Source organism: Marmota flaviventris, chromosome 9, assembly GCF_047511675.1.
Source record: "Marmota flaviventris isolate mMarFla1 chromosome 9, mMarFla1.hap1, whole genome shotgun sequence".
NCBI classification, from domain to species: domain Eukaryota; kingdom Metazoa; phylum Chordata; class Mammalia; order Rodentia; family Sciuridae; genus Marmota; species Marmota flaviventris.
The window spans coordinates 16,955,196-17,027,284 of NC_092506.1; the positions used below are offsets into that span (position 1 = coordinate 16,955,196).

The 72,089-nt window shown below is 34.9% G+C and overlaps 7 protein-coding genes across 7 annotated transcripts; all 7 read right to left on the reverse strand.

Moving 5' to 3' along the window:
* Window positions 1-11,065: 11,065 nt before the first annotated feature.
* On the reverse strand, window positions 11,066-12,013 carry LOC114093581 (olfactory receptor 5D18-like). Its single transcript, XM_071616948.1, has one exon. The coding sequence runs from the start codon at window positions 12,005-12,007 to the stop codon at window positions 11,066-11,068; it is 942 nt and encodes a 313-aa protein (XP_071473049.1). The 5' UTR covers window positions 12,008-12,013.
* Window positions 12,014-18,532: 6,519 nt separating this feature from the next.
* On the reverse strand, window positions 18,533-19,471 carry LOC114093580 (olfactory receptor 5D14). The gene has a single exon (XM_027936362.2). It carries the CDS (start codon window positions 19,469-19,471, stop codon window positions 18,533-18,535), a length of 939 nt encoding a protein of 312 aa, XP_027792163.2.
* Window positions 19,472-27,070: 7,599 nt separating this feature from the next.
* LOC114093579 (olfactory receptor 5D13-like) lies at window positions 27,071-28,015 on the reverse strand. The gene has a single exon (XM_027936361.2). It carries the CDS (start codon window positions 28,013-28,015, stop codon window positions 27,071-27,073), a length of 945 nt encoding a protein of 314 aa, XP_027792162.2.
* Window positions 28,016-33,424: 5,409 nt separating this feature from the next.
* Window positions 33,425-34,375, reverse strand: LOC139707084 (olfactory receptor 5D13-like). Its single transcript, XM_071617075.1, has one exon. The coding sequence runs from the start codon at window positions 34,373-34,375 to the stop codon at window positions 33,425-33,427; it is 951 nt and encodes a 316-aa protein (XP_071473176.1).
* A 9,260-nt stretch (window positions 34,376-43,635) lies between these two features.
* On the reverse strand, window positions 43,636-44,595 carry LOC114093578 (olfactory receptor 1165-like). Its single transcript, XM_071616949.1, has one exon. It carries the CDS (start codon window positions 44,593-44,595, stop codon window positions 43,636-43,638), a length of 960 nt encoding a protein of 319 aa, XP_071473050.1.
* A 10,475-nt stretch (window positions 44,596-55,070) lies between these two features.
* LOC114093773 (olfactory receptor 1165-like) lies at window positions 55,071-56,048 on the reverse strand. Its single transcript, XM_027936675.2, has one exon. It carries the CDS (start codon window positions 56,046-56,048, stop codon window positions 55,071-55,073), a length of 978 nt encoding a protein of 325 aa, XP_027792476.1.
* Window positions 56,049-62,204: 6,156 nt separating this feature from the next.
* On the reverse strand, window positions 62,205-63,164 carry LOC114093577 (olfactory receptor 1165-like). Its single transcript, XM_027936359.2, has one exon. It carries the CDS (start codon window positions 63,162-63,164, stop codon window positions 62,205-62,207), a length of 960 nt encoding a protein of 319 aa, XP_027792160.1.
* Window positions 63,165-72,089: the final 8,925 nt, after the last annotated feature.

The window sequence follows — 72,089 nt, forward strand, 5'->3', positions numbered from 1 at the left end:
TATTATCACAAATGATCTTATTAAATCCCTGGTAAAAATATTTATATTAAATTTTAGTCCAGGAAATAATGATAGCTGACCTCTTCTTTCCACTATTTTTTTTACCAATTTTTGTTGTTACTTTTGCTATCAGTGGTTATATTCTTGTGACCTTAATCAAATGGGGTTCTTTATTTTTTTAATAGTCTATTCAATGTCTATTTCATTTTACTTAAACATTCTATCTTGAGAACTCCTTCAAAAATTTGCAAAAACTAGAGTGCATAATACCAAATCTTTGAAGCAAGTGTACACTCACTGTTCCTGGATCATTTACATCTATTTCTCAAGAAATTTCTGGTTTTAAGAGGGTCAGTTTCCCATATTGAAATTTAAGTCTATCTATCTTTTGAATTTGAAAACAAACCTGCTAATGGCGAAGGCAGGAGCTCTCCTAGTTAGGGCAATGAGATTATTCTTATATCTATCATTAGTCTTGGAGATAAGAACCCTAGAGACTATCGATTGCTTCATTCTCTTGAGGTGGGATAAACAATTAAAATTAATCACCTCAACTTAAGGTAATTTTACCATCTGAGAAAATTTAGAGAAAATATATAGCAGCATCAGGAGCATTTCATATATAATATATATCAAATTCACCTTTCCCATACCTTGATCACTGTCAAATGCCCCATAAATTTCATAAATTTTATGTTCCACATATATTTCATAAATTTTATTTATAAATACATATATATTTATGAATCATCATTATCAAATTGATTTGCTAATATTTCCCAGGCATAATGCTTTTCTACCATATTAAAGAATTTGTTCATATTGGAAAAATGTGACTATCCAGCTGTTCAGGTTGTAATCAGAAGATTTACAAAGGTCAACATTCAAATAGTTAAATGATCAAGTCACTGTTAAGTCTTGACCCTATTTACTATTCCTTTCCTAGTTTACATGTCGGCCAGGTGGGGGGGGTTCCCTGAGAAGGTCATGTGTAAGACAACATAAAACTTTTCAAAGGTGGAATGATTACATATTGAGAGGTGTGAAACAGATGTTGGATTAATCCACTGATATCAATTATCTGGGCAGTAAGTGTATACAGGATGTCTAGAGGAAGGTGTGAGATGTTCCCTGGGGGTTTATATATTGTCTTAAGTGAATAGAATTCTCTGCTTCCTTGGTGTCTTCTCCTGTGCTCCCTTCCCTCCATCATGCCCTATACCTTTATGTTCTGCCTTACCTCCAGCCCTCAGCTGCAGAGTGGGCCAACCATGGACCTAACTTCTGAAACCACGAACCTAATAAACTTTTCCTCCTATAAGTTGTCCTTGTCAGATCACAGTGAGTACAAACTAACTAATACACCAGCTGTGCATGCAGATACTCTGACTTCCTCATTGTTTCTTAAAAGAAGACCACACTCCTTAATTGTTGGCTTTTACATTCCCTCTGTAATTCTTTCCTTTAAATTTACGCTGTCTTTTTAGTGAAATCTTATATGAACACACTACTATACTGAAGGGATTACTCTATTCCCCAATATATATTCTTAAATTCTTTTGTAATGCATTTTAATATACAGTTTGTTTACCTTTGCTAAAATAAATTTTCTGGAAAGTGAGAAATTCACTTGAAGTTCACTGATATAAGTTGCTAAGCTAATAGCTAGCAACAATTGTATGATGAACAATTATTGAATAATAAATATGGCCTTCTATGCAACTGGAATGGAGCCAAACCTACCAGAACTGTGGGAAAGTTAGGGAACAGGGAGAAGAAATTCTGAATATTTTTACATTAAATGATAATTTAAAGTAAATATATACAATTATAATTTACCTTTGAAATAATATTTTTAAATGGGGAGTCAAAAAAGTCTTCCGTACCTATATTTATATCTCTATTCAAGTTTATTACAATAGAAACATTGTATCTTCAAAATAATATGTAAGATTTATGGTTTTTATTAAAATTGAACCTGCAGTATAAAACAGGTACGTTTACTGAACTTAAGTTTCATGTGTAGAATTGAACCATCTTAACTTTAGGAACCATGTGGTCAGAATAGAGACATTTTTAAAACCCCCTAACAAGTATCCAATCACAACTGTAGCCCTTTTTCTTGCCTGCCCTAAGTTTAAGTTAGCTAATCCTGTAGATTCTATCCTGGAACTCTTCCTGTGTTGAACCAGGAGTGATGGATAGTACCTCTTTAGGGATTAATATCGATGTGGCTAAGTGGTTAAGTGCCTCTGGGTTAAATACCTGGTATCAAAAAAGTAAAAAAGAAAGAAAATGAAAAAGAAAAAAGGACTGAATCAATGAAAAAGTTTATGAAAAAGTGTAATCATTCATAATAATAAACCTTTGATTTAAACACTCATGTCAAGCGGCTGGGTTGTAGGTTGGGGGTGAGTATGTGCAAGGACAGGATTTCATACTCCACACCAAAACTAAATCAAATGAACAAAAATTACTCATGTCAAAATTGAACGTAACAATAATAAAAATGTATTCTCAATAATACTCAAAACTCAACCCATTATTTAAATTCTTCCATTTGTCCCAAATATGTATTTTTCCATTGAGGTTAAATCAAGTTAAATTTGATTGTTACCATTATGTTTCCTTTATCATATCACCAATCTGTGTGCAAGGGAAAGAGTGTGTGTGTGTGTGTGTGTGTGTGTGTGTTTGGAAGTTTGGGGGGGGGTGGAAATTGAACCATTTGTGGAACATTTTGTTTTCTGTATTTAACTGAATGCTTCATTTGATGTCAATTAGTTGTTCCTGCCGCAATTCTTTTAAAGGGATATTCAGATGAAATATCATTACTGGTTCAGATTCACTCTTAGTTTCTTTTCAGCAAGAACTCTGGCAGTGGGTTCTGAGCACTTCCAGGTACAGCCCACTGGGAACCACCTGTTAACTGGCTCTTTGGCTTGAAGCAATAATGCTCATCCATGTGTTTAGTTAGTGTCAAGTCAATTAATTCATTTTAAAATTACTCTCCAACAACATTTGCCTCATAATTTCAATACCAAGTGAAATTATCACCATAATCCTCCCCGCCCAAATTAACAGTTCTAGAATTGTGATTTTCTAATTTCATGTTTTTTTTAACAACTTTCAAAGTAATGAATTGCTATCCCAGTAACTTCCATGGTAACCAAATGATTTATTTATTGTATTTTAAATATTGAGATTTAAAATTATTTGGTACCTTTAAATCAATTGTGGTCAATATAAGTTTGCATTAAGTATTTCTCACCATGAACCAGTAGAACTCATTTCAAATCATCTTCTATGTCTCTTTGAGATTATCTGAAGAGATTTTATAGCATTCTTACTTTCCAGACAAGTAAATCATCCAAGGTCCATTTCATATATTCTTTATCTAGACTTAAATTCTGTTATTTATCCAACAAGCTCTATTTCTGGACAGGACAAGTTTCTTTTTAGAGGAAAGTTGTAGAATAAAGATGTTGAGTGTTATTGGTTTGTAGTTTTTTAATTATCCTTGTTTTTAAGAGAAAAAAACAATATTTCAAACTGAACCCCTACTTCAAATTAAGATTTTCACTTAAAACTATTTATTTGTTGTTATTTATTTTATTGTTTTAGTTCATATTTTCCTAATTTTATTGGTCTTTGTTTAATATTTTCTCTACTTGTAAACTTTTGATTTTACTATATAAACTTTTCTAAAACAGTTTTTTATTTAATATGTTTTAGCAGTACATCATAGTAATTTGTAGAAACATTTCTCTTTTATTCAGTTAGAGACTTCCTAATTACAATAAATTATTAAGAATTAGTTTACATTGGTATATATGTTAGACATATATTTGTTCATCATATATATTCGAAAACCTTCATATTGAATTTCATCCTGTGTTTTACTGTGATAAATAACACCTGTGAATATGTGTGTGTGTGTGTGTGTGTGTGTGTATTTTTTTTTTTTTTTTTGCCATTTTATCTTTGGGATAGATTCCTAGAACTGTAACTGCTTAAGAGACGGCTAAGTGCATATGAAATGTAGCTCATACTTCAAATTGCCTATGACAGGTTCTGTAGCTTGTAACCTTCTGCCCAGATATATAAAATAGTCTGTTTCCCTACCACTGAACTCATATAATTTCTTCTATTCTGATGGGTGGGAAATGATAATGTTTACATTTGTGTTTCTATTGTTATGAGTTCCGTAAAACAACTCTCCTGATGTTTAATAACTATTTCTATTTTGTATAAAGACTCTTATTATCCTTTTCCTGTTTTTCTATAGGAATGCTCATTTTCCACTGTTGTTCCTCATATAAATAAAGAATGTCTAGGTTTTAAATTTGTCATTTTATTTTCTGCAGGTTTATAGAGAATGTTTTATAATCACATAATCTAAAATTTATTTATTTGTATATTTATTTATTGATACTAGGGCTTGAACCTAGAAATGCTTTACCACTGAACCACATCACCAGACCCTTTTAAAAATTTTGTATTTTGAGACAAGTCCTCACTAAGTTGCTTAGGGCTGTGCTAAGTTGTTGAGGTTGGCCTCAAACTTGTTATTCTCCTGTCTCAGCCTCCCAAGCTGCTGGGAATACAAGCCTGCACTACCATATTCAGCTCCACTCAAGGGCTGAGCACAAGTGAATCAGAGCACACACTAATGCTAACAGGCATCAGCCAGAAACCAGATCTGCGCAGAGCTCTGGCACATTATGACCATGTACAGCAGAGGGTTGCAGATGGCCACAAAAAGTCATAGACCATCATGGCCAGCAGGAGGCCCTCTGTAATCACACAAGTGCAAAACAAATAGAATTGTACCATGAATGCTGGAAAGTAGATGGCTTTGTCCTTGGTTAAGATGTTGGCCAGCATTTTGGGTACTGTGATTGAGGAGCAGCAGAAGTCCACAAAGGACAAGTGACTGAGGAAGAAGTACATGGGAGTGTGCAGTTGAGTGCTGACCTAGATTAAGGTAACCATGCCTACGTTGACCAAAACCATCACTCCATAGGTGAGAAGGAACACCAGGAAGAGAAGGACTCTCAGCTCAGGGACATCAGACAATTCCAGGAGCATGAACTGGTGAGATAGGCTTCTTTGTGCTTATTTACCCATAAGTGTTTATGTTTTATTGATGCATTTTAGATGGGAAAGTACTTATTATACTCCATATATTATTTTTTTGTTAAACAATTAGCTTAGTGTTTTAGTTTAATAGAGTGTCTAATGTTGGCTATGATTCAGGTAATTAGTACTCTTGAGAACAGCCTTTCTATATTATGTGTTTTCCATCTTCAAAAAATCTATTTGCTGACTAATTTGCTTCTCTGAATCTATCTCAACAACTCATCAAAGATGTGCAAAGGATATGATTCAGAAAAATAACCAATGAACAATGCAACATTATTTATGATATGAAAATTTTAGTAGTGAAATATGAGAGGAAATGTATATATCAGAGAAAATTTTAATGACATGAGAATTGACCATGAAAAAACTGAGACTTAGTGAACAATAAAACTGAGAGACTTATCCTGTATTATGTATATGTAATAATATGGTTTTCTCTAAGTGACCAGAAAAAATGAGTAGTCTTTCTCTGAGTTCAAAGTAATACATATTTTTGAAAATGTTTTCCTGTTTTTAAGTCTTTCAAAAAAATAAATAAATAAATCTGGTGATTGTTTTCTCATTAAGCACTGCTTCTATACCAGGAATGAATGTGACCACTATGTGATATTTGTAGCACTTTTGTTGTCACTATGGTTAGTGGGGTGTGCTTCTGCCATCTACTAAGGATGCTGTTAAACACCATCCAATGCACATGGCCAACCCTCTATATCACCCCACACATGCAACACAGCCAAACACTACCAGATTGATATAGTCAGTTGTTCCACACAGTTGAGGAACCTGCTTTCAAGGGACATTTTAAAGTGCTTTGTGCAGAGCTAAAGTAACTCTTCCCTTTTCTACTTCAGAGACGGTTCACATGTCTGTGGTCCTCCATGGAAATTTTCGTGGGCATCTCATTGCCACCCTCAGCAATGTGGTGACTGTCAGGAGACTCTCCATGCAGGCTTGACCAGGTTGCACAGATGGAGTTGTGAGAGAGATAAAAAGGAAGGATGGAAAAAGGCATTTATTACCATGTTGATGTTCATTTTCTTTCACACTAGCAATTTCTTATGAGATATGCAGTTCTGCAGATTAAATTGTCCCCCTTTCCCATTGAGAATGTCATTTACTACAGAAGGAGAAGTATATTTTCTTAAAGAGGTGCTTAATGTGATACTGTCAGTTACCAGTGATGAGTTCTGCTTCCTCACATACTGAAGTATAACATTAGAGAAGCACACCAAGGCAAGCATGTAAAGCAGGGCTTATTTAAAAAGGGGTAACATAGGCTTCTCCTGGGAGGGAGAGGGGGTCCATAGCTGGTATCCTGGTATCCCAAGAAGCAAGGCATTCTGCCTTTTTTATGTCCTAGGGTTTGTTTGTTCTCCTGTTCTCTTCTCCTTATCTCTCTCCTTCTGGTGTACTGGGCCCAGGAGATGCTTGGTGGGAAGGCCAAAAGGTGAGAAGCAGATGGGCCAGAGAGGCTAAAGTGGTATTATCTGGGCAGGAAGGGGGCAAAATTAACAACTCCCTGTAGGGAAGGACAATCCCTGGGACAGGTTATTTTAGAAACAGGTTGGAGCAGGGGCAGGCTATCTTGATAAGGGTGGAGGAAGGGCTCTGAAGACATTAGCATTTCAATCCCTCTCCAACTTCCCTGACTCACTAAAATTGGCCTCCTTGATCTGACCTGACTCGATTTACCTGTTTATACTGACTGTCCATCTAATTCTGGCTCCATTCCCCCTCTAATTTTAGGAAACCCTTACTGCTGTAAGGACAAGGGGAGACAACCTCTCTGGCTGCTTAGAGCTGAGAGGAGGCTACATTTGGTGGGGCAAGCAGCTTTGGAGGTCCCTTTTAGAAGTTGGGTCAGATCAGTAAAAGACTGGTTGGGAAAGAACAGGTTGTAAAGTCATCTGGGAATGGATGTTTCTGTGAGAAAGAAACAAAAACTTTTACTGAAATGAGAACAATACAAAAACAAATGTTGCAGCATCTGGAACATGTTAATAAATATCATGAAGATGACTGAAACCAATAATATCTCACCAGGATGTATAACATCTGCCAGTTTTTCCTGATAGTGATCAGGCATTCCTGCCTAAGAATCTCTCTTTTGTAGTCTCCAGTCTTACTTATTCTTGGGGGCTTGGCAATTCTCAAAGGATTCTCTAAGAGAGGAATTATAGATTTTTTTAAAACTGTAATACTATTTCCCTCCTTTACACATCATTCTTCTCTCACATATGATTACAATAGATGTCAAACAGGAAAATAAATCAAGTTTTCAGTTCCTAGAATATATTATTCATATCTATATTCCTCCAAAATAATAAGCATATATTCCAACCCTGAAAATGTTATGATGGAAAATATCATGGACTTTATGTTTGTGGATATTTCTCTGGGATCTGTGTTTCCTAAGCTTCTCAAAACAATCATTGACCTCTGTGGGACATCAAGAAAACTCTTGGAATTCAAACAATTATTTCCATACTGCTTTCCGGAGTGGTTGCACCAATTTGTAGTCCCACCAGCAGTGTATGAGAGTACCTTACTCCCTACATCCTTGCCAACATTTATTGTTAGTTGTATTCTTTAATTGTCATTCTGACTGAAGTGAGATGGAATCTCAGTGTAGTATTAATTTTCATTTCTCTAATAGCTAGAGAAATTGAAAAAATAAAAATAAATAATATATCTCCATCCTATTTCATCTTCTGTGAAGTGCCAGACTAGTTCCTTTGCCCATTTATTTTCTGGGTTATTTTTTTTTTAATTTTAATTTTCTTTAGTTCTTTATATATCCAAGAGATTAATGCCCTATCTGAAATGTAGTGTGGTAAAAATTTTTCTCTCATTCTGTAGTCTCTCTCCTCACATTCTTGATTGTTTCCTTGATAATAAAGAAGCATTTTAATTTGATATCATTCCATTTATTGATTCTTGATTGTACTTGTTATGCTTTAGGAATCTTGTTGAGGAAGATGGTTCCTAAGCTGACATAAGGCCTACTTTTTCTGCTAGTGAGCAGAGGTTTTCAGTTCTAAGGCCTAGGTCATTGATCAACTTTGAGTTGAGTTTTTTGCAGTGTGAGAGATAGGGGTTTAATTTCATCTTGTGACATATAGATTATTAGGTTTCCCAGCATCAGTTGTTGAAGAGGCTATCTTTTCTCCAGTGTATGTTCATAGTGCCTTTGCCTAGTATGAAGTAACTGTATTTGTGTAGGTCTGTCTCTGTTTCTTTTATTCTGTTCCATTTCTCTTTATCTTCATGTCTGTTTTTGTGTCAATACCATGCCATTTTTGTTACTGTAGTTCTGTAGTATAATTTAATGACTGGAATTATGAGGCCTCCTGCTTCACTTTTCTTGCTAAGGATTCTTAGGCTATCCTGTGCCTCTTATGTTTTCAAATGAATTTCATGACTGTCATTTCTATTTTTATGAAGTATGTCACAAGAACCTTATTTTAGGAATTGCACTGAATCTGTATAGTGCTTTTGGTAACATGGCCATTTTGACAATATTATTTCTGCCTATCCAAGAACATGGGAGATCTTTTCATCTTCTAAGGTCTTCTTCAATTTCTTTCTTTAGCATTCTGTAGTTTCATTCTAGAGTCTTTTCATCATTTTGTTAGATTGAACACATACCATAAGTATGTCTGCTTTATGCTTAACAGCTCCTTCCTGTACATTATACAGTTTGAAGACACATCATTCTCCACAGAAAGAATGGGGACCATGAAGCTCCATTAGTGAGAATAATGACACACATTTATTGAGCAATTCCTATATGCAAGGTACTTTTCTAAATCCAACTATTATCATATTTCTTCTTTATAAAATAAATGATATCAGTGATTTTATGCCCCTTACAAATGAAGTGACTGAGGAACAGACAGGCATAATTTTCCCACTGTCATAGAGAGAATCCTTGGTTGAGATGCATCACATGCTACTTTCAGTTTGTACTACCATATAACTGTGGGGCAAGCAGAGTTGCAAGGGCCCAGGGAGGGCAGACTCCCTATGTAATGCCAGAGGCCATCATACTGAGATGCTTAAACATCCCTCCATGTCTGTGCCTTTCCTTACTATAGATCTTTAACATGAACATTGTTTAAACCACAGTCTGGATGCCCCTACATACCACAAACATTTAAAAGTTTCATGGAAGTAAGTAGTTAGAGATAAGCCATTCCTAAATTCTCAAAACAACTATTCATAGAGAGATAAAATTTTCTGAATCTAAAGATTTTTGGGTTTCCTTTCAAAGCTATAATTCCCAGAATAACTTTTCTCCTGTTCTTCAAATTCATGGACTTTCTCTTATTCATTTACATCTTCCTTGGTGAATTACTCTCATCAAAAAACAAGACAAAAACAAACAAACAAAAATATTATTTTGAAATGAGGCCCTTCTAAGTTGCCCAGGCTGGCCTTGAACTTGTGATGCTTTTATTGCACTCTCCCAAGTAGCTGGGACTACAAGAAAATAGCATTGTGCCCAGGTCACAGGATTATATGATTCCTTATCTAATAGTGGACATGAAATAAACATTTTTAGTATTTATGAAGCATTTAAAATAATATCACAATAACAAATAATGCTCTTAAACCTTCATAAATGTATACCTCAGGTATTTTTTCTCACTTAGTTAAATATGTTAAAAAATGTATTTTTTCATTGTATTGATGAATATTTGGAATTTTATCTGGACAAAGTTAAATATGTTAAAAAATGTATTTTTTCATTGTATTGATGAATATTTGGAATTTTATCTGGACACATTTAGTAAAGAGAAGGAAAAGGCAGAGCAAGTTATTCAAATAAAAATAGTTAACACCAAAGTTTTCATATTTTAATTAATTATGATAATTAGGATGATACATGGTTTTCAAATTTACTTTGAAGAAGATTATATAAATAGTTAGCTTGGAACACTTGAGATAAGATAAATAAAAAATTTTATTGAGAGAATTAAGAGTTTATGTTTATGTTCAGGACAACAAGTTTCAGTAAAATCAAGAATATGTGTGATATCTTCCAAGATAGAATAATAGCTTAATAATAGCAGGAATAATAGCAGGAAGCCATCAACCCAGTTTCTTAGCTTAATGTAAGAAATTTTCCTTAAGGTGAAGTCTACCACTTTTGATCCTCTGGTGGATTCTGTCATAGATTATCACACTGCCATGCAGAGCTACTTTAAAAATATTTCAGGACACATAGCATCTTTCTTTCAAATTTCTATTTATACCAAGGAAATTGTTTATATTGCACAATAAACATAGACACATAGCAGCACATACACAAATGTGTCATATTAGCTCAATAAAATAAAATATCACATTCTTACCTCCTGGATTTCATGTATACACTGTTTTATTCTGACTAAAACTACTTTTTCACTGAACTATATCTCCAAAATCCTTTCTTTCTCTTTTCCTTGGACAAGTTCACAGAATACCTATTTTAGAAAAACATCCCTTTCAAGTTTCTCAGTGCACTCCCTTCTCTGAAATTCCCTATGATAGTTAATGTTTTCTGACATTTTACTTTGCCTCTTATTGCATAGGTTTATTAAGAGCTCAGTTTATGTCAAATATCTGATAAAACAGATAAAGTAGTAATATTTACTAAGCAGAACAATATCTCATATGATATGTAGGCTTTTCGTTAATCTTCACTATATGATTGAAAGTTACATTATTCCAATTTTGTATATAAAACAAGGAAAATGAGAAAGATTACTGACGTTTCACAGCAACAAAAAGACATCTAAGTTTATTCTCCTGAAAGCGAAATCCATTTCAATTCAGCTGCATAATATTGGCTCTATTGATTTTAATCCTATTCTTAAAACCAACCTTCAAGAACACAATTTATATATCAGGAAAAAATTCCGTGATAATATGATGCTCAAAAATAAGAGACTTTACTGCCCAATATTTTGCTGGCTGTGTCCTTGACATCCTTATTTCTCAGACTGTAGATCAGGGGGTTCAACATGGGGATCACCACTGTGTAAAACACAGAGGCCACTTTGATGGTGTACCTGGAGTTCTTGGAGTTGGGCACACAGTAGAGGAACAGGATGGTGCCATGGAAGATGGAGATGGCGGTCAGGTGAGAGGCACAGGTGGAGAAGGCCTTGCGACGCCCACTGGCTGATCGCATCTTGAGGACTGTGACAACTATGAACAAGTAAGACGTGAGGATGATGAGCAGTGTGCTGACTTCATTAAATGTGGCAGAAATAAAGAGCAGCAAAGAGGTGATGTGGGGATCTGAGCATGAGAGGGAGAACAGGGAGGAGAACTCACAGAAGAAGTGATCAATGGTATTGGAGCCATGGAAAGACAGCTGTAGAGCAGAGCATGTTAGAATCAGGGAACAGGCCAACCCCCATGCATAGGATCCAGCCACCATCACAGCACAGAGTTTCTGGGACATGGCCACTGTGTAGAGCAGAGGGTTGCAGATGGCCACAAAGCGGTCATAGGCCATCACTGCTAGTAGAAAAGACTCAGTTATTACAAAGGTACAAAAGAAAAAAATTTGGACCACACATCCTGAAAAGGAGATGCTTCTGTCTTTTGCAGCTAGGTTCACCAGCATATTTGGAGCAACAGTGGAGGAATAGCAGAAATCCACAAAAGAGAGGTGACTGAGGAAAAAGTACATGGGGGTGTGAAGTTTGGGATTGATTTTGATTATGGCAATCATCCCAATGTTCCCTACCACCGTGACACTGTAGATAGCCAGGAAAACCAAGAAGAGTGGGACCTGCAGTTCTGGATAATTTGAGAAGCCCAAGAGGGTGAAGGTGGCCCCACTCTTATTTCTGTCTGTCAGAACCATGTTTCTGTTATTTGGAATCTGAGTCAATCCTGAAAACAAAAATATTAGGGAGAGTGAGGACCAACGCAGTGTGGTTCACTGCGCTTTCAAATTTTATAAATTACCACTTTCATAATCTGTGAGTTTATTTATATGTGGTAGACAATATATCTACTATTTAAAATTATGAACCCCTTTTTAACATTAGAAACATACAATTATTGAATTAAATTATGAGTTCTGAAAGAATATTTTAAATACAATTATGAAAAATTCGGATCAATGGTAATGGCCATTTTAACAAATGTTCACCTAAAACTTTCAACCATTGTTTAAAATTGTAAATTTGTATAAGATAAATCTAAATATCAATGATAATGGATGATCTTAGTCCTTTAACCAGCAAGAAGATTGGAAGTTTTTAAATATATTAATTTTTATAAACATTCCTTGATATATTGAAACGCTAATGCTTAAACTTGTGCATTTATTTTTAATTCCACATATCACTTAAATCTTCTTTTCTGACCCAGTATCTGTGAATCAGCACAAATCTGAATTAAATTTGCAGCAAGTATGCTGTTTGACTTAAGCAGTTCTATCACAAATCTTTGCTCCATGTCTGAAAGAAAAAAAAATATAACTGGAACAATTTGTAAACATATTTTAATTTACTTTCCTATTCTAGAGCCAAAGAAATCTTGAGTTTTCCAATGAAATGCAGACTAAGAATGCTCTACACATCTATGACTGAAGCCCACATCCTCAGGCCTCCAGTGATATATCTACTTCTTATCTACCAGTGGCTGGTCCTGATTCTAGATTTAGATATTAGAATTTTTTATTAATAATCATGTTTACAACAAGTAAGCAAACTGGAAATTCTAATTCTATTGGAGGTAATTCTGTGATGGGCTATATGACAAAGAAATGTACTAGAAAGCACTATCAAGATGATACATATTAGAGGGGGAACTAGGTAGTTTTCTCAGCCAGGATTAACTAACTATAATATAACTCTGACATAGAAATATCCCTCTACTGGGTATCATGCACTCAATCTCTCTTTTCTCTCTCTTTCTCTAACTTTAAAATACACTGTATTTTTATTCTGTGCTTATGTTACCTGTAGAAGAGTAGAATTAACAATTTTAGGTAGTACTATACCCTGAAGATGTTTCATTGCATGGAGATGAGGGTAATATAAAAGAAACATATTTCTGTTATTAGTGCCAAAAACCTCTCATATCTAACTATGCCAGCAACCTTCCCCTACTATTTTTGAAAAGTCATCTTTAGTCACGGAATCTATGGAATAGTCATCACATAGCCCATCAATAAAGATATCTGATCATACGCTGAGGCATTCAATGACCATATCTGTTCCTCTCCTTATGAATTTACTTATTAAAGACAACCTCAAAAGATAATGTACAAGCCAGACATTCTATTATCTATTTTCTTACTACCATGTTTTATTTATCTAAAGAATCTTAAATTTTATTTAAAACTATTTTTACATTTAATGCAATGACTGCATTATCACAAATGCTATTATGAAATCCCGGGTTAAAAAAAAAGAAAACTTATATGAACTTACAGTCCAGGAAAAAATTATAGCTGCAATCTTCATCCCAGTATTTTTTCTCAATTGTGCTTGTTATTTTTGCTATCAGTGGTTACATTCTTCTAACTTTAATCAAATAAGGGTCTTTATTTTTTATAGACATTCTATTCAATGTCTATTCCATTTTATTTAAATATTCTATCTTGAGAACTCCTTAATAATTTGCAAAAGTGAGACAATACATGATTTTTTTTGTTTTTGTGATACTGATGAGGGGCTAGTTAAGATGGTCCTCTAATATGAAACTTTGTAGAAAAAGTGTACTCACTGTTCCTGGTTCTTTCACATCTATTTCTCAAGAAATCTCTAGTTTTAAGAGGGTCGGTTTCCTACATTGAATTTAAACCAATATGTCTTTTGAATTTGAAAACAAACCTGCTGACAGCTAAGGCAGGAGCTTGCCTCGTTGGGGGCAATGCAAATATTCTTATATCTATAGTTAGTTTGGGAGATAAGAACCCTAGAGACAATCAATTGCTTAATTCTCTTGAGGTCATACACAAGCAATTAAAATTAATCACCTCAAATTGATATAATTTTAATATCTGAGAAAATTTAGAGAAAAAAATCTAGCAGCATCAGGAGCATTTTATATAACACATATTACATTCACCTTTCCCATACCTTCATTACTGTCTTTTGCCCCATAAATTTCATGCTCCATAAATTTCATTTATAGAAATATATATAAGAATCATCAATATAAAATGATTTGCTAGTATTTGCTAGGCCTAATACTTTTCTACCATATTAAATAATTTGTTCATATTGGAAAAGAGTGAATATCCAGCTCTTCAGGTTGTAATGTTTCACTGAAAGTTAAAGCAGGAAGATTTACAAAGGTCAGCATTCAACTGGATAAATGATCAAGTCCCTGTTAAATCTTGGCCCTATCTGTTGTTTCTTTCCTCTGTTTGGTTCAGTTGTGGGGGGTCCCTGAAAAGGTCATTTGTGAGACTATGCCCAACTTTTCAGAGGTGAAATGATTAGATTATCAGACATGTCATTTAAATGTTGGATTAATCCACTGATATAAATTAACTGGGCAGTAAGTGTAGACAGGCAAAAAGTGGCTAGAGAAAGGTTTTCAGTGGGATGTTCCCTGGGAGTTTATATTTTGCCTTTAGTGTGTAGAGTTCTCTGCTTACTGGGTGCCTTGTCATGAACTCCTTCCCCCAAAGTATCCTACTACCATGTTGACCTGCCTTATCTCTGGCCCTCAGCTTCAGAGTGGGCCAACCATGCACTGATCCTCTGAAACCTTTTCCTCCTGTAACTTGTCCTTGTCAGATCACAGTGAGTACAAGCTAACTATTACACTAGCTGTGCATGCAGATACTCCGACTTCCTCATTGTTTCTTAAAAGAAGACCACACTCCTTCATTGTTGGCTTTTATACTCCCTCTTACTGGAATTCTTTCCTTTTAATTTCTGCTTATATATCTTTTTTGAGAGAGAGAGAGAGAGAGAGAGAGAGAGAGAGAGAGAGAGAGAGAAAGAAAGAAGACAGACAGAGAGAGAGAGAGAAAATTTTTTAATATTTATTTTTCAGTTTTCAGTGGACACAACATCTTTATTTTATATGGTGCTGAGGATTGAACCTAGTGCCCTGCACATGCCAGGTGAGCACGTTATCGCTTGAACAACATCCCCAGCCCAATATATATTTTTTAGTGAAGTCTTATATGAACACACTACTATACTGAAGGGATTACTCTATTCCACAATATTACCATTTAAAGTGTTTAACACAGAAAAATGTATTTCTTAAATTCTTTTGTACTGCATTTTAAATATATAATTTGTTTCCCTTTGCTAAAATAAATTTTCTGGGATAGTGAGAAATTCATTGTTGAGTTCACTGATATATTATAAGCTGCTAGACTAATAACTAGCACAAATTATACCATGAATAATTGTTGAATAATAAATATGACCTTTCATGCAACTGGGACAGAGCTAAACCTACCAAAACTGTGGGGAAGTAGAGAACAGAGAGTTCAAAAAACTTCTGAATATTACTACATTGTGATTATTTAAAGTAAATGTATACTATTATAATTTACCTATTAAAATAATATTTTAAAAGTTGGCAGTAAAAATGAAAACAAAGGTCTTCTGTAATGATATTTTTTTAGCCAAGCTTATTGCAATAGACATATTGTATCTCTAAAATAATATATGATATTTATGTTTTCCTTTCTATTATAGTTGAACCTGAAATGTAACACATGCATGTTTACTGTAACTTGTTTCACCTGTAGCATTGATCCTTCTTAATTTTGGGAACCATGTGGTCAGAATAAAGCCATTTTTACAATTCCCTAATATGTATCCAATCACAACTGTAGCCCTGTTTAATGCCCACCCCAGATTTTAAATTAGCTAATCCTGTAGAGTATAACCAGGGGCTCTTCTTATCAGGAGCCAGGAACAATGGGTGCTATCTCTTTAGGAATGAATATTATCCTACTACCTTCCTAGATGAACTTGTCCTTCAGATTCTCTTTGGGAGCGCACCCTTCTGCAGAAGTACAATTTTGCTTTGGCAACCCACTTCCCACCATGTGCTTTATTTTTTGTGGCACCTCAGTATTTTTAACAAATGTACAGCATGGAGAAATTATTTGCAAATGGAAACTGATATCTCAATTATTCTCCTTCAGAAAACCTAAAGTAGCTTCTTTAGAATATTTTCATGTCCAGTCACTCAGCGTGTTTGCATACCAATTATGTCCAAGGATATGCTTTTGATATAAGAATATAAAATGAAATCTCATTAAAACATTCCTCTCCAAAGATATCTAATCTTTCTCTAGTAATAAGCCATAATAAGTAATAACCATTGAGCACACACTGTTTGAAAAGTATGCATTTCATACTCAGAATTAAAACAATTATCATTCCATGATCATTGTCTTCTGGTACAGGAATCAGGGAAAGAAGATTGAGTTCATAATGATGATATGTAATTTACTCATTTAATTGTTCATTGATTTATTCATTCAATAAATATTTATGACAGGCTTACCTTGAGCCAGGTACTGTCTTAAGAGTTGGTGAGACAGCGTTTCTTTGCTCTTCAAAGTTATGTTTAAAGTAGGATATAAAAATAGATAAATATGTGATCATTTCCTTTAGTACCAAAATAGATGTCAACATAGTTGCCATTTTATTTAGAGATGTCGGGCAAGGGGCTTTAGTGAAGGAACAGAGTTTTTAGATTTGAGTTTGAGTTTTGAGTTGTTTGCAAAGAAGAGCAAACCCATTTATTTTCAAATAGAAGGTCTTTTATTTATGTATCTTAACAACTCTGGAGTAGGTGAGCTTTCTGTGCATTTTCTCAATTTCTTTGTAAATATATAACATGGACAATATAGGATATATCTGTATTTGTCCTTCAAGGCTGTATTTATGCCACTAACTTGGTTTGTCATAGGACAATAAAGAAATATTGAATGGCATTAGTAGAGTGCTATTGTGGCACACTTTTGTTAGTCCATTACTGATAAACAATTTCAGATCAGCAGAAATAATCTGTAATAGTAAAACCAGAAACAGTACATCCATATTACAGTAAATCTTTCAGTCATTTGAAGACTTCCAGGGAAACAACAATGAAATACTTTCCTCAATACCGCAAGCCTCAAAACAAGGAACTCCAAGAACTGTTGATGCATGGATTAATTTTCCCTGTCCTAAATGTATTTCTTGAGCATTCTTGTATGAAGCCTATGTGGAGTACCCTGCATGTAGGGACAGCGTTAGGTTAATTACTTTATTTTAAAATTACCCACTCTCTTTTGCCTAATGATTTTAACACCCATTGAAATCATTGTGATCACCATGATCTTTTAATTTTTTTTTCAGATGAACAGTTCTAGAGTTGTGATTTTCTTATTTCTGCTTTTTCAGCCTTGATTTCTTCTGAACCTCCTCTCATGTTAACTGTTAAATGACCTTAAAATGCAATTCATACAGGAAAGATACATTGAATAGAGTTTCTTTATTTAACAAAGTTGAGAGGAATGGATTGTTATCCCAGTAACTTTCATAGAAACCAAATGATTTATTTATTGCTTATATTCTGGATAAACTGGATTAGACAATGTTAGAGATTCCCAGGTATGAAGATTCTGGGACTGCAACATTTGACTAGTAATACCAGTGGGCTACCTAGAAATATTGAAGATTCCAATGTTTGTCTTTTCTGAAAGACAGAATTAATTTTTACGCACTCTTCCGCTAAAAGTCTCAGCAGCACTAAGCAGAAAGGGCACTAGATCTGTAGTCAGAAATAGAGTTCAGTTCCTGTTTCAAGTCACATCAGTCATTCGAAGTTAGTGTAGCCATGTACCCAACAAACATAATTGTCCTTATCCTGTGTCTCAACAGAAGATGACTTGAATGTTTTAACTGCCAGACTCTCAAGTTCTAAAATTCACAGAACCATGGCATGAAGGTATCAGAAAAGATTTTATTTTTTAATCGCAGAGCATATCCACCTTAATCTCCCCACATTGACACAATACTTCCATGACACAACTCAAATGACCTTAAAGGCCAGGCATTCATTGGATACACATTAACAAATGAGAAAAAAAAAATAATTCTGTGGTGAGTTACAATCATTCTTTTAGTGACTGTATCCCCCACACTACATGTTCTATAATATTTTGTGTTTTTTAAAAAATAATTTGAGTTCAGAGGCTTCAAAGAAGTAGATGTTTCATGGATCAGAATCTTATGAAATTCATCTCAATATTACACTTCTTTCTTTTCTTCATGAGATTTGAATTTACCAGTCCACGCTTCTCAATCATCTGTACAAATCTCATAGAAACACACGCTATAGGCTTAGAAACAGGTTCTGTTCTGTTCTCTTATTCGTTAGGATGGAAACGTTTCTTGAGACTGGTTCAGTGAAATGGTACTTTTTCCCCTACCAATTTCCAGACAGCCTCTTTGACATCTTTGTTCCTCAGGCTGTAGATCAGGGGATTCAGCATGGGGTTGACGACTGTGTAAAACACAGAGGCCACTTTGACTGTTTGCCGGGAGTTTTTGGAGTTGGGCACACAGTAGAGAGAAAGGATCGTCCCATGGAAGATGGTGATGGCAGTCAGGTGGGAGGCACAGGTGGAGAAGGCTTTGTGACGCCCACTGGCAGAACGAATTTTTAACACAGTTACAAAAATAAACACATACGAGGTAAGGATGATCAGTAGTGTGCTGACCTCATTGAAGGTGGCAAAGCCAAAAAGCAGCAAGTGTGGGACACGGATGTCAGAGCTGGAGACAGCAATGAGGGCAGTATATTCACAGAAAAAGTGGTTGATTACATTAAATCCAGAAAAGCTCAGCCGAAGAGCATAGCAAAGCAGGACCAAAGGGCCAAACATACCCCAGATATATGACCCAGCCACCAGTAGGGCACAGAGTCTCTGTGACATGACCACTGTATACAGCAAGGGATTACAGATAGCCACAAATCTGTCATAGGCCATCACTGCCAATAGGAAGGACTCAGTCACCACAGCCGTGCAGGACAGGAAGTACTGCAGCATGCAGCTGGAGTAGAAGATGCTTTTATCCGCCAAGACCAAGTTCTCCAGCAGCTTGGGGGTGACGATGGAAGAGTAACAAAAGTCAACAAAAGAAAGGTGACTGAGGAAGAAGTACATGGGGGTATGGAACTTGGGGTTGATGTTGATGATCACTATCATCCCAAGGTTTCCCACCACGGTGATAATGTACATGAGCAGAAAGATGAGAAAGAGAGGTATCTGAAGCTCTGGGAAGTCTGTGAAACCTAAGAGGGCAAAAGTTGTCTCCAGACTCAGATTTCCTACAGCCATCACATAACTTCCTTCCATGGGGGAGTGTAGGTGAAGACACTTGCTCCTGTCAAACATAAGATTTATGGGGATGAGTGGCAATACTGTCGATAAGCATGAAAGGCACATAATTGATAGGAAAAGGATATAAATTCACAAACCAGTGACGAGTTAGTGAAAAAAATGAATTATTTGCTTCAAAGAATAATATGCATTGCAACTGTATTTTATTTGCACAAACCAATTAAAGTCAGTGAGAGTGAGAGAATATGTTCTATATTAAACATAAGTAAAATATTAGGGGGTTATCGATAAAGAGAGGAACAATCCCATTTCAGCACTTTTTTCTCTCATAAGCTTATTTCCTTAATAGAATATATTACCTGCTGAGAGATCAAGGAGAACAATGGGAACACACACTTTATTAGGCTTTATGGGTTTATTTTCTTCATGAAATGGATGTCTAGGTACCTAGAGGCCAAATATTTAAATGAGTTTGAAATATTTACATGATTATTCCATGGATCAGAATTCAATTGCATTTACAGTAACTTAGCATAAAAGGAAAAAGTCAAAGAGAATCCCAGTTATAATATTAGGAAAAAATATTTTCACAATTTCATAGGAAACCTGAATAAACTTACCTGCCACAGAGAAACATGTCACCGCCCTCCTGTTTCTCTGTAGGCTGAGTATAATGGGGACACAAAACATCTTATATCTAAATTTACAACCCCAGGGACAGTAACTCTAGAGAATCAACAGCAAATTATTCCTCACAAGCACCTACACAGGCAATTAAGGCAAGTCTCTTAGAATAAGTGGTATTTTCTTGAAATTACACAGAAAAATGACAGCATGGAGTTAAGTATCATACTTTGTTTACATATAATTAAAATGCCCTCTATGATTAAAAATAAATAAATAAAGATGAAATACTGCCTCATCTACTTCAGAAAATCAGGGTATCTCTATATTTTGAAGGAAGCTTATAGGAGATTCAGGTATGTTACTCTAGCCTGTCTATAAAACTCATCAAAATGTGGTTCCTACTAAGTGGGTACCATAACAAAAGAAAACTTTATAACAAGTGCAGTCTTCCATAAAGGCTGTTCAGTTACTTGGGCCACATAACCCAGTGTATATGATTCTCCTTGGAGGATACATGGCAGATAGAGGTTATCAGAATGTTACATAAGACACATAATAAATTACACATCAGAATGTTAAGGGAAACAGTAACATTCACCTTTTGAGAAACAGCTTCTGTCATTTTAACACATCCTGCTAACAACAGTGATTGGTAAAAGATCCCCAAGCTACCATGCAACACAAATGGCCCATTTTGAGCAGGATGTTGGTGATCCTACCCGTCTATCATATTAGGCAAGGCAGCAATCAGCTGCACTCCTCTTTTTAAAATCACAAGAGAATGTGGCACCAATATCCAGGGTTCATACTCTTACTTCATTGCTTCCTTCTGCTCAGCCTGAATTCAAAAACTCGAGAGTCTATGAACTCATTCCCTTGACAACTTGAATATGCAGACAGCATTGAGACCTTCTTTTCAGATAATTCCCCATGAAATGCTGGCAAAACCTAAAGGTAGATAGCTGTAGCACAATCGTCCATCTCTGGGGTAGCCCTGAAGGACAGCAGTGAACAAAGAAGGCTTTCAGGAAGATTTGCAAATTTAAAATAGGGTTGTCTTTTCAAATTTGGCTGAGAAAATTTGTATGGGAATATTTCAGGAGGATGGAAAGATTACCTCTAAAATACTATCCGCTGGAATGTGATACATAGGCTCAATATATAGACTCTGCAACCAAAATGCATTGCAATTTCTGGAATAATTTCTGAGACCAGAATAAATGAGCCCAAAGTGTAAAGGGAATGGCTTTTCTACCTATTGATGATCCACCCACTGAAAACTTCCTTCCTGTGAGTGAAACCATGAACTCCAGTAGTTAGGAGGTCTTTTCTCTCCAGAGAGTTTGCTCCTGCTAGGGCACACAGTATAGTGATGGACACATTAAGTCAGAATTGTGACTTTCTTGACCAAGAAAGTGTGGTATGAGTGCCTTGCAGATTCTGGAGGGAAGCAGCAAGATGTCTTATAGCTTCTACTTTCACTCTCTTCCAACTCTGAGAGCATCATATAAGGAAGCCAGTGGAACTTAAAAGCAGGTTAAGTTGTTGCTGGAAAAAGCACAGAGGCACCCCGGTCAATACCCAGCACCAGATCACCTGACATATAAGCAGATACCATCTTGGAGTGGAAGTATTAGTACTAGCTCTGTTCACATAATCGCAGCAGTGTGCATGGGCCTTGGTGATAATGGCACAATATCCACCCTGTCAGTTTACAGAATGGCAAGAGATAGTTTTTAGTCACTAAGTTCTGAAAGTTTTTTTCACCCTCATCAAAAATAATTTATTTAGCCGAGGACTTTCAAAAAGCATGAGCTGCCCGAGATACAGAAAAAAGAAGCAGAAGGGAAGCCAGGGGACAGGACAGAGGAAGGCAGGAGAAACCATAGGGGGAAATTCTAAGGTTACTCTGTCCAATATGGTGGCCACTCACCCCAGGTGGCTTTTGAGACCTTGTAATGTGTCAGCTCTTAATTGAGGTGTGCTGGAAGTATGAACTACACACTTGCTTTCAAAAACTTAGTAAGGAAAAGAGAACGTAAAAATATTGCAAATTTATTTTCTGATTTTATGTGGGCATTGTAATATTTTACACATATTAGATTAAATAAATGTATCATTAAAGTTAAATAATTAGAATATATTCTAGGGTACATTTCAATGAATTCATTGGTTTAAAAAATATTTGTAATGTGCATGTGGTAGATTCCAAAAGCAACAAGTTTATAGGGCAACCACACACACATACACACACACACGCACACCCCACACACATACACATAAACATGCACATTTATATATAAATATACAAACTGAGAAATAGAAATCAGAATATAAGAAGACTATACTAATCATTTCTTGTTATTAGGAAATTATTGAAGACTAAGATAGAAGTGTATAAAATGGAGATGAATAGATACATGCATACCTTATATCTTTAATATATCCAATGTGTGTACTGATGTGGTTGTATTTTCATAAATAACATTTGGCCAGAGATGTGCATGTGTGTGTGTGTGTGTGTGTGTGTGTGTGTGTGTGTGTGTGAGAGAGAGAGAGAGAGAGATTTAAAACAAGTAAAACAATATCACAGTGAGCCATTCTGTTAGTAGTGACTTACAAAATGGAGCTGTTTATAGGTCATTACCATCCTTGTGGAATCATAAAATAATACAATATCTGTTATCTCTAGATTAATAAATGAACTCACTGTTATCTATTTTTTCATCTAATTTGCATAATATATTCAAAGTGCTAATACATTTTACTTTACACATAGCTTAAAACATTTTTGCCAACTGTATGAAACCGTATCTTACTTTCTAGTTGCTTCTGTGAGTTATTTTGTAATTCCTTGTAGGCTTTGAATAATATTCAAATGTATTTCTTTTACATTTCATACAAAGTTTTAAGCCTTTTTTGATTGATGATGTTAATTGAGAGATTTAGACTTCTCTGCCAGTTTTCTGAAATGGCATAGTGACCCTTCTCTGGCATCACTACCACCTGGTGCTCTTCACAAGAGCAGGTACTTGCTCCATACTCTCTTCAGGAGGCCACTCTCTATTTTCTTCATGCTTTTCCTGAGTGGAGGTCAGGCAATGTAGTGGAGAGCTGGTTTTAACATCATGTCATGGAATGGGAGCAGCAGACTCTCTTCATGTCTCTCAGATGTCCTGATTTGCTTGTGTTCTTTCCTTATTGTCTTCAGCTAATAGGTTCATCAATGTCTTGACTAATGCTATTATTTACTAACTACTACCTTTTAGAAATTGAATTTAAAAAAATGCTTACACAGGTGCCACACTATACTGAATAGCACACCTGGGATTCTGGTCTGTTTCCTGATATTTATTCTCTTCTTTGCTGCCTATTATGGGTCCAACATAGTTAGATTTGATAAAAATATTCTGTTGACCTTTTGTACAATGTTCACTTCATCCAAATAGCTTTAAAATTTTAAGTTTAGCCAATTTTGATGAGTTAAGAAAGCTTATATCCATTGCTTCTTTGCTTTTATTTTCAACTCAGTCCTTAAGATACCTCCTACCAGTGGGCAGCAGAGTCTCTGAGTGCTCATACCCATGTTGAATTCACAGACATTTAACATGAGGTGTGGAAATGTGAGAGAGTCTACATAGAAGTTAGTAGACTCCAAAACATTTTAGCACTACATGCAATTTTAATAAATATATTTCTTTGAAATTTTGTGTATTCCTTTGTAAATATCTATAACTCACAGACTGCTTCCCTGAAAATCTAACAAATTATGATCAGAGGGTACACCATTCTTATTATCTTACCTAATTTATGTACTTCCAGAGCTGTAGAGAAATATTTTAGTACATTTAATAATTTAATCAATAATTAAAGATGTTGATTACCTTGGGTCTGATAATTTCTGCTGATTTGTGCTACTAATAATTAAATAATCACAGATTTTTCTGACTTCTTTTCTGCATTGTCCTTTATCATCATCTTATTGTGTTCACAATAAAAAGATCAAAAGAAATTCATCCTCTCTCCATATACAAGCCAATACACCATAAAGAACTTAACAAACTAGTTTATTCCTAAGGATATTCATTAAAAATACTCAATTTGATAGAAATGTTTCAGAAGAAGGAAAATAGGTTTCTCATTCTTCAATAACTATAATATCACACCCCTAACCCCACCACACATACATATGTTCAGGCTTCAGAAGTGGATTTAACACTGGAAGTTCCCATTTTGTTCCTAGAGTGAACCAATCTTGAGTTGCAAAATAAAGTTAACAAAATGAAGTTAAAGGCTTTGTTTGAGATGAACACAGTTACTCTAGGGAAATCATTAATACTTAATCATTAGGATGATGCAGGGTAAATTGGTGCAACCAATCTGGAGAGCAGTATGGAGATTCCTTAGAAAACTTGGAATGCAAGAACCATTTGACTCAGCTATTCCACTCCTCAGTCTATATTGTAAAGACTTAAAAACAGCATGCTGTAGTGACGTAGCCATCTCAATGTTTATAGCAGCACAATTCACAATTGCTAAACTGTGGAAGCAACCTAGATGCCCTTCAATAGGAGGAATGGATAAAGAAAATGTGGTACATATACACAATGGAATACTACTCAGCATTAAAAGAAAATAAAATTATGGTATTTGCAAGTAAATGGATGGAGTTGGAAAATATCATGCAAAGAACAATAAACCAATCTCAAAAATACAGGGGCTGAATGTTTTCTCTGATGAATGGATACTAATAGATAATGGGAGGGGATGGGATGAGTGGAGAAACTTTGAATGGGGCAAAGGCTGGGGGGGGCAAAGGGGTAGGAAATACAGTGGAATGAGACAGACATCATTGCTCTAGGTACATGTATTATTGCACGAATGGTGTGAGTCTAATTTATGAACAACCAGAGAAGTGAAAAATTCTTCTACATTTGTGTACAATGAATCAATGAGCTTTCTAGTGTCATGTACAACTGAATAGAAGTAATAAATAAATTTTAAAAATATATTCAAAACACTGGTTAAATTTCAAAACTCTGACATCAAACAAGTCTGGATTTGCCGCAGTCTGGCTGGGCACAAAATCATGAGCCACTCACAGCCTTGTAGATTCAAACAGCAATTCTTTATTCCCGAACTCACACCAGCACTCTGCACACGTTCTGGGGGGAATCCACGTTCTGGGCAAAATCCCAAATACTCTCTCTGAATCCCACAAGAACTCAATGGGAACTCAAGGAGCAGGCGCGCCTGAGGCAGCAGGATACTCCCTATTCCCAGCAGGGTACACCTTAAACCTGGAACCGCCCTAAACCCGGATTGTCCTAATTGTCCTAAATCGGGAACACCCTAAATCCCCCATCTGCCCTAAACCTGGATCTGCCCTGGTCCTTGAGCAAGGTCACCTTACATGCAATGACACTGCAAATGACCTGGGTCATGCCATGTGTCATTCTTACTTACCAATGGCCCTCAGCATGGATTGGATCCAATTTAGTTGTGTTCCTTTAGTAAAAAATCTACCAAAATTAATTTCACTAGTATGAGTAAGGCCCTAATAAAGGTAAAAATATTTTCTATTAAAAGAAATGATTCAGAGTAACATATTAGATGTATGCACAGGACATAGCCTTGAAATTTGGTAACACAAAGTATAATTCGTAAAGGAATAGAAAGATCAAATTTTGTTTGATCTTTTTTCAGACTCAGATAATCTCTGGTTTAAGCCAAACATGTGAATGATCAATTCAGAGGATATTTGTATCAAAAGAGTTTCAAAAACGCCATAATTATCTAGCAAAAAAAGTTATTCTATGCATATTTAATGTGTAATCAACTAAATCTTAAAATTTTTGCTATATTTACACAAACAGATTATTAATTTCATTGTGCTTTCTATTCTATTAGTAAGTGGAATTTACAGAATCAACTGTGACAATTCAGGTTTTGAGACTAATATTTTCTGCCTTTCCCCCCCTCTCTTGGTAATTTCTGAGGAAGGTCACATAAATCCAATGTTGTATTTATTTATTTATTTAACAGTGCAAGCTACTACTAACCTTCATCCTCAGCTGAAGTAAACATTTTTAGTTGAGAGTGAGATGTTATGTCTAACATCACTTTCTATAGCATAATAAAAGTATGGCAGCCTGTGGCAGGGAAAGGAACAAAGAATTTGGTAGAATTTTAAGATAATGTGTTCCAGCTTCTCCTCAGTAATTCTTCCATACACACATTCCTATTCAGCCCTGATTCATCTCTGTACATGCAGACTTCCTCTGTAATTTTCATTGTTAAAATGAATTTAAAGAATATTTTAAACATTATTTACCTCACCACTGCATAAGTAAAGAGATTTAGATTTTATGATTAGATATTTACTTATTTCCTGCATTTCCAAGACTGCTGGAATAAACTACCACAAAATTTGGTGACTCTAAATGACAGAGATTCATTTTCTCACAGACCTCATGACAAGAGTCTGAAATAAAGGAGGTGGAAGGACTATGATCCCTCTGATGGTGCTGAGGATATTCCCTCCTTACTCCTTGGTTGTGACTAAAATGCCAATTGGCTCCCTTCTTTATGTGGCCCTCTTCCTCATTTGTCTCTTCATTTTTTCTTTACTCTCTCTTATAAGGACACTTTTACTGAATTTAGGTTCCCCTAATCCTGTAGGATCTCATTTTTGCTCCTTACCTGAATTGTAACTGCAAAAATGCTATTTCCAAATATGGTCTTTAGAGGTTCTGAGTAGATATTTCAGGGGACACTATTCAACTTGTAACACATTAATTCATGGAGCTATTTTGCTAAATATTGAAATGGGAAAAAAATACCAAATAATTGTCTTAAAACAGATTTCAAACTCTGACCAATGAACTGACTAAATAATTTGCACCAGGGAGCATTAGAAACACTTAAAACTTCAGCCAGTAACTCAAATTCTCTTGGAAATCTGAGTCTTCAACAATGTAGTGTGAGGTGATTCAATAACTTCCTAAAACTCTCCTTCACATCTTTGTTCCTGAGGCTGTAGATCAAGGGGTTCAGCATGGGGATGACCACTGTATAAAATACAGAACCTACTTTGACTGTGAGCCATGAGTTTTTGGAATTGGGTACACAATAAAGGAACAAGACAGTCCCGTGAAAAATGGTGATGGCAGTCAGATGGGAGGTACAGGTTGAGAAGGCTTTTTGGCGTCCACCGGTGGAGGGCATTTTCATGACAGTAACAAAGATAAAAATATAAGTACTGAGGATGATACAGAGGCTGCTCACCTCATCAAATATGGCGATAACAAAACAAAGCATTTGGCTGACAGAAGGGTCTGAACAGGATACAGAAAAGATGGCAGAGTGCTCACAGACAAAATTGTTGATGATGTTAGACCCACAGAAGGATAATGCCAAGACAAAACAGGTGAGTGTCACAGAAGAAACTATACCCCATGTGTAGGTTCCAGCCACTAATGATGCACACAGCTTCTGGGACATGATGACTGTATAGAGGAGAGGGTGACAAACTGCCATGAATCGGTCATAGGCCATCACTGCCAACATGAACGTTTCGGCTACTACAAATATACAAGCCCAGGAGAATTGTGTGATGCACCCTGCAAAGGAGATGGTTCTATCTTCCACAATCAGGTTCTCCAGAAGTTTGGGGGTCACCGTAGTGGAGTAACAGAAATCAATAAAGGACAAGTGACTGAGAAAAAAGTACATAGGGGTGTGAAGTTTGGGACTGATCCTGATAGTCAGGATCATGCCTAGATTCCCCACAGCTGTGACTGTGTAGATGATCAGGAACACCAGGAACAGGGGCACCTGGAGGTCTGGGTATTCTGAGAAGCCCAGGAGGATGAAGGTGACTTCAGAAGTCTGGTTTGCTTCAGTTAACAGCATGATTGTTGTTGGAAGAAAAAATCTGAAATAATAATAAAAGTAATAATGATCAAATATTCATAGAATAATTACCCTATATCAGGCAATGTTCTAAAACATTAAAAATATTCATTTAGATCTCTAAATGGAACAATGAATTGTAAACAAGTAGCTCCATAGATATGTGAGGGAAATGTGGCATATACAAAATTGTGGCACTTGTTTACATTTAGACAGTTTGTTAACTATGAGCTGAGTTGTAGAGTGGATCCTCAGTGGCATCAGTTAAGAGAATTTGTTTACGTTAGGAGAAAGAGAACACTCTTCTGCCGTGTTATAGAAAGCATGTTTCGCAGTTCCTCCTTAAACTAAGCAGCACTAATGAAGCAATGAGAATACATTTAGCACTAAAATGTTTAAAGGAAGTACTGGGAGATGAAAAGCAGAGAGGAGTGGGTACTGCTGCAGGTGGGATGCCTAGACTGAGGTCATAAGTATTTACGAGTTGCCCCAGAAATCAATGAGACATAAAACATGTGGACATTAAAGAAAACATAGACTTGCATGCCTCCAAGCTTTCTGTTGATTCCTCCTTATGTCAAAACACTTGCCTCAGTGTGCTAGAATAAGGTAGCAACCTGTCAAAGAGAAGAACATTCTTTGGACCTGTTCTTTCACTATTTTTTTTTCTCCTTACAGGTTTTCTCATAAGCCCTGATGCTTTTAATGTGCTCATCCAGACCCAGTTTTATTTTTTTAAAAGTTCTATTAAATTTCAATCTCACACCTTTACTAGTTATATTATGTTATTATTTTGCAGAAATCTCATAATTTAAATAAAAGTAAAATGCATTTTCCCAAGTCATCTGTGTTCTATAGAGCAAGTTAGAAAATACAGTAATAATGACCAATGGCTAGATAATTACCCTCACCCTGTCTGGCGACAGGGACATTTTTACTCCAGATATTGAAGAAAGATTTGATTAAAGACACATATGTAATTATCTTAAGAGTTTTGAGTTATGCAATCATTGTTTGTACATGTTGAGAAAGCAAAAACGTGTTATGTTTGTAGCAGTTCATAATCACAAAGTCTCTATTTGTTTCATAGTTATTTTAAAAAAACAAATTGATCCAATAATAAATGCATCTCTGAAATGTTCAAGTTTACACAAGATCATTAGTGTAAATCCCATAAACAGGAGACTCTAGTTTTAGTTATGTACTACTAGCTCAAGTTAAAAAGAACTTGCACCTCCTTTATAGCTAACTACCATTTCTTACACTCAACAATGTACTTCCTTCACAGAGAAAAGAAAATCATCAGGAGAGTGCAAACAGCTCATCACAGACCAGCATCAGGAGAGAAGCACAGGCTTCCTCCACAGAGATTTATTATCATTTCCACACTTTGGCATTTGCCATGTTATCTTTTATTGTTTAGATTTTCTTAGCTCAGGGTCAAATTAGGAAATAATGTTCACGTGTTTAATCAAGTCTAAAAATTATGTAATCCAGGAAACGGAGGGTCCCATGGCCTGACCCATTTTAATTTTTAGCTCAATAATGAACTGGTGCTATTTTTCAACCTTCATATTATTATAAAAAACACTGAAGAAACAGAACAAGCATCATCGAGGGCAGCAATAAACCTGTGGGTGCAGTTTAATATGTCAAAGCCGAGTTCAGCTCTCATTCCTGGGTTTCCCTCACCTTCTAATTCACAGTCATCCTGCAATAAACATTTTCTGATTTTCCCTTTGTTTTCTCATGAGAATGTTACTCTTTCTGGTTGTCTACTTCTTATCTCAGGTTTTTGCCTAGGGAAGATTTATCAAGCTGGGAGCAGAGGCTTGGACTCAACCCTGTAGAGCTTCTACCTTCCTGTGAGAACATTGTTTCTACATCCTCAATTTATGTGGTTCTTAACAAGCTATGGCTTTAAACACTTCAATTCCTCTCTATCTCGTAATTTATTCAATTTAAATGTATCATTTTGGGTTTACCTAAGACCATAACTCACTAACCCCAGTGTTCAGCCTTCTCCAATCATGCCAATATTCTTAGTTTATTCTTTGGTTTATTTAATTATCTCTCACTTTTACTTAAATATACTGTTTCCTTGGATTACTGATGCAACATTTGTAATACATAAGGTATTAAATGAAAATCAATATCACAAAGAGATATTCCGTTTTTACTCCAATAATAGCTTCTTGGTGAAGCTACAGGTGTTATTATCAGGACATGAGAACATCATGATATGTCTGTTTCCTATTACTTACATATAACATACTCTTATTTCTACAAGATTCTGAAATGCTGAGAGTACTCCTAGATTTTATACCATCATTTCAAAAATTTTCAGTGTGACTTCACTAGGCACATGGTAGATATTCCAAAAGAAAAAAGCAGAAACAAAAACAAACAAATAGACAAACAACAACAATGAAAAACCAGTATTGATACCCAAGGGAAAGAAGGAGAGATCAGACCTTAAATATCAGTTCCCCTAGAAGATAACTAGGTAGTATGGCCTTCAGTATAAGAAAGTTCCCTGCTTTAAAAGGTACAGGACTTCAATGATTTGTAAATTGCATAAAATAGCAAAAGACATATTGTCTTACATGTAACATCCTCTTATTTCTACAAGATTTTGAAATGTTGAGAGTACTCACCTGAAAACCTTGTTCTTATTTTTAATGGACTCCAGGAAATTCTTGTTCAGATTTCAAATATTATTTAATTATTAAGAATTAGCAAATACATCAGGCCCCCACAATAAATTTTGGTTAATTTTCTAGGAATATGTTTCAGAAAACACAAGGATAAAGGGGACAGACAGGAGCAGGAGGAGGGGTGGAGGAGAGACAGAGAGGGAGGAGGGGGTGGGGGAAGAATAGAAAAATTTAGAAGTTTATTCTGACTTCTAGGTAGAAAAGAAAATAAAGGTCTTACTTATATCCCTATGACCTGGGGGATTTAGGCCCTAGAGAAAGTTTACTAAATTACTTTGAACACAGAAATTAGACTAAGTGTCTTAGGTGGCATTGCACAAGAATTTAATTTCTTCTTAATCACTTGAGACAGTGCCTCATCAGGCCTACTCCATTAATTTATTTTACATCCTTTAACTATGGAAAATTTACACATTGACTTGTCAAACATGATAACTATAATAAAATATAAAAGAAAAGGTAAATAAATGGTAATGCAACGATTAATAATTAACCAAAAATTGTTAGTGATATGAGGTGAGGTAATCCTTATGCAATGCATACTTATTTTTTTTCTTTTCACATTTTTATTGGTTCATTATAGTCGTACATAATGATGGGATTTGTTATTACATATTCACACATGCACATAATACACAATATAACGGTGTAATTTGGCCAATATCACTCCCCAGCACTTCCTGCCCACCTCCACCTCACATATCCTGGTCCCTTTCCTCTGCTTATCTCCCTTTGCTTTTCATGAGATCCCTTCTTCCCCATCTTTATTTTCCTTTTTCCTATCTTCTATATATGAGAGAAACCATGTGACCCTGACCTTCTGAGTTTGACTTACTACATTTAATATAATCATCCCTATTTCCACTGATTTTCCTGCAAACAATATAACTTTATTTATCTTTGTGGCTGAACAAAACTCCGCTTTATTTATATACCATATATTCTTTATTTATTCATCCATTGATGGACACCTGGGCTGGTTCCACAGTTTGCCTACTGTGAATTGTGCTGCTACAAACTATATGCATGATACATGCATATAACATGCATTAATTGTATCCACCTCTCCTGTAAGCCCCTCTCCTCTTTAGTAAAAGTTCCCCTTCTACTTTAATGTTATGTTTTTGTTGTTGTTGCTATATTTTAGATTCCACATATGATCACATTGGTTATACAGCCATGATTATACATACAGCCATACTAGTGTCTGTGATCCTGCAATCTGTACACGTGGAAAATAAGAATTCATACCCCATTTGAATCAAATGTATGATATGTCAAGATCATTGTAATGTTTTGAGCAACTAATAAAAATAAATAAATAAATAAAATTTCACATATGAAAGAAAAAAATAATACAATACTTGTCTTTTTGAGTCTGGTTTATTTCACTTAACATGATCTCCAGTTCCATGCATTTTTCTTCAAATGACTTGGTCTTGTTCTTCTTTATGGTCAAATACTACTCCATTACGTGTATGTAACAAGTTTTCTTTACTCATTCTTTCATTAGTGGGAATATAGGCTGATTGTATAACTTGGCTATTGTGACTAGTTGGTATCAATCTATATCAGCCTTTCAGATCTGAGGAAGGCACATCCATATTAGGACTCAGTGAAAACCCCAGGAGAGCCATCCCTAAGACACATTAATAAATTATGAGATGATTTGAGTTATAAAAAAATTTTGTTGCTCCATTTTAACGGTGTCTTTAGTGCTCCATGGAACTACTTTTTCACTCCAGCAGTTCTTTCAGCACTTTTAGGATAAATCACTCTTCTAAATATACTATCTTATCAATGAATAGCAGTCAATTTCTTATACTGATAAAACATTGGCTGATACACAGTCTATCTTTAACAGAATTAACAGCAATGGGCACACCATTGTTTTTGAACAAATTATACTTCTTACCTTCAATCTCAGTTAGGACAATTACATGGGAGGACAATTATGCCTTATCAGTCAAATTCTTCACAGTATAAGAATGTGGTTATTATGAAGAAATTGTAAAAAGCACAGTGCCGGTAAAGGTTTACATATGTTACTGAATATTTTTACATTGTACCATATATAAAATGTGTACAACTATGATTATATGCGTAAATATGTATATACATATATTATATAACTACATGCAGTGTATATGTAAGTAAATAAGTAATTTCTAACTATCTACATCAGTTTCTATGATAAAATTATAAGATTCATCTATATTTTTTCTGCTTTTGCCCATTTATTCTTGATAGGCCTACAGCAAAAGTTCTTCATGAAAAAAAAAGTTGCATCTTCCAAGAAAATCACTTTTTAAAATAACTGGGCAGAGAAAATCTCAGCAGTACCTCCTACTACACTCTCTTCTCTTTTCCTTATATTACTGAACAAGTCAAAGAGAAGAATTTATCCTGAAATATTTGATTTCACTTATCATGGACAGATACTATGAAAAGAAATTGCTAAGTTCTTTGAGAATTTTTTTTCTAGAACTTCATATGGCATTTTTAAGCTGTCTTAGATGTGTTGTTTTTTTTTTTTTTTACCCTCATCTGAAATGTATGAGCATTCCTGATGCTCACCAAGAGTTGGTTTTTCAGTTGTTCTCATTTTCAATTATTCATTCATTTCTAACTGAAGAATCTGAAGTTTAAAAATTATTTATTTTTTAGACATAGAATAACAAATATAATAATATTATATTGAGTGACAAAGAGATTTGGTGACAACTAATTTTGGAAAAGTGTCCTTCACATCTTTGTTCCTAAAGCTATAGATCAATGGGTTCAGCATGGGAATCACCACTGTATAAAACACTGAAGCTACCTTAACTGAGAGCCAAGAAGTTTCGGCACTAGGAGCACAGTAAAGAAACAGGATAGTTCCATGAAAGATGGTGATGTTGGTCAGGTGGGAGGCACAGGTGGAGAAGGTTCTCTGACGCCCACTTGCAGAAGGCATCCTCATAACAGTGATGAAGATGAATACATAGGACATAGTGATAATTATCAGGCTGCTCACCTCATTGAATACAGCAATAATAAAACATAGCATCTGGCTGATATAAGGGTCCGAGCAGGAGACAGAAACAATGACGGAGTGGTCACAGAAGAAGTTATTTATGATGTTAGATTCACAGTACGACAGGGCAAGAAGAAAATATGTGAGTGTCAGGGAGCACACTACACCCCATGTATAAGACCCAGCCACCAGAAGAACACAAAGCTTCTGAGACATAATAGTGGTATAGAGCAGAGGGTTACAAACTGCCACAAAACGGTCATAGGCCATTGCTACCAGCATGAAAGTTTCTGTCACTGCAAAAATGCAAGCAAAAGAAAACTGCATGATACAACCAAAAAAAGAAATGGTTCTGTCTTCCACAACCAAGTTTTCTAGCAGTTTAGGTGTAACTACGGTGGAGTAACAGCAGTCTACAAAGGACAGGTGGCTAAGAAAAAAGTACATGATTGTGTGGAGTTTTGAATTGATCTTGATGATTATTATCATCCCCAAATTTCCCACTACGGTGGCGATATAAATTGTCAAGAAAACCAGAAAGAGTGGCACCTGGAGACCTGGATATTCTGAAAAACCCAACAGAATAAAGGTGGGCCTGCTGCTTCTATTTCCTTTAGAAGACATCATAAATCCTCTTGGCTGAAAAAACAAAAGAGAACCACAAGTTAATCCTGACAATTAGAATTAATAGAAAATAAAAATAGAGGGAATAAAGGGGTGTTGTGTGTAATGAGTGACATAAGAAGTGGGGTACCCAAAGAACAGCCACAGCTGAACTTGGCAATTTCTTAAGATATAAATTCTCCAGTCCCATCAACCTTCTGAATCAAACACCCTGGGATGATGCCCACACTTTGTGATTCTAGAAAGCCTCTAGAAGGTTTCTATCTATGCTAAATGTGAAAAATATGTGGTAATATCTTTATTATTTAAAAGTCAGCTTTCATTAGTATTATTCATGTGGAACTGAAATAAATATAGCATAAAGTAATCACAAAAATTGGAAAGGGAAGCAGAACCAAAGAGCACCTTGTTATGATTTGAAGATTTACACTAAGAATTGAAGAGAGCTTGACATCACCATTGGTGACCCACATTTGGTAGTGTAAATTGCTTTTGCATTTTACACCTTTCTAAACATGATACAAAATCAAGTCACCATAGAATTTAGTAGTTGGACTGTGCCTCGACCAGTGCAACCAGACTTGCAGGTTCCCTCAATGGGCGATGGGAGATTGGAAGAAATAAGAATCAACACATGCAGATCCTGAAAATAAAGCTGCGGTCCATTGGAATGCTGCTCTCTGATGGAGAAGCAAGTCTAAAGAATTACACCAGCAATCTTTATTATATATGTCTCCAAGTCAGATTAAAGACTATGCAAGCATTATTCTTTGTATTCATGAAAGTTTCAGAGTTAGCAACAGTATGAAGCAATTTCCTCAATTACAATCTACAGTTGCAATGTGCAATGTTAGGAGAATTGTGCAGCTCTCAAGAATGTTCATTGTTTAAAGTTACTGATTGAGTTGAATTCGTGAAACGTTGTTTTCTTAGCAAGAAGTTTCCTTCATTCCCAGGAGCTGCTATGCCTGAGATTAAGGTCCAGGCTGATAAGATTCTGACATGGAGGACATTTCCCTAGAAACCTGGCATCATATGCCTTTGCACAGAAACTTTAACAGCCACCAAGTATGCCACAGCCATGAAGTCATCAGAGACTCCAGTCTCAGACACTGGTATCCCAGTCATTGTCACCAATCTCCACAGGACTGAGTCTTTTTTTTTTTTTTTTTTTTTTTTAGGACTGAGTCTTAAAATGTCTATAGTTCATAATTCCACATAGATTCCTCTCAACATGATTCTGTAGAATTTGCTACAGAAGCTCAATTATGATGCGTTCACATCGTCACCATTCAAACTTCAATGCACACTGCTTCCTTGGGTATTTTTATGGGTGTTTTATTGAGATATTGAGTCAACTTTTATTCTTTTATTAGAGGTTTTCAAACAAATTTTCAATAACTTTATTAATGTGCTTTAATTCAGGTATATATACATATATAATATGTATATATACACACATATATACATATATATATGATATATATGTATATATAGAGAAAATCTAATGAGCTGACTTAAAGCACATTAATAAACAGTTAAAATATTAACAAAATTATATATATATACCACGTAGAAAAAAATAATCTTATAATCACCAGTAATATTTCCATACAAAATATATTCTATGATACAATGAAAATTTTGTAATAAAAACTACACATGTTCTTAGCCCCAAAATACAATCCTTTCTTTAAGATGAGCAAACTTGGAGAAGAGGAGGAAGTGTAAACAAAAGGCAATGAAATGAGAGGTCTTGATGTGCGAGAAGAAAAATGTAAAAAGATAGACACAAGGCAGCAGCAGAAATACATCTGTAGATGGTCTTCCACGTTTTTACCTTTACCTGGATTGAGTGTCAAGATGGAACCTTGGCCCCATGAGTTCCCACCCTCACTTGAACAGCAACTTGACACTTAGAGCCTCTCTTAGGAGCAGGTTTTTCCCATAGCAAGGGGCCTGGGTGGGCAGAGTTTAAATATCCATTATTTTTCATACTGTTTTAATACGTAAACTTCCCTTCAAAATTTGAATATATTAGTAAAGTCAGCTACTACTACTCTGGACATGTGGCATACTTTTTAGGTCAATAACAAAAAGACACTCAGAAAAAGACTTGATAATTAAGTCCTAGCAACTTCCAATAGATTTTATAAACACAAATGTGTCAGGATTAGGCTTGTACCCAAAGCTGAACTAAATCTAGGGGAGCTCAAAATTAACAAACATCCCACTAACTTTTTGTGACTTTCTGCATTGATACCTGGTAGTGTCACTGTTGCCAGTTTCTGTAGCACAAAATTGAATTTTGCGAAACACTTTAAGCACTGTTAGTGAAAATCAAGATGTCCCCAGTCATAGAAAGATATCTACTTAATTTTATAGCCACCTATGTGAACTGAACCCCTGTTTTCCACCTGAACTGAAAGACCAAAAGATAAATGAACTGACCTGAAACCAGAAGTTCTTGATTAATCCACTTAGAATTTCTTCTTAAGACTAATGAAGTTGAGGTACTTCTGTCCACAGTGAGCAAATATTACTTAACAGAGCAATATGCTTAAGATTTGTTATAAAAGTGGAAGTGTTTCAGTGATCATGCCAGTAAGATGGATTTTAAAAAGAAACACCTGAAAGTTGAACTCATAGTCTGAACTCTGCCAAACTCCAGCTTTTATACATGTCCCCAGACTATGGAGATAGGGACGTTAGGGAATTATAATTGGAGTGGGCTGAAAAAAACATAAAATTAGTTAAACAGTCTTACATCATTGTGATAGCTGTGTTTTCTTTTGAAGCAGTAGGGATAATTATATTATGGTATTTATTCCATTATCCACTTTGGAGTATTGAATTAATTAAATAATGAAAGTTCACTCATGGAAGGAAACATGGACTTTATAGCTTGAACCATAACTAAAAATAATACCCCATTGTTTTAATTTGCTTTTCTCTGATAATTAATAGTGCAGAACTGTCTCGACCCCTCGCCAGCCAGGGAAACACGACACAGGATTCTTCTTTCAACAGTTTATTCAGGCCTTGAGTCATGTATTATCTTCTAGCGCCCGCCACACCCAAGCACAGCTTAATAAAGCCCCTAGCATCCCAATCCTAAGCCGCCACATGGATCTCTCTCATAGGGTGGTAAGGAATTGCGCGCCAGCTCTCCATAAAAGGAGTTGTTTACCACAGGCCACAGTGGAAGCCGGCGCCATCTTCTAATGGCGGCCACGATCTATAACAATGGCTTACCACACAGAACATTTTTTTTTTTCATAGAAATGTAGGTCATTTGCATGTCTTCTCTGGAGAATCATCTACTCAAGATCTTAATCCAATATAAATTGTGATATTAAGTCATTACTTGTTATTGAGTTGTAGGAGCTCCTTACATGTTTTGGATGTTAGCCTCTTATCAGATATAAAGTTTGTAAATATTTTCTTTGTTTCTATTTTCCTCTCTGATAAACCTCAAAGATAACTTCTATCATTAGCTACATTTATTTAGGTATTAAACTTCCATTTAAATTATATTTTTGAATTAAACTCTTTTTATAGCTTTATTTTATTTTATTTTCAATTTTTATTTGGTACTGAGGATCGAACCCAGTGCCTCACATGTGCTAGGTGAGTGCTCTACCGCTAAGCCAGAACCCCAGCCCCTGTACGAATTCTTAATGTCAGTTACAATATTTTTATTCTTTTTATATTTAGTTATTTTTAATAAAAACGCTATTTATCTTAGTGTCTAGTTTTCTAAACATTTTTAAATGTTTCATTTTTTTCTATTTTTTTTTTATTGTTTAGATATGAGGTGTCCCTCAAACACTCATGAGTGAGACAATACAAGAACTTCAGAGGTAAATGATTGGATTATGAGAGCCTTAACCCAGGGACCAACTGGGTATACCTACAGGCACCTGGGTGTGGGTGAATGAGGTAGTTCACAGGGGACCTGCCTTTGGGGTATATACTTTGTCTCTGGTGAGCAGAGCTTTCTCTCAGCTTCCTGATTCTAAAGTCCTGAGCTGCTTTTTCTACCACACCCTCTGCTGGGATGTTTGTCTCCCCTCAGGCTCAGAGTAAAGGCCTTGGCTGTCTGTGGACTCAGAACCCTGAAACCATGGGCCCCAAATAAACTTTTTCTCCTCTAAAATTGTTCTTGTCAGATCTTATGGTCACAGTGATGAAAACACTGACTAAAATAATCTTCTTATTTAAGGAATGTATTGTTGATGTATAAAATGTTCTGAAGAAGTTTTGATGATTTCTAAAGGTTATTGCATTTTATTTCATAGGCTTTTCTTTCTCTCTCTCTCTCTCTCTCTCTCTCTCTCTCTCTCTCTCTCTCTCTGACACAGATTTATTTAGGAAATCAATAATTAGATACGCATGAAAGGTAGAATGCAGATAGATACACATTAAAGGAAGAATGCAGGCTATCACAAGAGAGAGACATCTTTTGGAGTAAAGCAAGAAATACACATTTAAGGGAGAACTGTGCCATCTTCAGAGAAAGAAGCTCTGGGCTGAAGCAAAAAAATACACTCAAATAAGAATGTAGAGTCTCCACCTCCAGAGGTAGAGACTGCCCTTCTCCTATCTTTTGATGTGCTTTGCAAACTTTGAAAATACTGAACATTATGTTCAAAACTCAGGTGTGAAGATAATTTGAGGTGTCAAAGGATTTAATCAGGACCAAAATGTTTCTGCTTGTAATATTTATTTAGAGCACAGGCACTCTAGTACGCTTTCATCCAACCTCCAGGCCTAGGGTTTCCTGGCCCCTGAAATGAGTTACATCTCAGTTTCAGTACAAGTGTGGACTATCATGTCATACTTTTTATACCTGTGGCATCAGTTCAGGGTCTCAATCTGGAAATTTTTCAACTTGGATTACCCTTGAAATTTTACCCTTTCCCTATATATGTCTATATGACCATAAAACTTGTAGCTTATACTTTCAGTGAATGGTTTCCAGGGAAATGCAGGTGCAGGTATCTGGCTCATCTTTCTATGACCCTGGTTTATTGTCAAAAATTGGCCTACTATACATTTTATCTTGAATTATATAAATTCATTTTTCTAGTGACTGAACATGATAGCTATGATTGGGTAGAAATAATACTACTTCATGTGCTTCATAAATATTTCAGGTATATAAAAATAATCTCTCTCTCTCTCTCTCTCTCTCTCTCTCTCTCTCTCTCTCTCTCTTCCTCTCTATCTCTTTCTTTTAATTTGAGACTGAGTCTCACTAAGTTGCTTAAGTCCTTGCTAAATTGCTGAGGCTGGCCTTGAACTTGCATTCCTCGTGCCTCTATCTTCTTGTACATTGGGATTACAGAGTACTCCACCACACCCAGCAATAATAGTTTTTAGAAGTGTGGGAAAGCCAGGTTTGGTGGTACACTCTTGTACTCCCTGTGATTTGTGGGGCTGAGGTGGGAGGATTACAAGTTCAAGGCCAACAAGATCACCAAGCAAGACCCTGTCTCAAACTTAAAAAGAAGTGTAGTAAATTCTACAATATACATAGCATGCAAACTACCACAAACAATTGAAATGTGAATTGAGGAATTTTTTTTAATGTTGAGGACTGAACTCAAGGGCATTTTACCACTGAATCACATTCTCAATCTTATTTATTTATTTATTTAGACTAGTACTCACCAAGTTGCTGAGGCTGACATTTTGGAAGTTCTAAGTATAGACTTGGGAGACCTTCAATATTGCCTCTTGACCTATTATTTTTCTGACACTTTCATTATTTTTTAGTTAACTTTTTCAGTGCTGTGACCAAAAGACCTGAAAAAAAAAAAAAAACAATTTTAGAGGAAAAAATTTTATTTGAGGGCTTGCAGTTTCAGAGGTCTCAGTCCATAGGTGGCCAGCTCCATTGTCCTGGGCTTAAGGTGAGTCATAATATCATGGCAGAATTGTAATGGAAAGCAGCTCGGAATATGGTACGGGAGAGAGACAGACAGAGAGAGAGAGAGAGAAAGAGAGAGAGAGAGAGAGAGAGAGAGAGAGAGAGAGAGATCTCCTGACCACAGACAAAATATGGTATACTTCCAAAGACCACTCTCCTCCAGATACACCCAACCTTGCTAAGGTTATTATTCAGTTAATCCCTATCAGGGGATTCATGCACTGATAGGGTTAAAATTCTCATAGACCAATGATTTCACCTCTAAAATTTCTTGCACTGTCTCATATATGAGCTCTTGGGGGACACCTCACATCTAAACCAGAACCCATAGAGAGCCAACAACTCTAAAGATGATGAGAGAGATTTGAGAAAACCCATACTCACAGCAATGTGCTAGGACATAATGCTTTCCTGTACTACATAGCATGAAACAGAGACACACAAGGTTACTGGCAGTTTCTGGAAAACTAATTAATTAAACTTTTAAGCCACTGACTATGGAATGGTTTTGAAGAGTTCCTGAGGTAGTAGCTTATGGTAACACTGAAATCACAGACATGGATGCTTCCTTCATAACAATGTTGGCATTTTTAGAGCAACAGGACAGAAGCAATATTTTATTGAGTGAACAGCATGTGACAATAGGGTATGGGTATGATTAAAAATGCAGTAGTTAAGGAGTGTTGATGCTGACTGCATCTCTGCTCTTCTGGACATTGCTAAGGTTGGCTAGCTTCCTGTAAATGCCCATTCAGGAATCTGAGTTGAAGGAATGCTCTTTTTGTGTTGTGCTTCTCTCTAGGTGAAAGGCATAAGCTCCAGGAAGAAAGAATCAACCATGAAGAGACATTTAAGGCCTGTTCTGTGTACTAGCTTACAACACATTCACCAACTTCATGTTGTCTAGGGTGAGTCACATGAGAAATGTTTGTCTACCCACAGGATACATGTAGACAAAGAGAGCACATAATGATGAAACCTATATCATTCGCCTCTACCCAAATCTCACATTTTCCACAAAAATGACATATGTGAGGAAATTCAAAGAAAAAAAAATACAAAGAATTAAATACACTGTTGAACATGGTACAGTAAAAATTCTCCCTCATTTCAAGGTAGATAAGTAAGATATTAAAGAATTACAAAACCATTTTTAAAAAGATATATTTGAGTTAATTTAACTTTCTCCTTATCAAAGGATATTAATCATTGAAAAATAAAGCAAAATATAAAAAGTTTTCATGTTTTAAACAGAAAAAGGAAAAAAAATATCCATAATGTACATAAAATAATTTCAAAAAGAAAATAATTCAATGGGTTCGTAGCATGGCATACAAAGACAATTTGGAAAAAAAATACATGCAAATATTAAAATCTTCCCAACTTCAGTAACCACAAATATTTAATCATGTCCTATAATGAGCAAATTATTCAATTTCCAAAGGCCTGAAAATACTAACAGCTGATGGAGTAGATTATAACATTGAAATATTCAGACACTGCTATTTATTGTAGTTTAATATACCCTTTTTGAAAATTTGGACCTACATATATGTGCACAATACTTCTAACTATATACCTCATTGTCATAAATATTTCTGAACATTGTAACCATATACATGTACTTATAACTGAAAAAAATGAACTTCATAATAGACTGAGTTATAGAAAAGTACTTGAAACTTTTGCAACAAAAAGTTAAATAGGAACAAAAATGAACAAATTATAAATATATGTAAAATTTTGAATTATTTTTTTCTAAAGTCATAGAGTACATAAAGTATTACACATGAAATAAGCCCTATATCATTGTAAAGTATGCAAACAGGAAATATCATTTACTATTTTGGGGGATGTATCTTTAAATAGATAGTGAATCTCTATACCAACTGCACCTTTATTGTAAAAGTCTTGATTTTGTCTAATGCAGGAGCTGGAGGAAAAGCTAGGCATTTATTTTTATAGTGCTGGAAATAGTTTTACTCTGATCTATTTGGGAGTTACACAGTTATCTTCTTAAAAAATGCACACTTGTATGTCTTAAATTTTAAGTGCTAATACAAGAGAGGCAAATGACATTTTTTCAAAATGACTGATTTTCATTTTATATATTACACAAAATGGTTAGATAATTCTAACCTAGGGAGGAAAATAAACAGATTGCATGTTTTACAAAACCATGGATAATCTATGAAAAGTAAAGAAAAAGGAAATTAGGGTAATTTTATATTAACTACTATAAGTCAAATGTATTATTATGATAGTTTTGAGAGCAGAGAAGTAAAGAAATTTCCTATTTTGTAGATGTAAAAAATATGAGTTATTGGCAGATACATAGAGACTATGTGGAATCATTAAAATGGTTGAAGTAACTAAGTAGATGCAGATATCATTGATAAAGAGTAGATAAGTTGATGATGAGAATGTGTAATCAAAGGTAGAATTTTAAAAATTATAGTTTAGTATCACTGAAAAATAGATATAAGTAGAATTAGAAGTGAACTTGTCTTAATTCTTGATATCAGTACCTCAACATTTATTGAACTGTAACATATTACCTTTATACTTGAGGAAAATGAGTGACACATAGATAGTAGCTACTATTTCCAATATGTTTGCTTAAATCAGAGAATCATTTCATAATATAAACCTGATGTTCCTATTCTACTTGAAAAGTATAAGATGAAATGAAAAGTTATGTTCTACTGAACCTGCTGAGTCAAAAGTGTGAGTTTCAACCACTTGAGAATGCCTTCATGTAAAGACATTTATAATGTGTGTGTGCTTTATTTTAAGAACAACATAAGCCAGGCAGATGGGCACATGTCTATAATTCTAGTAGCTCAGGATGCTAAGGTGGCAGAATCTCAAGTTCAAAGCCAACCTCAGCAAAAGTGAGGTGCTAAGCCACTAGTAGGACACTGTCTCTGAATAAAATAAAAAGAAAAGGCTGAGGATGTGGCTCAGTGGTCAAGTGCCCCTGAGTTGAATCCGTAGTACCAAACAAACAAACAAACAAAAACATAAAGTTATGCCATAAGATGTATATGCCAAAAAAAAAAAAATTTCTTCATTTTTCCTTCCCTAGTGTTCAGTAAGGAAATGTTGAAACAAAATTGTTTCATAATCTCAGATGAAATAGAGGTGAGTGCACTATATTTGTACGAAAACAGAGAAAACAGTAGGTCAATTTGCACACTGAAAACTAGTGCATATTTAATATTCAATTGATCTAGAGTATAACCATATATTAACATAAAGCTAAAATACCATCAATAAGTATATGAAAATTTCAATATGTTTAGAACATAAATATCATTTTTAAAAATTATGTTGTATGAGAATGCAGTTTGGAGTTGATCAGCCCCCTGACTGTCTCTTTCACATCTTTGTTCCTGAGGCTGTAGATGAGGGGATTCAGCATGGGGATCATGACGGAGTAAAGTGCAGTCGCCACTTTAACCAGTAGCCAGGAGTTTTTGGAGTGGGGCACAGAGTAGAGAAGGAGGATGATCCCATGGAAGATGCTGATGGCCATCAGGTGAGAGGTACAGGTGGAGAAGGCTTTGCGGAGGCCACCCTTGGAAGGCATTCTGCTGACAGTGGCAATGATGAAGACATAGGAGGCAAGGGTGATCAGGAGGCTGCAGGCGTCACTCAGTATAGAAATGACTAAACATGCCATCTGGCTGAAGGAGGAATCAGAGCAAGAGATGGAGATGATGGCAGAGTACTCACAGCCAAAGTGGTTCATGGGGGCTGATCTGCAGTATGACAGTTGCAAAAGCGAATATGTGATTATCAAGGAGCAGAGGCTACCCCACACATAAGTTCCAGCCACCAGGAAGGCACAGAGCTTGTGAGACATGGCAACTGTGTAGAGAAGGGGTTTACACATGGCCACAAACCGGTCATAGGCCATCACTGCCAACATGAACATTTCTGTAATCAAACATGCCCAGCCAAAGAAAAACTGTGTCATGCATCCATTGAAGGAGATAGTTCTGTCTTCCACAACCAAGATCTCTAACAGCTTGGGTGTAAATACGCTGGAGTAGCAAATATCCAGAAATGAGAGGTGGCTGAGGAAAAAGTACATGGGTGTATGAAGCTTGGGATTGATCCTTCTCACTACAATGATGCCCACGTTCCACACCACAGTGACTGTGTGAATGCTGAGGAACAGCAGGAAGAGGGGTGCCTGGAGCTGTGGGAATTCTGAGAACCCCACCAGAATGAATGTGGCCTCAGAGCTCTGGTTTCCTGTGTCGTATACCACAAGTACCATTATTCTTTGTGAAGATGTTGAGAGAGAGGCACACGGAGAGAGAAAGGGAGAATAAAATTGAGCATCAGAACTTGAGCATTTGGAGAGGGAGAAGCTCTGCAGATGCTCAGTATAAACCAGTGTAAACAAATGTGGTCAATTTGCTTCCTGATTGTTCTGCTTCCCTTTGGATTCCCTTTAGAACACTCATTGACTTTTTATAACAGAAAATAAATTTTATCCTTTTTCAGCATTGCAGTTTTCTGCAAAACACAGTAGTACCTATCAATATTATTTCCTACAAAGCATTTGTAAATGTATGTGATGCTTAGAATACTCCTGATAAATATAATTCTGTAAAAGAAAGAACATATATAGCAAACTCAGGAAGCACTGGGCAGATCATACCAGGTATCAGTTGATGGAAGGGCAAATCCTTTAAGAAGAAATATGCTTAAAAAAAAAAAGAAAAGAAAACCGTAGTAGTAACCAGGCGAGGAGGAATATTCAGACAAACTGAAGTGTTTGGAGGAGGATCATGAGAGGTCATGATTTCAAGACCTACTATGGCAACACAACAAGATCTCATTTCAGAAACAAGCAACAATTAAAACAAACAAACAAAAAACATAATAAGCAAAACAGTATGAAATGTACTTTCCACACATTCACAGTTGTGTATTAATGGATTGACATTTTACTTCTTGTATGCATATTCTATTTTCAAAGACTCATCAAATATCCAAGAGCATCTTTAAATGACCTGAACAACAACAACAACAAAATTCCACTGTTTGCCTTGAGATGTGGCTTAGTGGAACACTTTTCTATCACCTGTGAACCTCTGGGTTCCACCCTCAGCACTGTATAAATAATAAACTCTACTGATAACTATGTTCAGTAGAATTATCACCATTTTATAATCTTTTTTTAAGATCATAAATTCAATATATCACATCAATCCTAAGGAAATATCTGAATATATTCTTAACATATTCTTCATATAATTCTATAGTCTTATATGGTCTGTTTTTAGTATATAACCTATAAAACATGAACATTGAATATTTATCAGCAACTAAAAACTACAAAATAAGTACTACTAAAAATTAATACCTCATACAAATCAAAACAAAGCTCTTTTTTTTCCCATGGAATACTTTGGTGGGGTACCCACGGAAAAACAACATAAAAAGATTGAAAAAATATGAACCCTATTTGTGTAGGCATCTGAAAATTTGAAATTTCACAAGTTGGAGTACAAATAAAAGGTTTATTCTGGAAATGAAGGTGCAGACCCATAAAATATGATGGAGCTACCTTGTATTTATCTGAACTCTGACAATTATTTCTCTAGTTTGTAATAGCTAAAAACTTTCCATTAGATCTTCAGCTAATTATCCCAGCAGAACGTCAGCTATACCACCTCACTGTCCATTACACACAAGTTTGGGTGGACCTGGGTGAATTGTATTGATCACATGTGTTGACCTAAAAAGTTTGTGTTTAGGTTCAGTCACTGAAATTACATGTGTTTGGCTACATCCATGAACATGAAGACTTTGGAGACACATCTGCTAAGATAGCAAGGTAACTTGTGAAATCCTGACCTTACTTAACTAAGTGACCTTTCTAAGAATCAGTATGCCAAGATCAAAATACGATGCGATACAGCTTAAAAGCTGAAAAATCATAATTGTTTTTATATATTTTATACAGAATTCATTAGCAATTTTACTTCTGGTTCTTTCCTTACAGTGAAGCTCTTAGCTCATATCCAGTGATCCTTATTCAAAGCGTTATATTTGAAAAAAAAATACATGTCTGTAAACATCATAGCCAATTCTATATTTAAATATTTATCTTAGTGTGTCATTGTCAATAATGATATTTCTTGTGTTTTTAGACTCTAATAACTATGTTTATGTTTTTTGAATTCAAAGAGGAGGAAAAAAAAAGATGATTCATTCTCTTTCATAGTAGGGACTTTCAAATATTCCAGATGTTTTAATTGGTCTGTCTGCTTTTTCAACAGTAAAACTTTACATTGTTTATACTTTTATTTAATTTATCTCTCACAATGATTAATACAAATTGTTCATAAATTCCACTCAATAATCTTGGTGCACCATTAACCTTCCTGAACAGTTGCCAGCATAAACAATTAGATCCAGAAGCCCAGGTAATTCTATGGAAGCCTGGAAGGATTGAAGTCAGGAAACTGCTGTTATTTTCTACTTACCAAACAACTTTAAACTACTTGTGCTTAACTATGTGAAACAAGCACAATTCACTACAGCAGCATCATTTCATGAGTTACTGGTAAATTATGAACCCCAAGCTTACACATTTTGAATTTTGAGGTCAAATTTGAGGATTCTGCATTATTGTTACATTTTATGTCTTGTGAATCTCCTCTGGTCTCCTATTGCTGCCTGCATGGTCTTTCATGGTACCTGGACAGACCCTTGAGATCCTTCTTGCCTTAATTAATTACTCTCTGTCTACCCAGAATCCTTCACTATAATTTCAGTTTCCCTTATTCTTACTGATCATCTGTGACCATTCTGGGGCTCCATACCTTAATATGACTTTCAAAAAGTATGAAACCTTTTCAAAATGTTGTGTCATCTCTACTCTTGGGGAATACCTTCATTGTATAAAGTATATGATTTAGTTTAATAAGTACAGGGGCATAAAGGATTCCAGACAACATAAAGGTTGTCAACTGACAATTATTTTGAGTGCAAGGTGTGTGTTATGTATTTATTTGGTTATATCAGGTACATAAAAATGCTCAGAGGGCACCATCATTGCTAAACTGTCATTTTGGTGGTTACTTTATGAAAGGAGTTAGGGTGTTCCTTGCAACTAATTAAGCTAAATACTTTCAGGACTTCTGGGATCATATATAATAACTACATGTATATTAACCACACTTATGTCTTGGACATTAGATAAGAAAAAATAAAGGGTCTTGAGAATTTACATTCTATAGTTTTTAGTTGTAAATGACTTACTGTCCAGTCTAGGCCTCCAAGGTCCAATCATTACTCAATCCAGTCGTGTATAATCTTTGTTTCTCAGTTTCCAATCAGTGTCCAGTGCTTTCTACTCATGACCTCATGTCGTGGCTACAGTAAAGGCAGTCAGGAAAAAGTGAAAAGCAAAGAAATTTGAAAGTATTTCTTCTTCTTTACTTCTAGTGTGATCATCTGTCATTTATGAAGTCCTTGCAAGCCATCAAAATTCAACCTAGATATCCTTTCACTTGAATACAACAGCATAGTTGTGATTGACAGCAGTTCATCTCAAAAGCATGAAATCAACAATGTTCTATGTGGGTCTCTATAATATCCTCAGGAGGTATTAAATGCATTACTTTGTCACTAAACATAATGCTCAAATAATATTATTGTTTTAAAATTTTACTCTATAAAAATAATTGTTTCCTGTAACTGTCTGAAATGGCCCCCAATTTTCCCCTAGTATTTAAGAGTATGTCGTCCTGCAATGACAAGATCCCTAAGTAGCTCTCCCAAGAAAACTTTTCTGGTTATCCAAACCTCATTGTTTCTTCTGTCTCAACTTAAGTGTTATCCAAATATCACTAGTTTTTATTCTGCACTTATGTTATTACACCATTCATTAAATACTTGACATATTTTACTATTTTTATCTGCATATTCATGTTTGTGTATGGTATTTTTTCTGAATTCATTAATGCAATGAGGACAAAGCTTACAATTAAAAACCTCTCATGTATCGCATACATTAAAGAACATAGTTTTATTCTCAGTAAAATGATGTTAGGAACAATGAGAGAAGAGTTTGACACTTTTTATAGGTGAACTTTGTAGACATTTTTCTCCCTCAATACACATAGATTTTTTTTTAACCACAATTTTTTTCTGGATTTTAATATAACCCATAAAAAAAGAAAAAAAAAAGATGCCCAATGCTGAAGCAACTCACCAAAACCCAGATTTTCTTAATGTACAATTTTAAATTGCTGGCTTTCTTGCAAATGTTAATGAGCTGATGCACAATCCCCCTCTAAATTACAATGTTTCTATAAATTTTTCATTCCTTTAAAGGCAATGAGTGACTCTTGCAAAATAGCCTTCAATTAAGAATCCAACTCATGATTTTTACCCAGCTGTTAAACATTTTTAAAGGAGCATAGAAATTCCTTTGGTGAAGAAACAGACATTGGATTTGTTTTCCATGCTCAAATTGCTTGTTTTGTATCTAACTGCTCAACGTTGGGGACCCAGACCCTGGAGAATCCTGACCAGTTTGTTGTCATGAACTACATGCAAAATAATTAGAGATATTTTCCTCTTCTATTAGTTAGAACGTAAGTTCTGTAAATCAGTTATATGTTGATATTCACATTAAATAAAGCAACTTACCTCTCTCTATATATAGATTGTAATTCTAAAAACTAAAGGGAAAAAACAGCAATAAAACATAGCCATATTTTCTCTTTTAATCTCAATACAGTAACAGTTCATGTGTTGTTCCTCCTCTCTTTGTTGAATATTTGTACTTTATTTACAGGGAAACATACTAAACACTATATTATACCTCTTTTTTATACACCACTTTATAGACCCAATATGATCCTGATTATGCCTTCACTAGAGAATCAGAGAATTGAGATCTGTTTGGTGTCAAGATTGTGCTGCAGATCTGCAGCTCCTTCTCTTTCTTACCATACCCCTAAAGTTTTAGCGTTGATATTTCAAATATAGCTAATGTAATGCACACACATTTCCTAGAATAAAAAGTAGTTAAAAAAAAAAAAAAAAAAAAAACAGTGGTTCCAAAGATTGACCCGTTAAAACCATGAGACTGGGTGCTGACCATAAAATTTTGAGAAGTGCACTTACGTATAAGCATTTGGAAATAAGATGTAAAAATATTAATTACACAAATTGAATTATCTGCTACAAGTAATTTGGATCATCCCGAATGGGTATTCTAAAATTAAGCATCAAATGTTTGCCTTTATAAGTAAGAATTTTTTAAAAACTATGGCTAACAAATATGAAATATTTGGTTCAGATGCTTGAATGCCTGACCAAAACCAACACATTTGGTCTGGTATGTGAACTGAAGCCATGGAAAAGATTATATCAATGAGAATACTTTTAAAGTTTTAAAGCATTACTTTAAATCTGATCCTTAGAAACAACTGCTTTTTAATTTTTCCTTTTCTATCTATTTAAAAATTTGTTTGCTATTGTCTATAAAGCAAAATTAAAACGATAAATGTAGCTAGAATCTATGTGGGCCCAACAGCAATTGTACAAGTTACATGTTTGAAATTTTGCTTATATAAAAAAGTTTCAATGGCACACTTTTTTCCAGAATGATATGCAGGTTTTTGGTTAGGTAATCTGGGCATATGGTGTTAACTTCTGTTCATCATCCAATATGTGGTTTCTTTATGATTTTAATACACCATTTTTATAAACTATGAGACTGCTTTTAGATTCAGAAACCCAGTCACTGTCTGTATCAATAAAGAAGTAGAATTTTTATCATATAAGCAGATAGGAAGTACAGCTGTTAACTGTGGATTACATGTCCTCTGGTTGGCTTAAAATATAGAAATATCTCAATGAGATCCTGCATAATCAAAGGCAAAATTTGTTTAAAATAAAGATGTTGCTAAGTGAGGTTGCTCCCATCTGAATAACCAACCCTGGATTCAGAGATGTGAGGATTGCATGTTGGATTCAAGGTTGGCAATTTAGGGAGATGCTGTCTCAAAATGAAAAATGAAAACTCCAGTGTAGATAAGTGGTAGAGCCCCTGCAACAAACGAGAGAATGGACTTGGTTCTACCATTGTCATTTTCATTTCCACAACAAATATAGGAAAAAAAGAAGAAAAAAATAAATAATAGGTTACTCAAAAATACTTTTTAAGAAGGAATATGATCCAAGAAGCAAGGCTCAAATTATAAGAAAATTCAATGTACCCAGTCTTACTGACAAAAAAGATTAGAACAATAGAAAACAGTTTTCAAAGGAAAGAAAATATCTCATTTGTTTAAAGTGCCAATTTGCCCTCAGTGAAAAGGACTGTAATAGAGGAAAATATGAAAGCAGACTTGGATCATAAATCCAGGACACTCAGTCTCAAGACCACGTGATCCATGCCTTCTTGGATTTTTAATAAAATTTTCATGACAGCAATAATTAGCAATCAATTAATGTTAAACAACCCTAAACCCAAATAAATTTAAAATGTAAAGACATATGATCATATAAATATTTTCAGAAACTCTACTTTTAAAATGTAATATCAATCCATGTGGAAATTTCTTCAGTCAAAACAAAATAAGAAGTGCCTCATTTTGATAAAGAATATTCACATGACAATTACAGAAACAGTATACCTTCTAATGAAACACCAAATAATTTTGAAATTATAATCAGGTATTATCGTCATTTTTTCATATTTGATCAATTATTATGCTATGAATTTTAAAATATATAGTTGACAATACAGGTATACCTTTAAACAAATGATAAGGAGAAGATTATATAAGTAGATAAATGTATCATTGTCAGAAGACATGATATCTTACAGATAAAATACATATCAATGCACAGATAAATGTTATATAACTGTTGAATGTGGCAAATACTTTAAATGCATGGATCTGATCACTGTGTTAAATACATGTGTTTTGAAAAATGACACTATTTTTAAAATATGTAAAATTATACACAATTATAAGAAAAAATTTCAGAGATCTTTATTAAACTATGTACACTCACCTATACATTTTCTAGGATAATAGACTGGCAAGTAAACTATAATCAATGATTGACAATTTAAAAATTGAAGTGATTTTTTAAAAATATTGCAATACTTAATAAGTGTTGAACATATGTAAATGGTAAGTTTTATAAGACATGTTTCTTGGGCTAGTGTTATAGTAAGAATTTTTCAAGTTTTCTTTGGTAGAAAAAGGAAATCTTGGGGAAAACAAGTATCTCCTAATAGGTTAGAGTGAACCTATGACAAATGGGTATGTTCCCTATTCTCCACTGGTACATGGTGGACAAGACACAATGACAAGTTGAGTTTTTATATTTAATCTCATTAGGCCATTAAGTGAAGGCAATCAAGTGAACCATTGTATATATGAAAGCTTCAAGAAATCAAGCTACATTCATGGGTTATATTTTATCCACAGTAAAGTTATATGGCACTAAGAAGCAAGAATGTGTTCAAGGTTGTACTAATTTTCATCAATTTGGAAATTTTGAGCCAAATTCCTCACTCCTAACAGTACTCCTGACTGATGACATATAACTTTCTATTTCCATAAAAGGGAGATGACTTTCTCCCTACTTTATTTTTTTACTTATCCATGTTATTTGTTCATACTCATTAACTGCTACATATTACATTTTTTTCATCTAAAAATAGCTGATGACTGAATAATATTTGGATGTTACATCAGCATTCTTGTTTCACTGAAAGATCATGGGATAGATGGGATATAAAATAATTGAGATCTCTACATTTTTTTTCACAAATGAAAATGAATCTAAAATCATTCTAGTCAATGTTTTAAAAATAATGAATAATTGATGAACAACTATGTTAACATGAATGGCAAAATTATGTCATGAATGTACATTTATAAAACATTTTACATTTTCTTGTGCTAGCACATAGAGAGAAAACATGATTTACAGTGCCAATCAGAATGGCAATTATCAAGAATACAAGGAACAATAAATATTGGTGAGGATATGGGGAAAAGGGAACACTCATATATTTCTGGTGGCACTGCAAATTGGTTTAACCCCTCTGGAAATCAAAAAACCAGGAATAAAACCACCATCTGATCGAGTTATACCATTCCCATATATATATATATATATCAAGAAGTTAAAATCAGCATACTACAGTGACACAGCCACATCAATGTTTATAGCAGCTCAATTCACAATAGTTAAGCTATGGAACCAAAGAAGGTGCTCTTCAATAAATGAATGCATAAATAAAATGTGATGTATATATACACAATTGAATATTACTATCCAAAAAAGAAAGACTTTATGTCAATTGCTGATAAATGGATGTATCTGGAGACTATCATGCTAAATGAAATAAGCCATTCCCCAAATACCAAAGGTCGAATGTCCTCTCTGACAGCAGGATGGTAGAGAGAATAGAAGTTAAGTGCATTAGACAAAGAGGAGTGAAAGGAAGAGAGGGGGGATACAATGGAATGAATTTGAAATAACTTCCCTATGTTCATATATAAATACACCACAGTGAATCTCAACATTGTGTACATCCACAGTACTGGGATCCTACCTATTTAGAATAAGATAAACTCATTGATTGTATAAATATGTCAAAATAAACTCTACTGTCATGTTTAGCTAAAAACAAAACAAAACAAAACAAAAAATAAATACATAAAATTCCAAATAAAATTCGACTCCTTCAAAATCTGACATTTTAAAGATAGATGTGATTTTTATTTTTGTTTGTCTCCCAAATGTTCAATGCTAAGAACTAAAGATTAAATAATTTTAGAGGTTTCATGTTTTATGATAAGCAGCTCTTAAAATACTAGTTTTATACTATGTGGTAAATTCTTATACAAATTATAATTTTTGAGAATAACCCGCAAAAACTAATGTTTCACAAGATTTAAATTGAACTTAATATTGGCCTGAAAATGACATGGTAAAAAACAGTAAAATAGAAACCTTTGTTATAACATCTAAATCAAAGATTTGATTTAAGTCTTCTGATATTTGAAGCAAGATAATTTTTGCTATTGAAAGTACTAAAGAATAGAGCCAACAGACACTGGGATACTTCTTGGAGATTAACCATAGTTTCATATGCTGATTTGTTGTTGAACAACTGCACCAATAATCTCAGAAATAATTAGTATCTCTAACATGTTTGGATGTAACAATTGGGTTTTGGTAATCTTCCTGATGTCTTCTTCATACCTTGCTCCCAAGACTATCGAAGGTGGGAAGAGCATGGGTATGGCCACTCTTTGATAGACAGGTCACTTTGGCAATAAGCCATTGCATTTTAGAAGTAAGAACACAGCAAAGGAAAAGGACCATGCCAACAACATAGCAGTGGCAGTGAGATAGAAATTCATGTGCAGTAGGATTTGTAGCTCCCCCAGTTGAAGACATTTTCATGATCAAAATGAAACATGGGACAGACAGTAATCAAAAGCTTCCATATTTCATTAGAAAATTAGAGGCATAAGTGCTCTTCTAAATTATGTAGGGGACAGAGCAAGAGAAACATCAAGAGCACCATGCTCACAAAGTTGTATGTCAACATAGCCACACAAAAGACAAAGCCAATCAAAAGTACAGGGATATAAAGGAAGTGATGATAGCCCTAGAGCATGTCACAGTTATTAGAAAGGTCAGAGCTTTGGGTCATTGCAACTGTATGGAAAGGATGGTGAGAAACTGCCACAAACCACTCCTGACACATCATTGCTGATCTGAATATATCTGTCCCCCAGAGAATGCACACAAAGAATTGCTTAATGCATCTGTGAAGGAGATGATTTTTTTCCCTTCTACAAAAATTTTTTCTAACAATTTGTAAATAACTCAATTAGACTAACAGATATCAACAGAAGACCCTCAGAACAATGTTCATGGAAACACTTTCATTAAGAGATCGAAAAGAAAACAATGCCAGACCAAAATAAACAGTAGTACAAATAAACTAATTCTGGTAAATTCATTTGATGAAACACAATTCAGTTAAAAAATGAAGCGTAGTTACAATTTATGAAAAATTCCTCAAAAAGACACCAGATAAAATGGAATGTATAGTTTAAATGCATTTCAAATGCAGAAAAAAAGTAAAATGTTAACATTCAAAACCTATACATAGAGATTGGAGCTGGGAAGAAAAAAGTTATGAATTCCACGATCTTCAGGCAGAGCAGGCAGAGGGAGTGGGAAAGTGCTTACGTGGAAATCAAATAGTGTTGCTCATGTTCTTTCTTCACTTGGTTGGAGGAATAAACAGAGAATTATTATTAATAAAGCTCTTTGTATAAGGTTGCCACATTGGGAGACAGAATAAGAGAACACTAAAAAAAGGAAATGAAGGATTGGGAGGAGAATAAAATGAAGAGGAAGGGAAGGATGAAATAAAAAGAAACATAATTAAGCTCTAAAATATAGACTATGGACCTCATAGAAGACCATTGTTTAACCTACTACATTCTAGTTGAGGCAAAATAAAACAGAATTTCCTTTCTCATTATTCCCCTTTGCTCACAGTGGTTATCAAAGTATAACTTGATTTAACAATCAGATATATTTAAATTATCTCACAAGTTCTCTAAACAATTGCATACCATTATTTGAAGAAACAATTAAAATCAATGCAATGTTTAATCCACATTATATTGAGGTTAGCAGGGAAATGTGTGTGGGGGGTGTGTGTCACTATCACGAGTGAGAAAGCACTTTTAAGTGCATTAACTTGCTCAAGGTCTCCTTGACATCTTTATTTCTTAGGCTGTAGATGAGAGGATTTAGCATAGGGATGACCATGCTGTAAAACACAGTGGCAAATTTGACAAGGAGCAAGGAGCTTTTAGATTTTAGCACACAGTAGAGAAGGAGGATGACCCCGTGGCAGAAGCAGATAGCAGCCAGGTGGGAGCCACAGGTGGAGAAAGCTTTTCTGAGGCCACCCTTTGCAGGGATCTTGATGACCGTAATGACTATGACAACATAGGAGGTGAGGATGATCAGCAGGCTACAAATCTCATTGAACATACAGATGACTAAACATGCCAACTGGCTGAGGGAGGAATCAGAGCAGGATGCAGAGATGATGGCGGAGTACTCACAGCAAAAGTGATTGATGATTCCAGATCCACAGTAAGATAGGGCCAAAAGAAAATATGTGAGTGTGGAGGAACAGATTCCACCCCATATGTAACTTCCAGCCACCAGCAGAGCACAGAGCTTTCGAGACATAGCAACTGTGTAGAGCAGGGGGTTACAAACAGCCACAAACCGGTCATAGGCCATCACTGCCAAAATAAACGTTTGTGTGATGACACATGTGCAGCCAAAGAAAAACTGTGTTATGCATCCTTTGAAGGACATACTTCTGTCCTCCACAACCAAGAAATGTAAAAGTTTGGGTGTAATTGTGGTGGTGTAGCAAAAATCAACAAAGGATAAATGGCTGAGGAAAAAGTACATGGGAGTGTGGAGTTTGGGGTTAATCCTGATGATCAGTATCATACCTAGGTTTTCCAGCACAGAAATGGTGTAGATAGTCAAGAATATCAGGAACAAGGGCACCTGGAGCTTTGGATATTCTGAGAAGCCCAGGAAGATGAAAGTGAAGACTGTACTCTGGTTCCCCTCATGCTGCATTTGGCTCCTGTTGGAGGAAATCCGAGAGTTCATCCCAAGAAGCTGAAAGAGCAGAGAGAAGGTGTTGTGAAAGGAAAGCAAAGGAACATATCTTAATTCATGGCAGCGAGACATTCTACCACAGAGATGGCTCAACCGTGCCTGCCAATAGGGATCCTAGGAACGTGTTTCACCAGGTATTCCTTGTTTATAATCCAGTCAGGCAGATATGCATTCCTGCAACTTAATTGGTACTGAGAAGTTCAGTATGGATATTTTAGTGTTACTATTCTAGAAATACCCGATAGTCAAAGTTGCATAGAATCCCCTTTGGTCATCTGAAACCTTGATTTGTCTTCTCTGAAATCATTGACATTCAGTTTCTCAGTGATGTTGCTACCCTACCCTTTGAGCATCTGTAAAAGCTATATAATCTAAATTATTTTACATCTAAGGAAAAATGTTGAGCATTCTTTAATTTTGAAAACTTGAAAAATTTGAAAAATATCATGTGCAGTAACAAAAAAAACATATAAATTGTATACATAACATACAAACAAGAAAATGTATACAAAGGAAGAAATTCCAACTAACAAAAAGCAACTTTTGATGTTGGGTGTAAAATACTATGATATAAATGCATTTAGTAAGGATTGAAGTGTATATCAGAGTTTGGTTCACAAGCATAAATAATTCTAACATTTTCACACATGAAATCTGAGGCAATATTGATCTGTATTAAGCGACACTTTACAGACATTTTTACAATTATACAAAATCATGACTTTCTACATAATTTACCACAGCTAATTCACCTTACAAACAGTGCACCCATGTCCAGGTCATGGAGTCATTGTGTTGTTTCATTTTTAACTTTCTGTATTGTTCATGTGATTGAACAAATGGTTCTTTTCAAATATAGAAATGATATGCTTTATTTTTGGAATTCTTGCAAATTTGGAAGGCTGAGATATACATTATTTCTACCAGAAATCCTAGACTTTTAGACCAATCTATGTAATCAAAACATGATGTAAAACTTGAGTTTTACTTTTATGGGTGTGATATAATTAAGGAAGTCAAACAGATGAGGTCTGCGAAACAAGGTTGGGACCTACTTCAGGGTAGAAGGAAACACAAGGATCCTTCTGTTTTCACGTCTTCAGCAATATTTTTCCCCTCTGTGTATTAAAGTTTACATCACACAATAGATAATGTTTAGTTGTCAGAAAACCCTAAGCTGGTTTCTTGCATTGTCTGCAAAGGGGCAAATACAGCACAAACACACCACTTTTATATATTTATTCCCCTTGTGTGTTAAACACTGTCTGAATCTTCACATCTACCTGAATTATTTCCCCTTTCTTCAATAATGCTTCCTTTAATTGGCCATATCATCTTGACATCTTTCTGTCAGATTACCAGTGCTATAAATACTAGGAATCATTTTGCTGATTGGACAAGCCTTATTAATAGATCATTTACATTTTTTCTTGAAAATATGTACAAACTTTGTAAAAATCTTAGACTTCAGATCAGAATACCCTGTGGAAATTCTGCCTCAGCGGCCTGTTTGTATGTGGCTCTGAGAAGCTATTCATGCTCTCTGCACCTCTTCTCTTATCTATAAAAATACAATGATCCTACAGGCATTAGATTATCATCATCATTATTACTGTAACTGCTTCATTTACATGATATAATTAAGTATATGGGATATCTTAATTTAGAAATTGATGTTAAAACATCCAGGACTGTGTTCTATATTGTAGGGAATCCACCTAGGACTCAGTTTCTTTTTTCTATTCTTTATAAAGTTGTCTTTTTAAATTTACTAGTAATTTTTAACGAATAAAGAAAAATCCTAGAACGCAGAGCCAGATATTGTTTTGGAAAGCTAGATATGGGCCAATAGGGAACAAGAAGTAGAAAAATTTTGGCAGAGATAGTAAAAGCAGTGTTCTTTGTTGATTTCATTCTAAGTACACCTTTAGTTTTACATACAAATTTATTCCAGGCTCTCAAACCTTGAGAATATTAGTCTCTTATTCAATTAATAAAAATAATGTCACAAACCAAAGAAAACAATAAACTAAGTTCTGGGCACATTCCCTAAATGTGGAACATAGACCTGGATGATGTTTTTACATTATTTTCCAATTAGAGATGCCCCATATACATAGTGATATCAGGTACATGTACCCGTGACAATAATAATAATAATAATAATAATAATAATAATAATAATAATAATACTTTAATGCACATGAGACTATTCTATTTGCATATTTAAGGAGAAGAGTTTTAGAGAGAACTAACAACTTCAGTCCTGCATATGAACAGGCATCTAAGGCAGAATTTCCACTTAGGTTGACCTGATACAAGGTCTAATCATTATTTTCTTTGTATTCCCTCTTCCCTGTCTTTCTCTGGCTCCCTCAGGCTCTCTTTTCATCTTGACTTCAGGCTGAGCAGCAAAACAACTTAGAGCCAAATGAAAGATCTTAAACTGTGCTCTCAACTTAATGCTTATTCCACTTATAATCAGCTAGGTAACAGGGGATCCTCAGGTGACCAGTTTACTCCTACCCTGCACAACTGAATTTAAGTCTTACATTATTGTGGTGCTCAAATTCTTATACATTTACAAAATGAACTTTTCACAACATACCTGTAATCTATGGACTTCTGTGTGATGACCTATAATCTCTAATGTACCTTCATCCCTATAGGCTACTGCTGTTTCTTCTGTTCATTCAGCATTTTCAATCTCTCATGCATATATTATTTTATCCTTCAATACATTCATCAAAATATCACTTCCAAATAGGACAACAGATTTCCCCTCAAATTCTAAGAACTATTACCTCCTACTACCAGATTCTAGGTACACTCTTCCAGAAAACTTCTGTGATAAATAGGGATTTTACACCAGATTTCACTCACCCATGTGACTTCAAAGTAAAAATTATATACAAGGCACATTGTATCTCTTTACAGTGTTAGAATTTATTTAAAATCTCCCTCTTAAAGATTTTTAAAAATTGAGAATGGATAATTTTCATAACATTAACATCTGCCAGAGTTATTAAACATTATTAAAGAACACAGATGAAGTTTAAAACAAGATCATGCCAAGGTCTTAAAGGTGTAGGAAAGAGAGTTCAATACCTGGTATTCTTATTCTCAGTTGATGGATATACACACGACGGTCACTAGGCTCAAAAGGTGTTCCTCTGACCAAAATAATTGTAATGTTTTAATATAATTTCCCCCACCCAAATCCTACTATAGTGTTTAGATTAAATAATTCAATAAAATCCAGATTTATTTATTGAAGTCTCATTTAGCAAATAATTAAAAAAATATTTCTCAAATAAAGTAGCTGTTTTACAAATTATTTTAGTTGGTAATTAAGCAATGAGAATACTATTCAAAATATATACCACTGAAGATACCAAGGATATAAAAATTATCTTATTATGAAAAACAAATCTGGGCATCACAGAATCTCTTCAGGAGAGTCAGACCCAGAAGTCAAATTCAGGCCTTGCGTTGAGTATTTTACCTGAAACTGACTGACCTTGGGGAATCATACCTTAGAGAATCTTCACCAGGTGTTTTCTCTAAGTATAAACAAGACAATTTGGAGAAAATCCCTTATTTCTAATTTAAACTATAATTAATTTAAATCACCAAATCATATTGGAAAGTTCAACATGTTGATACTCTGGTTATTAGAAAAATACAACCAATCTATAACAATAACTCCATATTTTATACAATTTGTAATTGATTATTCAAAATATGAACCTTTTGAAATTCACAAAAAAGAAAATCACATTCTGTTTTAGTACATATGAATTTTTGTTGGTTTTGGGGGGAGGTTGCTGATAAATTTTTTGGATAAATGAAATATGTTGTTGTTTGTCAGAAAAAAAATTTCAGCAATTCTAAAAGGACAATCATTAAAAATTTACATTAATGTTAGCATATTTGAAGGAACTCTATCAAATAAATGTTAATACAGAATGTGTAGAACAAAATTATCTTGAATACTGCAGGGAAGAATATGTTCTTGATTTCAAAGGGATAAATATGGTTTTAAATAATATTTAAAACATTAGACAAATTATATTATCTAAGTTAGAATTTAAACTTGCTCTCTGTCAATGTATATTAGTAACATAAAAAGTAAAGCATGATGTAAAAAAATTTCAAGGAACACAGCTGACAAAGGGATAATTTTCATAATGTATGTGAAATTTTTCAGTTATAAATAATATAAATCACAAATAATTCAAAATGCTGACAAAGCATCATACATAGACATTTAGAAAAAATATCAATAAGTACATTAGAATGTGCCTTATCTCAATAAACACAAATATTTAAATTAAAGCTGCAATGAAATATTTACAAGAAATGGGTAAAAATAATGACTGATATTACTGAGTGTTGATGAGAAAATAGATAATAACTTTTTAACTTTTGAACAATACTGTTAAAAGTGTAAATTGATAGGAAAAATTTAAAATATTCAGCTGTAAATACGTGTGCAATTTCATTATAATGAGTATTTATGTGCTGTAAAACAGAATATATTTCCTAATTTGAAGCACGCCAAATGTCCTTCAATCTATATGGACTTACAAAAATTTCTGGAATATTCACTTGATGAAATATTAAATAATAACAAAAATTTTAAAATAATAAATGCATGCACCAAAATTAATGATTTGTAAAAATCATTAATTGGATCATAATATGGATAATTTATAAAAGTTGGATGCATGAAACACACACTACATGATTGTGTTCCCTTAAAGTTTGCCAATGGCAAATGCTAATTTGTGTTTTAAGAGATAGACAGTTAATACCTATAGAAGAAGTAGTGTATATTTATGATTACAGTAATAATTTTATTATTGCTGGGGGTTGGGAGAATGGGCTTTGATTGGCTTTGAGTTACTGGTGATATTTCATCTCTTCATCTACTTAAGAGCTAGTTAGGCATTTAAAAAATATTTTAGAACATGTTTTAAAATTTTAAAGACAATATCAGAGAGTCAATTACTACGTTTTTTACAAAGAGAATGCTGTTCACTATAAATGTAATAGAAATGCATATTACAACTCTAATCAACAGAGGGAAATAAACAAATTTAAAATTTTCTAAGAACATAATAGCTAATCTCTCATTAATAACTTTCTTGTAAGAAAAATACCCATATTAGGGTTTCATTAACCACTATATTCCAAATGTATTACAATGATAGATCAAAGAGAATAAAAATCAAGAAATAGATCTATACAAATGAATAAATAGAATAAATGTTTTTTAAAAAAATTCTTCCTTAAAAAAAGAAATAGATCTATTTTGGAGGTATAATCAATGTAACCTACAGATGTTCAGGAAAGCACAGGGTACATAAATAACATTGACTCCTCTGTTTAACCAACTGAATGGTATATAAGGAAATTTACTCATAAACACTTACATAAGAGATGAGTTTATTGTTAGAATGGATGATCAAAGGTACAATTTCATAACTATTATGTCATGTCCCTCAAAACAGGATACACATATTGTTAGAAGTAACCATAAATTTTCATTGCTCTCAGCATTATCTCAATACATTTCATTGAACTGTAACATATTGTGTGGATACTCAGAAAATGTGTGATGCATACAGATATACCTCTTATTTTCAAGACTTATTCATAAAGCCAGTCAATATTTTTCATATGTAACAAAAGTTTCTTATTGCACTTAAAGTGTTAAAGTAAAACAGAAAGTTATGCTTCACAGAACTTTCTGAGTAAACACAGTGGGTTCTGAAGGCTTGAGTATGATTCTGGTATACAAAGCTGTCATTTGTGTTTTTACCACTTAAGTATAAAGAACAAAGAAGAGTCCGGCTGTAGAACAGGAAGCAAGTTCTAAGTATGGACTTCTAACTCCTGATCCTGGACTTCTGTAGCATTCAGTGAAAATGTTCAGAAGCACGCTTTCTGAAATTCTTCAGAAGAAATATACAAAAGAAGGATATTTGTAATGAAACAAGAAAATTAGAAAGCACTCAGAATATTTAAGAGCATTTCTTATTCAATATTGGGTGGAGAAGACATATTATATATTTAGTTAAAACTTAAGTATCACCAAAAACACTTTTAAAAATTATGTACTGTTAGGATATACAAAAACATTTATCTGAATTTTATGTGGAGAGAATGCAGTTTGGTGTAGATTAGCCTCCTAACTGTCTCTTTTACATCTTTGTTCCTGAGGCTGTAGATGAGGGGATTCAGCATGGGGATCATGACAGTGAAAAGAACAGTGTCCACTTTGACCAGGAGCCAGGAGCTTTTGTCGTGGGGCACACAGTAGAGAAGGAGGATGATCCCATGGAAGATGCTGATGGCAGTCAGGTGAGAGGCACAGGTGGAGAAGGCTTTGCGGAGGCCACCCTTAGAAGGCATCCTGCTGACAGTGGCAATGATGAAGACATAGGAGGCAAGGGTGATCAGGAGGCTACACACTTCGTTGACTGTAGAAATGACGAAACATGCCATCTGACTGAAAGAAGTGTCAGAGCAGGACAAAGAGAGGATGGCCGAGTACTCACAGGCAAAGTGATTTATGACGTTAGATCTACAATAGGACTGTACTAGCAGAAAGTAAGTGAATATCAAGGAGCACAGGCCACCCCACATGTAAGTCCCAGCCACTAAGAGGGAACAGAGCTTATGAGACATGGCAACTGTGTAGAGCAGGGGGTTACACACAGCCACAAATCGGTCATAGGCCATCACTGCCAACATGAACATTTCTGTAATCACAAGCATACAAATAAAGAAAAACTGTGTCATGCACCCATTGAAGGAGATAGTTCTGTCTTCCACAACCAAGATCTCTAACAGCTTGGGTGTGAATATACTGGAGTAGCAAATATCCAGAAATGAGAGGTGGCTGAGGAAAAAGTACATGGGTGTATGAAGCTTGGGATTTAACCTTATGACCACAATTATGCCCAAGTTCCCCACCAGAGTGACAGTGTAGATGCTGAGGAACACCAGGAAGAGGGGTGCCTGTAGGTGCGGGAATTCTGAGAACCCCACCAGGATGAATGTGGCCACAGAGCTCTGGTTTCTGACTTCACGTACCATAATCCTTCTTGAACAAGAAAAATATGAGGAAGTAAAATAAAATACAACAGCAGAATTTGACATGGTGGAGAGGCAGGCACTGAGGTGATGCTCAATGTAGGCCCAGGAGGATGAACGTGATCAGTGTGCAGTGATGACCTTTTGCTCCCCTTGGGAATCTTGCTGGCTGGTGCTTCAGAGCAAGTTGCTGTGTTCTTCAGGATGGTAGTTGTCTTATCTGGAACAAAAAAAGTGGAAGTGTTCAACACCACAATTTAATAAAAATTGTCTATATATGGAATTTCTGATGTATGGAAGACTTCACATTAAAATACAATTTTATGACAGACAAGGATACGTGTAGTAATGTCAGACTGTGATTGAGATAATTGTCTTATTCATATTATCAAATCACGTAAGTTCTTGGGAATAGTAAATGCTTTTAACATGCAAATAAGTACAAAATAATAAAAAGCTTAAAACTCAACTCAAGTATCAAGTATCTAAATGGTAAAAGGAACACTCTGCACCTACTAAAAAAAATGTAGGCCCAACTCTCTATCATGTTGGCTTAAGAACCAATTTCTTCAATAAGACACTAAAGCACAAGAATCAAAATCACGAATCAATAAATGAGATGATATCAAATTAAGAAGCTTCTTCACAGCAAAGGACACAATCAAGAACATGAACAGAGAGCTTACAGAATGGGAGAAAATCTTTAACAAAAGCTCCTCCAGGATATACAAAGAAGTCAAAAAACTTAACATAAAAAAAAAAAATAATAACCTAATCAATAAATGGGCTAAGGGTAAGACTAGACATTTCACAGAAGATAAATTATCAATGGTCAAAAAATATATGAAAAAAAATTTTTAACATCTCTAACAATTAGATAAATCAAATCTACACTAAGATGTTATTTCACTGCATTCAGAATGGCAATTATCAAGAATAAAAGTAAAAAAAATGTTGGCAAGGATGTGGGAAAAAACATACACTCAGACATTGCTGGAGGGACTGCAAGTTCATGAAAGCACTCTGGAATGCAATGTGAAGGTCCTTAGAAAACTTGGAATGGAACCACCACTTGACCCAGTTGTCCCACACCTCGTTTACACTCAAAGGACTTATAATCAGCATAGTCTAGTGATGCAGCCACTTCAATTTTTTTAGTACCTCAATTCACAATAGCCAAGCTATGGAATCAATGTAAAACCCCTTCAAGAGATGGATGGATAAAGAAAATGTGGTAAATATAATCAATGGAATTTGACTCAGTCCTAAAGAATAATGAAATTATGGATGGAACTGGAGAAGTGCAATAGGCCAATGCCAAAAAATCAAAGGCAGAATATTTTCTCTGATATTTGATTACTAACCCAGGACAAGGGAGTGGAAATGTAAAAGCTTATTGGACTAAAAAAAGGATAATGAAGGTAAGGGCAGGGAATAGAGAAGACAGTAGAATGAATCAGACCTATCTTTCCTATTGCATATGAATACACGAACAATGTAACTCCATGTCATATATAACCACAATAATGGAATCCTAATTGGAACAAGTTAGATTTTCTTCTATGTATGTGTAATATGTCAAAATACAATCTACTGTCATGTATATCTAGAAAAAAAAAAGGAAATAAAACCAAATTCTAAGAATTCTGTTTTGCAAGCTTTGTATTGAGTCTCCATTAACAAAATTCCTGCCACACATTTTCACAATAAAGCCACTGAGCTCACATTTCAGAGTTCTCTTGAATCCTTGTCATGACAAGAAACTGAGGCACTAGTCATCATAGTCAATTCCATATTTAAACATGTACTTTGTAATGTCCTTTATTAGTATTGAAGTTTAGAATTGTTCTTTCTCAGTATACACATTTCTCATTCTAGGGAACAAAGAAAAATAATGATAATTCTCAGAATATAGACTTTCAAATATTTCAAGTCACTTTATTCAGTCTTCTTACTTTGCCTGGCTAAATAACCTTATTTTATATTTACTGAATATTTATTTACTTTCTCAAAGGGTTAAAACATATCCCAGAGTGTATGTTCAATATTCTTATGACAACATTAACCTTCTTTATCTGAAGTTAAGCACTAACACTAGACTCACTATCCCAAGAAAATTGATCAAGGACACGGAGGAAGAAACTCAGGAAACTATTATTTCTATATCTCTACAAGCATACAGTTTGCAGCTAATTGTTTGAACTGAGTCAGGTTCATTCACTACCATGTCAAATTTTGTCAGGGTTACTGACAAAAGCCATGAACCGCAGATTCATACTCTAATGATCTTGGAGAAATTTAGAGATAGTGCATTGATTTTAAAATTTTATGCTCAGCTTGATTCTTCTCTTATCTCCCATTATTGGCTTCATGGCCTTTGATCCAATTGTACAACCCATAACTCTACTTCTTGCCTTAATTCAGGTTGATGTCTGCCTAGAATCCTGGACTGTAATTTCACTTCCAACTAGGCTTATTGATCATTAGTGACCATTCCAGTCTTCTACATTGCATTATGATTTGAGCAATCAGTCACTCAAGCAATTATTAACTCTTTTTGCATCCCAACTATTAGGTCAATAATGTGATTTTAGTATGCTACCATAGGGAGGCATTGGAAAATGGAAGGGTTCAGGAGCACATAAAGGTGTTCCTTCTTGAGCTGGGGATGTGGCTCAAGGGTAGCTTGCTCGCCTGGCATGCATGAGGCCCGGGTTCCATCCTCAGCACCACATACAAACAAAAAAATGTTGTGTCCTCCGAAAGCTAAAAAATATTAATTTTTTTTTCTCTCTCTCTCTTAAAAAAAAAAAAAAGGTGTTCCTTCCCTTCCTACCTCACTGTCATTTTGAGGTGGTCTGCAGTGTGTGTTCATTATTTACAAATAAAAAGGTACATAAAAATGTACACAAGGCAATTATTGTTAGAATAATATTGTGGTGATATCAGGTCCTATGAAAGTTATAGTGTTCCTTGGAGGTCATTAAGATAAGTGCCTGCAGGATTGCTAGGATTGCAGCATTCATATGAATATTTAGGGCATTACAAAAGACAACATAGTCTTAAAAATTTATATGTGAACACCTTTCAGATTTTAATTAACATTCCTTTGTGAATTCCAGTGCCCATTGACTGCTCCCCCACCACTGCCTGGTGCTTTTTGCATTTGCCTATACTTTCCACAACTCAGGCTGAGGCTGCTGTAAAATCAATCAAGGTTAAAGAAAAATGAGGAAATACCAAGCTGTCTCTCATTCTTCACTCCTACTGTGGCCAGCAGGCATTTCAACAGAACAAATTTTGTTAACTAATAAAAAATATCATCTAAGCTGGGGATGTAGCTCAGTAGTTGAGCACTTGCAGAGCACGAGTGAGGTACTGGGTTTGATCCTCAGAGACACATATAAATAAAACAAAATAAAGGTATTGTGTCCATCTACAATTAAAAAGATATTTTTAAAAAGCCTACCATTCAAACAACCCTTGAATACAGTCATTGAAGTTTTTGTCTCCGCTTTCTTTCAAAGTGCACAAACAGAGGCTATGGATTTTGATGATATTTCCTTAATACATCAACAAGCAATTCTGTCCATTCATACATGTTTCTTAAAATTGTATTCTATGAAAATATTTATTTCTTCTAATCTACTGAATTGACTTCATTCCTCCACTCATGATTTAAATTTGTCTTGTTTCGTCACAATTTCCCTACACAGCTCTTCCAAGAAAACTTCCTTAGTTATCCAAATATTACTTTTTCTCATGATCAATATTCTTTTCACATATATCATTAGAACATTTAAAAAAATGTAAGATTTATCATTTCTATGCTTGTGTTCATGCGTGTTCTCTATCTCACTAAATTCAACAAATTTAATGAAAAAACAAAACCTACCTTTAAGATTTCACTTAAATCCTCTAGTATGATATAGCAATTAAGAGCAAAGTTTCAAACTCTGTCAATTTATCCTAGGAATCATGAAAAGAAAATTTAGCACATTGTATATGCACTGCTCACTGAACTCAATAGACAATACTCTCCCTCAGCCCTGATAGTTTTTTTTTCCCCTTTCAAAGCAATTTCTGGATTTAAACATGTCACAGAAGAATGCAAAGATGCCCCAACATTAAAGTAAATTACCAAAAGACAGATTCTCCTGATATATATTTTTAATTGTGGCCTTCCTTGCCATTATGAACATACTGCATATACATTCTGCCTCATGATTAAAATATTCTGATACATTTTTGCATCCCTTTAAAGGCAGTGACTCTTACAGAATAGAATTCAATAAGGGATGGAACTAACAACATTTCACCATCTGTCAAAAGCATTTGGTAGGAGCATGGGGATGCCAGAGAAAGAGACAGATCTTCAACCTATATTCCTGCTTAACTCAGGGGACACAGACCTCTGGAGAATACACACTGTTGAGAACAGCTAACAAGAAAACAATTAGAGAATATTTGTCTTCTGTTCATTGGAGTATAATTTCTTCTAAATAAGCAATATTTTGTTTGACTTGTCTTAAAAATATGTCACTTCTATATAGAGGTTATATTCTGAAAAGCACACATACACACACACACAAAAAAAAATCAAAGTAAAAGCAGGACCCTATTTATTGCAATAACCCCAATGTAAATATATACTACACTATAAGTATTTTTATTCTTCTTTGATTTTTTTGCATGTGTTTATATGTATTTGCAGAAAAATATTCTATATTTGAACTATATGTTCTTATATATTCAATCACATTATGGGTATCCTAAATATTTCTTCAGCTAGGGGGGGTCAGAGAATTGTAATATGTTATATATTGGGGCTTTTTTTATAGACCCAGCTATATTCTTCAGAACATCCCTATAGATCTGGCACTGATAATTTTAATCTATCTAGTGTAAACACAACATTTATTCTTATAGGGTAAAAAAATAGTGATGTCAAAATCTTATCAATAAAAATATCACCAAGACTCTCGACTGACTATGAAGTCTTGAGAAATGTACAGAGGCACTAGCATTTGGAAACAAACACTGCTAAGTGCAGTTACAATTGCAACAGTTGGAAAAAACAGTGGGCAAAAATGAAGCAGCATTTTATTTTATTATTTTTATTGGTTGTTCAAAACATTACAAAGCTCTTGATATATCATCTTTCATACATTTGACTCAAGTGGGTTATGAACTCCCATTTTTACCCCAAATACAAATTGCAGAATCACATTGGTTACACACTCACATTTTTACATAATGGCATATTAGTGACTGTTGTATTCTGCTACCTTTCCTATCCCCTACTATCCCCCCTCCCCTCCCCTCCCATCTTCCCTCTTTACCTCATCTGCTGTTGTTCAATTCTCTCCCTTGTTTCCCCCCCTTTCCCCTCACAACCTCTTATATGTAATTTTGTGTAACATTGAGGGTCTCCTTCCATTTCCATATGCTTTCCCTTCTCTCCCCCTTTCTCTCCCCCCACTCGTCTCTGTCTCTGTTTAATGTTAATCTTTTCCTCATGCTCTTCCTCCCTGATCTGTTCTTAGTTGCTCTCTTTATATCAAAGAAGACATTTGCCATTTGTTTTTAAGGATTGGCTAGCTTTGCTTAGCATAATCTGCTCTAATGCCATCCATTTCCCTGCAAATTCTATGATTTTGTCAATTTTTAGTGCTGCCTAATACTCCATTGTGTATAGATGCCACATTTTTTTATCCATTCATCTATTGAAGGGCATCTAGGTTGGTTCCACAGTCTAGCTATTGTGAGTTGTGCTGCTATGATCATTGATGTGGCAGTATCCCTATAATATGCACTTTTAAGATCCTCAGGGAATAGTCCAAGAAGGGCAATAGCTGGGTCGAATGGTGGATCCATTCGCAGTTTTCCCAGGAATCTCCATACTGCTTTCCAAATTGGCCTCACCAATTTGCAGTCCCACCAGCAGTGTACAAGTGTACCCTTTTCCCCACATCCTTGCCAACACTTGTTGTTGTTTGACTTCATAATGGCTGCCAGTCTTACTGGAGTGAGATGGTATCTTAGGGTGGTTTTGATTTGCATTTCTCTGACTGCTAGAGATGGTGAGCATTTTTTCATGTACTTGTTGATTGATTGTATGTACTCCTCTGTGAAGTGTCTGTTCAGGTCCTTGGCCCATTTGTTGATTGAGTTATTTGTTATCTTATTGTTTATTTTTTTAAGTTCTTTGTATATTCTGGATATTAGGGCTCTATCTGAAGTGTGAGGGGTAAAAATTTGTTCCCAGGTTATAGGCTCTCTATTTACCTCTCTTATTGTTTCTCTTGCTGAGAAAAAAACTTTTTAGTTTGAGTAAGTCCCATTTGTTTATTCTTGTTATTAACCGTTGGGCTATGGGAATCCTATTAAGGAATTTGGAGCCCGACCCCACAATATGTAGATCAGAGCCAACTTTTTCTTCTATCAGACGCACTGTCTCTAATTTGATATCTAGCTCCTTGATCCATTTTGAGTTAACTTTTGTGCATGGCGACAGAAAGGGATTCAGTTTCATTTTGTTGAATATGGATTTCCAATTTTCCCACCACCATTTGTTGAAGATGCTATCCTTCCTCCATTGCATGATTTTAGCTTCTTTATCAAATATAAGAAAGTTGTAATTTTGTGGATTGGTCTCTGTGTCCTCTATTCTGTACCATTGGTCCACCTGCCTGTTTTGGTACCAGTACCACACTGTTTTTGTTACTATTGCTTTGTAGTACAGTTTGAAATCTGGTATCGCTATACCACCAGATTCACACTTCCTGCTTAGAATTGCTTTTGCTATTCTGGGTCTTTTGTTTTTCCATATGAATTTCATGATTGCTTTATCTATTTCTACAAGAAATGCCGTTAGGATTTTGATTGGCATCGCATTAAACCTGTAGAGAACTTTGGGTAATATCGCCATTTTGATGATGTTAGTTCTGCGTATCCATGAACAGGGTACATTTTTCCATCTTCTAAGATCTTCTTTTATCTCTCTCTTTACAGTTCTGTAGTTTTCATTGTATAAATCTTTCACCTCTTTTGTTAAGTTGATTCCCAAGTATCTTATTTTCTTTGAGGATATTGTGAATGGAGTGGTTTTCCTCATTTCCATTTCAGAAGTTTTGTTGCTGATATACAGGAATGCCTTTGATTTATGCGTGTTGATTTTATATCCTGCCACTCTTCAGAATTCATTTATTAACTCTAGCAGTTTCTTTGTAGATCCTTTTGGGTCTGTTAAATATATTATCATGTCATCCGCAAATAGCGATAATTTAAGTTCTTCTTTTCCTATTTTTATGCCTTTAATTTCTTTTGTCTGTCTAATTGCTCTGGCTAGTATTTCAGGAACTAAATTGAATAGAAGTGGTGATAGAGGGCATCCCTGTCTTGTTCCAGATTTTAGAGGGAATGCCTTCAGTTTTTCTCCATTTAGGATGATGCTAGCCTGAGGTTTAGCATATATAGCTTTTACAATGTTGAGGTAAGTTCCTGTTATCCCTAGTTTTTCTAGTGTTTTGAACATAAAGGGATGCTGTACTTTGTCGAATGCTTTTTCTGCATCTATCGAGATGATCATATGGTTCTTATTTTTAAGTCTATTGATGTGGTGAATAACATTTATTGATTTCCGTATATTGAACCAGCCTTGCATCCCAGGGATGAATCCTACTTGATCATGGTGCACAACTTTTTTGATATGCTTTTGTATTCGATTCGCCAGGATTTTATTGAGAATTTTTGCATCCAAGTTCATTAGAGATATTGGTCTGTAGTTTTCTTTCTTTGAGGTGTCTTTGTCTGGTTTCAGGATCAGGGTGATGTTGGCCTCATAGAATGAATTTGGAAGAGCTCCTTCTTTTTATATTTCTTGAAATAGCTTGAAAAGTATTGGTATTAGTTCTTCTTTGAAGGTTTTGTAAAACTCCACTGTATACCCATCCGGTCCAGGGCTTTTTTTGGTTGGTAGTCTTTTGATGGCTTCTTCTATTTCTTCCTTTGTTATTGGTCTGTTTAAATTGTGTGTGTCTTCCTGACTCAATCTGGGAAGATCGTATGACTTAAGAAATTTATCGATATCTTCACTATCTTCTATTTTTTCGGAATATAGGGTTTCAAAATACTTTCTAATTATATTCTGTATTTCTGTAGTGTCTGTTGTGATATTGCCTTTTTCATCCCGTATGTTAGTAATTTGAGTTCTCTCTCTTCTTCTCTTCATTAGCATTGCTAAGGGCCTGTCGATCTTATTTATTTTTTCAAAGAACCAACTTTTAGTTTTTTCAATTTTTTCAATGGTTTTTTTTTGTTTCAATTTCATTGATTTCTGCTCTAATTTTAATTATTTTATTGTCTTCTACTACATTTGCTGTTGTTTTGCTCTTCCTTTTCTAGGTTTTTGAGGTGTAGTGTGAGTTCATTTATTTGTTGTTTTTTTTCTTTTTTTGAGGAAGGAACTCCAAGAAATGAATTTCCCTCTTAAAACTGCTTTCATTGTGTCCCATAGATTCCGGTATGTTGTGTCTGTATTGTCATTTGTCTCTAAGAATTTTTTTTTTATCTCCTCCTTTATGTCTTCTGTAACCCATTGATCATTCAGTAACATATTGTTCATTTTCCATGTGATGTAGGATTTTTCCTTCCTTCTGTTATCATTGATTTCCAGTTTCATTACATTATGATCAGATATGGTGCATGGTATTATCTCCACGCCTTTATATTTACTAAGAGTTGCCCTATGGCATAATATATGGTCTATCTTTGAGTAGGATCCATGTGCTGCTGAGAAGGACATGTATCCACTTGATGATGGTTGATATATTCTATATATGTTGGCTAAGTCTAGGTTATTGATTGTGCTATTGAGTTCTATAGTTACTTTATTCAGCTTTTGTCTAGAGGATCTGTCTAATGGCA

Coding starts and splice junctions, on each gene's coding strand:
- LOC114093581 (XM_071616948.1), bottom strand. CDS start 12,007: ATGGTTCTGACAGACAGAAATAAGAGTGGGGCCACCTTCACCCTCTTG.
- LOC114093580 (XM_027936362.2), bottom strand. CDS start 19,471: ATGGCTGTAGGAAATCTGAGTCTGGAGACAACTTTTGCCCTCTTAGGT.
- LOC114093579 (XM_027936361.2), bottom strand. CDS start 28,015: ATGCTGTTAACTGAAGCAAACCAGACTTCTGAAGTCACCTTCATCCTC.
- LOC139707084 (XM_071617075.1), bottom strand. CDS start 34,375: ATGATGTCTTCTAAAGGAAATAGAAGCAGCAGGCCCACCTTTATTCTG.
- LOC114093578 (XM_071616949.1), bottom strand. CDS start 44,595: ATGGTACTTGTGGTATACGACACAGGAAACCAGAGCTCTGAGGCCACA.
- LOC114093773 (XM_027936675.2), bottom strand. CDS start 56,048: ATGAACTCTCGGATTTCCTCCAACAGGAGCCAAATGCAGCATGAGGGG.
- LOC114093577 (XM_027936359.2), bottom strand. CDS start 63,164: ATGGTACGTGAAGTCAGAAACCAGAGCTCTGTGGCCACATTCATCCTG.